Source organism: Schistocerca americana, chromosome 9 (assembly GCF_021461395.2).
Source record: "Schistocerca americana isolate TAMUIC-IGC-003095 chromosome 9, iqSchAmer2.1, whole genome shotgun sequence".
In the NCBI taxonomy this organism is placed as follows: domain Eukaryota; kingdom Metazoa; phylum Arthropoda; class Insecta; order Orthoptera; family Acrididae; genus Schistocerca; species Schistocerca americana.
The window spans coordinates 124,843,337-124,915,425 of NC_060127.1; the positions used below are offsets into that span (position 1 = coordinate 124,843,337).

General features: G+C 44.0%; 1 protein-coding gene across 1 annotated transcript; it reads right to left on the reverse strand.

The window, feature by feature from the left end:
- Positions 1-2,817: 2,817 nt before the first annotated feature.
- Positions 2,818-36,152, reverse strand: LOC124550732 (speckle-type POZ protein-like). The gene is made up of 3 exons (XM_047125453.1): positions 36,058-36,152; positions 25,972-26,123; positions 2,818-3,401 (listed from the first exon to the last, which is right to left on the reverse strand). Exons 2-3 carry the CDS (start codon positions 26,057-26,059, stop codon positions 2,818-2,820), a joined length of 672 nt encoding a protein of 223 aa, XP_046981409.1. The 5' UTR covers positions 26,060-26,123; positions 36,058-36,152.
- Between the last annotated feature and the right edge of the window lie 35,937 nt (positions 36,153-72,089).

Here is a 72,089-nt window from a genome sequence, read left to right on the forward strand (position 1 = left end):
TGATACTGACAAGAGGGAGATTGAGTTAATAATTAAATCACTAAAGACCAAGAACTCTCATGGATATGACGGGGTATCTAGCAGAATACTGAAGTATTGTTCCACGTATATTAGCTCAGTACTTAGCCATATCTGTAACTTTTCCTTTAGCAGTGGTCGGTTTCCTGACCGATTAAAGTACTCGGTAGTGAAGCCACTTTATAAAAAGGGAGACAGGGATAATGTTGACAATTATAGACCTATTTCTATGCCATCGGTGTTTGCTAAAGTTATCGAGAGGCTTGTATATACAAGGTTACTGCAGCATTTAAATTCACATAATTTGCTGTCAAATGTACAGTTTGGTTTTAGAAATGGCTTAACAACTGAAAATGCTATATTCTCTTTTCTCTGTGAGGTTTTGGACGGATTAAATAAAAGGTTGAGAACGTTAGGTGTTTTCTTTGATTTAACGAAGGCTTTTGACTGTGTTGACCACAAAATATTACTGCAGAAGTTGGAACATTATGGAGTAAGGGGAGTAGCTTACAATTGGTTCGCCTCCTACTTTAAGAACAGAAAGCAGAAGGTAATCCTCCGCAATATTGAGAGTGGTAATGATGTTCAGTCCCAATGGGGCACTGTTAAATGGGGCGTTCCCCAAGGGTCGGTGCTGGGGCCACTGCTGTTCCTTATTTATGTAAATGATATGCCTTCTAGTATTACAGGTGATTCAAAAATATTTCTGTTTGCTGATGACACCACCTTGGTAGTGAAGGATCTTGTGTGTAATATTGAAACATTATCAAATAATGTAGTTCATGAAGTAAGTTCGTGGCTTGTGGAAAATAATTTGATGCTAAATCACAGTAAGACTCAGTTTTTACAGTTTCTAACCCACAATTCAACAAGAACTGACATTTTAATAAGACAGAATGGGCATGTTATAAGCGAGACGGAACAGTTCAAGTTCCTAGGCGTACGGATAGATAGTAAGCTGTTGTGGAAAGCCCATGTTCAGGATCTTGTTCAGAAACTAAATGCCGCTTTATTTACCATTAGAACAGTATCTGAAATAAGTGACATTTCAACACGAAAAGTAGTATACTTCGCATATTTTCATACGCTTATGTCATATGGTATTATTTTTTGGGGTAATTCTTTTGATTCAAAAAGGGTATTTTTGGCTCAAAAACGGGCTGTTCGAGCTATGTATGGTGTAAGTTCGAAAACCTCTTGTCGACCCCTATTCAATAGTCTGGGAATTTTGACATTGCCCTCACAGTATGTATTTTCTTTAATGTCGTTTGTTGTTAGCAATATTAGCTTATTCCCAAGAGTTAGCAGCTTTCACTCAGTTAATACTAGGCAGAAATCAAATCTGCATGTGGAATGCACTTCCTTGACTCTTGTGCAGAAAGGAGTGCAGTATTCTGCTGCATCCATTTTCGATAAGCTACCACAAGAACTCAAAAATCTTAGCAGTAGCCCAAACACTTTTAAGTCTAAACTGAAGAGTTTCCTCATGGCTCACTCCTTCTATTCTGTCGAGGAGCTCCTGGAAGAGATAAAAAATTAAGCAAATTCCAGTGTTACATTCTTGATTTTCTTTGTTTAAACTAACGACTTGTTTCATTTTATGTGTTTCTACAATCGTGTTATAATTTCATGTATTGACTCGTTCCATGACCATGGAGACTTCTCCTAAATGTGGTCCCACGGAACAATAAATAAATAAATAAATAAAAAAATAAATAAATTCTCAAGGCTGTCAATTCAACTAAGTACTGGGGTGTTAAAATTACGAACAACTTCAGCTGGAAAGACCACATAGATAATATTGTGGGGAAGGCGAGCCAAAGGTTGCGTTTCATTGGCAGGACACTTAGAAGATGCAACAAGTCCACTAAAGAGACAGCTTACACTACACTCGTTCGTCCTCTGTTAGAATATTGCTGCACGGTGTGGGATCCTTACCAGGTGGGATTGACGGAGGACATCGACAGGGTGCAAAAAGGGCAGCTCGTTTTGTATTTTCACGTAATAAGGGAGAGAGTGTGGCAGATATGATACGCGAGTTGGGATGGAAGTCATTAAAGCAAAGACGTTTTTTGTCGCGGCGAGATCTATTTACGAAATTTCAGTCACCAACTTTGTCTTCCGAATGCGAAAATATTTTGTTGAGCCCAATCTCCATAGGTAGGAATGATCATCAAAATAAAATAAGAGAAATCACAGCTCGGACAGAAAGGTTTAGGTGTTCGTTTTTCCCGCGCGCTGTTCGGGAGTGGAATGGTAGAGAGATAGTATGATTGTGGTTCGATGAACCCTCTGCCAAGCACTTAAATGTGAATTGCGGAGTAATCGTGTAGATGTAGATGTAGATCAAAACAGTTGATAACTTATTTGTTGGTAAACACTGCTCCGTTCAGACATTTGATGACCTTATTACGACATGTCAGTGGCGATGTTTGGTTTGTAGGGCCCTCAACTACACTGTCCCAATTTTTGCACAGTCCAATTTTTACCCAATCCATTCTAGTTACTGTCATGAATGATGACAATGATGATGAAATTATGAGGACAACACAAACACCCAGTCCCTGGGCAGAGAAAATCGGCAATCCGGCCAGGAATCGAACCCAGGACCCTCCGATCCGGAGGCACCGATGCTAGCCACTAGACCACGAACTGTGGACTGAAATGTCGATAAAACCGTAATGATCTATGGTGGTGTATTTTAGAGCACTGGCTCATCTGGGGAAACTTAGTAGCAAAAACTGTAGGTATGGAAATGCACACATCTGTAAAACTGCAGAAGGGTGGCTCGTCGGATACTTACTCGGTCTCGTTTGACAGACGAGACATCAGCCGAATCACTTCCAGCAAGTCCTCGGGGTGGCTTCGCATCGCCTCTGCCCAACCCCGGGTGGCCATCACGTGGAGCAGGTGGGCCTTTACGAAGGCCACGACGGCCTGCCTGTGGCTGTCAGTGCCGTGCCTGACTGCGACCACAGCTGCAGCCGCCGCAGTCTCCGCAGACAGCTGCGCGGCCACCTGCTGCTCGCAGGCAGACTTGAGAGCTGGCAAGCCGAACTTGTCAGCGGCGGCCAGCAGCTGGTGGGCCGTGCCGCGCAGCTGGGGGGCCCGGAGGGTGTAGCAGTAGGCCACGAGGTGGCGCAGCGCCGGGCCCTCCACGTCCGCGACGCTGACCTGGCCGCCGCCGCTGGCCTTCGGCGCGTCGTGGACAAAAATGGCGGCTAACACGGGGCACCTGGCGGCGAGGACAGCCCTGTGCGCCACCAGGCGCGTCTCGCCCGCCACCAGAGTCACCACAGCGCCGCTACTCGCGTCCAGCAGGTCAGCCAGGTCCGCGGCCGCCGTCACCCCGTCCTCACCGACTGCTGACACGGTGGACGAGTCTGAAACACGGCGTCACTGAGCAGCTCTCTTCCCATAAGGTCGGGACACACATGTCCGGACCGTGTCCGTACCGAGACACGTCCGAGTATCGGCCGTCACCTGGACAACGAAATACATCATTAAAACGAATGTAGCGGGCCCCACTTGACCGGGCCGTGCACGGGGAACGTCAACGGGCCGGAGCCGGGCCGGGCGGGATTTGCCGTGTTTAACTTTTCAGTGACGGACACGGCCTGACGGTAGAATTGTCTTGTGAGCTGTGCAACTGCGCAAGACAGTTCTGTGTACAAAACATGGATGTGGAACGACTAATAGAACAAGTTCGTAAGTTTCCTGTACTTTACGATCAGGGAAGTGAAAACTACAGGAATATCGAGTACAAAGACAGAGTTTGGAAGACAATTGCAACAGATCTAAAAGCCAAAGGTAAGAAAAAAACTATACAAGTTTTAATACCCGAAAGATATTTATTTACTTTTTATTTTACAAACAGATGTTTGGTTTATGTCATCGTTATATCGCCAAGGTGACGTGTTCTTCCCATTCCACAGTCCCTTGTGGATGATTCAGGAATTTTTTGAGTTGTTCTCGTACAGCAAATGCAGCGTCTGTTGATCTCCCACGAATTCCAGGTTGGTTTCGAAGATCTGATGATCTTCTGGATCCCTAAGCAGTTTCCTTTAGATCCATCATCTGTTCGAGCACCCTACAACCTTCCATTTTTCGAATAAAGTTGTACAGTGCACACGCAGCCGTCACAATCATTGTAAGGTTATTAGGATCTCCCTGAAGGATTCTTCTAAATATTCGAAATTTCTGTTTCAATATACCAAATGCATTTTCGGATATTCTTCTTACCCGACTCAAACGATAAATTAAAAATAGCCTTGTCATTTGTTAAGTTCCTGCCGAGATATGATCCCATCAAGTATGTTTTGAGAGGAAAAGCTTCATCGCCTACAATTACCATTGGAAGTTCAACATCAGTTCCGGGTAAGGTTTTACTCTTTGGGACACTAAGTGTATTGTTTTCCAATGACTCTCCAAGGTTTGAATTTACTAGAATGCCTCCATCAGAGTTTTTTCCGTACGCTCCCGCGTCTATTGCAATAACATTATAACATGGGTTAACCAGAGCAAGAAGCACAATGGAATACGTTTTTTTGTATTTCCAATAGAGACTTCCTGAGTTGTTTGGAGCCTGTATTGTTATGTGCTTTCCATCTAGTCCTAATTCACTATTACGAAAATTAGTGAACATGTTTTACAGATTTCACAAACAGAAACCCAGATCACCGCGTCCGAGTCACTACAAGGAACAACAGAGACACGGACGTGCCCCAGTCATGTGTGGCCCCTGCAGGAACGGACCGGTGCACGGCCGTCACTCGTCCGACGCTCGGCCCTGACACGGCCCGGACGTGTGTGTCCCGACCTTTACACAGTGCCCTCTGCACCTGCTCGAGCCACAGGCAGATCAACATCTAGCAAAAGTTGCTCTGTGCTGTAAGTGTGTGATATCTTTTCTATGTCTTAAACAGGTGGCACAGGCGAACAGCTGCAAAATCTTAAACTAAACCGTTTATTGTATTTACTGCTTGTTTGCTCGAAAAGCTCTAGGTTTCCAGAATGAGATTTTCAGTCTGCAGCGGAGTGTGCGCTGATATGAAACTTCCTGGCAGATTAAAACTGTGTGCCGGACCGAGACTCGAACTCGGGACCATTGGCTCTTGTGGGCAAGTGCTCAACCAACTGAGCTACCCGAGCACGACTCACGCCCCGTCCTCACAGCCGTACTTCTGCCAGTACCTCGTCTCCTATCTTCCAAACTTTACAGAAGCTCTCACGGTTGAGCGCTTGCCCGTGAAGGGCAAGATTCCGTCGCAACGAAAAACGCCTTTGTTTTAATGATGTCCAGCCCAAATCCTGTATCATTTCAGTGATACTCTCTCCCATATTTCGCAATAATACAAAACATGCTGCCCTTCTTTTGAACTTTTTCGATGTACTCCATCAACCCTATCTGGTAAGGATCCCACACCACACAGCTGCTTTCTAAAAGAGGAAGTACAAGCGTAGTGTAGGCAGTCTCCTTAGTAAATCTGTTACATTTTCCAAGTGTCCTGCCAATAAAACGCAGTCTTTAGTTAGACTTCCCCACAACATTTTCTGTGTGTTCCTTCCAATTTAAGTTGTTCGTAATTGTAATACCTAGGTATTTAGTTGAATCTGCGGCCTTTAGATTTGACTGATTATCATGTAACCAAAGTTTAATGGATTCCTTTTAGCACTCATGTGGTTGTCTTCACCCTTATGTTATTTGGGGTGAAGTGTCAATTTTCGCACCATTCACAGGCATCCCAAGATGCCTTGCCACGGTTCACAAGGCTCTCCCCATCAGAGGTTCGAGTCCTCCCTCGGGGATGGGTGTGTGTGTTGTCCTTAGTGTAAGTTAAGTTAAGAACTGTGTAATGCTAGGGACCAATGATATCAGCCGGCCGCGGTGACCGTGCGGTTCTAGGGGCTTCACTTTAGAACCGCGTGACTGCTACGGTCGCAGGTTCGAATCCTGCCTCCGGCATGAATGTGTGTGATGTCCTTAGGTTAGTTAGGTTTAAGTAGTTCTAAGTTCTAGGGGACTGATGACCTCAGAAGTTAAGTCCCATAGTGCTCAGAGCCATTTGAACCATTTTTTGAACCAATGATCTCAGCACTTTGGCCCCATAGGAACATAGCACACATTTCCAAAAAAATTTTCAGTTCCCAGTTATATGGTGTAATTCTTCCTCCAGTGCACACTCAACATCTAAAATGTCGCGGTTATTCTTTAAATAAGAGTTTAAATCACTGTTCTCTTATTGTACTTACTTTATATCAGACAACATCAGTAGTTGGAATATTCATCTCAATAGATTAATCTCAAGTAATTCCGTAAAACCTGAGGAACCATAAGCGTCCATCCACAGAAATTCGAACATCTTAAAACGCGAAAATTACAGAACGCTCGGTCTAGTTGTGAATGCATCCTAAAACAATAATTTCGATTGTCCTCAAAAAGTGAAAGCCATCATGCATTCCGAAAATCAGTTTGGCTTCTGGTAAAACAAAGGAACCAGGGGAGGAATACGTTCTTTAACATTAGGAATAGAGAAATGTGAAATCTGGTTTCGCAGGATAGAGCAGATCAGGTTATGGTTGTGCAGCGGGCCGTTATCAGTTTCAAAGATATGTCGCAGCAGTTGAGGTTTCATTACAGGTTAACTGATCGCTCAACTGCAGTGTCCAGGTTGAGTGGGCAACGATCTTTGCAGCTCTCGCAGCAAGCGCCACACAATCCGACCGCGCGTGCACGCCTCCAGTGGTCCCGGCCTGACCCCGCACCGTGGAGGCTTACTTGCTGCTCTGTCCTAACTGACCGACTCAATCCAGCACACAGACAGCATTAAAATAACTGCTCAGGCAAAGTGTTGCGCGAAAACACTTCCACAAACAACTCGAAGAATACTAAAACAGTCACTGTGGAACAACAAGGACGAATCACAAGTCGATACACATAGAGAACCCAGAAGCGGTCGGCGACCAAATACATGTCGTCCCATGAGACGACCGACCGAACGACCAACCGAGGTCGTCCCCACTCAGGTCGCGTGTCAGCAACGGTGGGCAGGACATGGCTGTCCGGACCGCACTGCTGCTCCGTCCCGACGGAACGCGCCAAACACGACAACCCGGAAATACTAGCGGTCGCTCCAAAGATAGTACGACAGTGTTCTTATCGATAAGCGCTAATACTAAAGTATTTCGAACCAGCTGTGGCGAAATTTTGTTGGAAGGGTCGCACTTTTTATCAGTCAGAGTTCAACTGGAAACACGCGATCGACGTCTAATCGTTGGCATGGACGAAACGTATTTTTTTGACCGTAACCTATCTCTGTTAATTAGTAACTATTAGTAATAATATCTGGAGATCTTTCCAAATACTTTGCCTCAGCGAAGTGAGATTCTTGATTTGTGCTACCATGATCAAAAATACGCGTATAACGTCACACGTACTGTTTCCATTTGACTTTATTTTGTTTGTAAGCTCACCCGGCGAAATATTAGTCACCTCTTTATAGAAAGGGAACACTGTCTACGCTGAAGCGGTCCGCATGCTGCAGAACTGGTAGCACGTGGTTGTAACAGAGGACTGTGTCGTCCTACAGATTCAGACAGATGAGGTACGATCGCCAACATCCCAGCGCGTTTTGCGCTCTGGCAGAGCAGGGCCCAGGACTGCAGGGGAATAGTGGCGGCAGTAGCTCAGCGGTGCCAGGTTCGTCAAACCCGTACCCAGCCGCCAAAGAGTAACGGCATGCGGATGCGGGAGGCAGTGGTAACCACTGCATTAAAGTCACGTAACGTGTAAGTCACACATATGTCATGGTGATGAACTTTCCATTGGGAAAAGATATCGGATTAGTTCTCCATACCTTTCTCTGGTAGTGGACTGCCAATCACACGGTGACAACGAGAAAAACATCGAATACCATACTCAACGAAATGGTTATTCACCGGAGCGTAGAATGTAAGAAATGTTAATGCGGTAGCGAAGCTAGAAAATCTGAAAAGGGAAATGCAAGGGCGCGATCTACAAGGGTCGTTCAATAAATAATGAACCACATTTTTCTCAGAACACATTTATTGGTAAGAGTCAGAATTTGGTGACAATATACATCAATATGTTTCGTCCATTTCCTATTTTTCTACGTAGTCTACATCACGTTCTATGGCCGTACGCCAAGTTTGTGGAAGAACATGTATTCCCTAGTGGTAAAAACTCTTGTCCTGTAGGCGTAGCCATGTTTTACTGCGTGACTGACACACTCGAATCTTCAAAGTACAGAATCTTTAAGCGGCGCGAACATGGAAGTCCAAGGGTGCCAGGACTGGACTGTAGCGTAGATGAGTCAGTGATGTCCAACCCAATTTGGCGATGTGTTCCCGGGTTCTCAGACTTGTGTGAGGGCGTGCATTATCGTGTTTGAGCAAGATTTCTGCTGGGTTCTTGTCCGATCGAATACGTCCGAAACTGTTCTTGAGTTTATTCAGAGTCCTCACGTATGCCTCTGAATTGATGGTTGACCCTCTTGGCATCACATGCACGAGAATGTCATCACAATGTCACCATGACTTTTTTGGCAGAGGGGGTTGTCTTGAATTTCCTTCTTTTGTGGTGAATGAAGATGATGCCACTCATGAACTACCTTCTTGTTTCCAGGACTGGACTGTAGCGTCGATGAGGCAGTGATGTCCAACCCAATTTGGCGATGTGTTCCCGGGTTCTCAGACTTGTGTGTGGGCGTGCATTATCGTGTTTGAGCAAGATTTCTGCTGGGTTCTTGTCCGATCTAATACGTCCGAAACTGTTCTTGAGTTTATTCAGAGTCCTCACGTATGCCTCTGAATTGATGGTTGACCCTCTTGGCATCACATGCACGAGAATGTCATCACAATGTCACCATGACTTTTTTGGCAGAGGGGGTTGTCTTGAATTTCCTTCTTTTGTGGTGAATGAAGATGATGCCACTCATGAACTACCTTCTTGTTTCCAGGACTGGACTGTAGCGTCGATGAGGCAGTGATGTCCAACCCAATTTGGCGATGTGTTCCCGGGTTCTCAGACTTGTGTGTGGGCGTGCATTATCGTGTTTGAGCAAGATTTCTGCTGGGTTCTTGTCCGATCTAATACGTCCGAAACTGTTCTTGAGTTTATTCAGAGTCCTCACGTATGCCTCTGAATTGATGGTTGACCCTCTTGGCATCACATGCACGAGAATGTCATCACAATGTCACCATGACTTTTTTGGCAGAGGGGGTTGTCTTGAATTTCCTTCTTTTGTGGTGAATGAAGATGATGCCACTCATGAACTACCTTCTTGTTTCCAGGACTGGACTGTAGCGTCGATGAGGCAGTGATGTCCAACCCAATTTGGCGATGTGTTCCCGGGTTCTCAGACTTGTGTGTGGGCGTGCATTATCGTGTTTGAGCAAGATTTCTGCTGGGTTCTTGTCCGATCTAATACGTCCGAAACTGTTCTTGAGTTTATTCAGAGTCCTCACGTATGCCTCTGAATTGATGGTTGACCCTCTTGGCATCACATGCACGAGAATGTCATCACAATGTCACCATGACTTTTTTGGCAGAGGGGGTTGTCTTGAATTTCCTTCTTTTGTGGTGAATGAAGATGATGCCACTCATGAACTACCTTCTTGTTTCCAGGACTGGACTGTAGCGTCGATGAGGCAGTGATGTCCAACCCAATTTGGCGATGTGTTCCCGGGTTCTCAGACTTGTGTGTGGGCGTGCATTATCGTGTTTGAGCAAGATTTCTGCTGGGTTCTTGTCCGATCTAATACGTCCGAAACTGTTCTTGAGTTTATTCAGAGTCCTCACGTATGCCTCTGAATTGATGGTTGACCCTCTTGGCATCACATGCACGAGAATGTCATCACAATGTCACCATGACTTTTTTGGCAGAGGGGGTTGTCTTGAATTTCCTTCTTTTGTGGTGAATGAAGATGATGCCACTCATGAACTACCTTCTTGTTTCCAGGACTGGACTGTAGCGTCGATGAGGCAGTGATGTCCAACCCAATTTGGCGATGTGTTCCCGGGTTCTCAGACTTGTGTGTGGGCGTGCATTATCGTGTTTGAGCAAGATTTCTGCTGGGTTCTTGTCCGATCTAATACGTCCGAAACTGTTCTTGAGTTTATTCAGAGTCCTCACGTATGCCTCTGAATTGATGGTTGACTCTCTTGGCCTCACATGCACGAGAATGTCATCACAATGTCACCATGACTTTTTTGGCAGAGGGGGTTGTCTTGAATTTCCTTCTTTTGTGGTGAATGAAGATGATGCCACTCATGAACTACCTTCTTGTTTCCAGGACTGGACTGTAGCGTCGATGAGGCAGTGATGTCCAACCCAATTTGGCGATGTGTTCCCGGGTTCTCAGACTTGTGTGTGGGCGTGCATTATCGTGTTTGAGCAAGATTTCTGCTGGGTTCTCGTCCGATCTAATACGTACGAAACTGTTCTTGAGTTTATTCAGAGTCCTCACGTATGCCTCTGAATTGATGGTTGATCCTCTTGGCATCACATGCACGAGAATGTCATCACAATGTCACCATGACTTTTTTGGCAGAGGGGGTTGTCTTGAATTTCCTTCTTTTGTGGTGAATGAAGATGATGCCACTCATGAACTACCTTCTTGTTTCCAGGACTGGACTGTAGCGTCGATGAGGCAGTGATGTCCAACCCAATTTGGCGATGTGTTCCCGGGTTCTCAGACTTGTGTGTGGGCGTGCATTATCGTGTTTGAGCAAGATTTCTGCTGGGTTCTTGTCTGATCTAATACGTCCGAAACTGTTCTTGAGCTTATTCAGAGTCCTCACTTATGCCCCTGAATTGATGGTTGACCCTCTTGGCATCACATGCACGAGAATGTCATCACAATGTCACCATGACTTTTTTGGCACAGGGGGTTGTCTTGAATTTCCTTCTTTTGTGGTGAATGAAGATGATGCCACTCATGAACTACCTTCTTGTTTCCAGGACTGGACTGTAGCGTCGATGAGGCAGTGATGTCCAACCCAATTTGGCGATGTGTTCCCGGGTTCTCAGACTTGTGTGTGGGCGTGCATTATCGTGTTTGAGCAAGATTTCTGCTGGGTTCTTGTCCGATCTAATACGTCCAAAACTGTTCTTGAGTTTATTCAGAGTCCTCACGTATGCCTCTGAATTGATGGTTGACCCTCTTGGCATCACATGCACGAGAATGTCATCACAATGTCACCATGACTTTTTTGGCACAGGGGGTTGTCTTGAATTTCCTTCTTTTGTGGTGAATGAAGATGATGCCACTCATGAACTACCTTCTTGTTTCCAGGACTGGACTGTAGCGTCGATGAGGCAGTGATGTCCAACCCAATTTGGCGATGTGTTCCCGGGTTCTCAGACTTGTGTGTGGGCGTGCATTATCGTGTTTGAGCAAGATTTCTGCTGGGTTCTTGTCCGATCTAATACGTCCGAAACTGTTCTTGTGTTTATTCAGAGTCCTCACGTATGCCTCTGAATTGATGGTTGACCCTCTTGGCATCACATGCACGAGAATGTCATCACAATGTCACCATGACTTTTTTGGCAGAGGGGGTTGTCTTGAATTTCCTTCTTTTGTGGTGAATGAAGATGATGCCACTCATGAACTACCTTCTTGTTTCCAGGACTGGACTGTAGCGTCGATGAGGCAGTGATGTCCAACCCAATTTGGCGATGTGTTCCCGGGTTCTCAGACCTGTGTGTGGGCGTGCATTATCGTGTTTGAGCAAGATTTCTGCTGGGTTCTTGTCCGATCTAATACGTCCGAAACTGTTCTTGAGTTTATTCAGAGTCCTCACGTATGCCTCTGAATTGATGGTTGACCCTCTTGGCCTCACATGCACGAGAATGTCATCACAATGTCACCATGACTTCTTTGGCAGAGGGGGTTGTCTTGAATTTCCTTCTTTTGTGGTGAATGAAGATGATGCCACTCATGAACTACCTTCTTGTTTCCAGGACTGGACTGTAGCGTCGATGAGGCAGTGATGTCCAACCCAATTTGGCGATGTGTTCCCGGGTTCTCAGACTTGTGTGTGGGCGTGCATTATCGTGTTTGAGCAAGATTTCTGCTGGGTTCTTGTCCGATCTAATACGTCCGAAACTGTTCTTGAGTTTATTCAGAGTCCTCACGTATGCCTCTGAATTGATGGTTGACCCTCTTGGCATCACATGCACGAGAATGTCATCACAATGTCACCATGACTTTTTTGGCAGAGGGGGTTGTCTTGAATTTCCTTCTTTTGTGGTGAATGAAGATGATGCCACTCATGAACTACCTTCTTGTTTCCAGGACTGGACTGTAGCGTCGATGAGGCAGTGATGTCCAACCCAATTTGGCGATGTGTTCCCGGGTTCTCAGACTTGTGTGTGGGCGTGCATTATCGTGTTTGAGCAAGATTTCTGCTGGGTTCTTGTCCGATCTAATACGTCCGAAACTGTTCTTGAGTTTATTCAGAGTCCTCACGTATGCCTCTGAATTGATGGTTGACCCTCTTGGCATCACATGCACGAGAATGTCATCACAATGTCACCATGACTTTTTTGGCAGAGGGGGTTGTCTTGAATTTCCTTCTTTTGTGGTGAATGAAGATGATGCCACTCATGAACTACCTTCTTGTTTCCAGGACTGGACTGTAGCGTCGATGAGGCAGTGATGTCCAACCCAATTTGGCGATGTGTTCCCGGGTTCTCAGACTTGTGTGTGGGCGTGCATTATCGTGTTTGAGCAAGATTTCTGCTGGGTTCTTGTCCGATCTAATACGTCCGAAACTGTTCTTGAGTTTATTCAGAGTCCTCACGTATGCCTCTGAATTGATGGTTGACCCTCTTGGCCTCACATGCACGAGAATGTCATCACAATGTCACCATGACTTTTTTGGCAGAGGGGGTTGTCTTGAATTTACTTCTTTTGTGGTGAATGAAGATGATGCCACTCATGAACTACCTTCTTGTTTCCAGGACTGGACTGTAGCGTCGATGAGGCAGTGATGTCCAACCCAATTTGGCGATGTGTTCCCGGGTTCTCAGACTTGTGTGTGGGCGTGCATTATCGTGTTTGAGCAAGATTTCTGCTGGGTTCTTGTCCGATCTAATACGTCCGAAACTGTTCTTGAGTTTATTCATAGTCCTCACGTATGCCTCTGAATTGATGGTTGACCCTCTTGGCATCACATGCACGAGAATGTCATCACAATGTCACCATGACTTTTTTGGCAGAGGGGGTTGTCTTGAATTTCCTTCTTTTGTGGTGAATGAAGATGATGCCACTCATGAACTACCTTCTTGTTTCCAGGACTGGACTGTAGCGTCGATGAGGCAGTGATGTCCAACCCAATTTGGCGATGTGTTCCCGGGTTCTCAGACTTGTGTGTGGGCGTGCATTATCGTGTTTGAGCAAGATTTCTGCTGGGTTCTTGTCCGATCTAATACGTCCAAAACTGTTCTTGAGTTTATTCAGAGTCCTCACGTATGCCTCTGAATTGATGGTTGACCCTCTTGGCATCACATGCACGAGAATGTCATCACAATGTCACCATGACTTTTTTGGCAGAGGGGGTTGTCTTGAATTTCCTTCTTTTGTGGTGAATGAAGATGATGCCACTCATGAACTACCTTCTTGTTTCCAGGACTGGACTGTAGCGTCGATGAGGCAGTGATGTCCAACTCAATTTGGCGATGTGTTCCCGGGTTCTCAGACTTGTGTGTGGGCGTGCATTATCGTGTTTGAGCAAGATTTCTGCTGGGTTCTTGTCCGATCTAATACGTCCGAAACTGTTCTTGAGTTTATTCAGAGTCCTCACGTATGCCTCTGAATTGATGGTTGACCCTCTTGGCCTCACATGCACGAGAATGTCATCACAATGTCACCATGACTGTTTTGGCAGAGGGGGTTGTCTTGAATTTCCTTCTTTTGTGGTGAATGAAGATGATGCCACTCATGAACTACCTTCTTGTTTCCAGGACTGGACTGTAGCGTCGATGAGGCAGTGATGTCCAACCCAATTTGGCGATGTGTTCCCGGGTTCTCAGACTTGTGTGTGGGCGTGCATTATCGTGTTTGAGCAAGATTTCTGCTGGGTTCTTGTCCGATCTAATACGTCCGAAACTGTTCTTGAGTTTATTCAGAGTCCTCACGTATGCCTCTGAATTGATGGTTGACCCTCTTGGCATCACATGCACGAGAATGTCATCACAATGTCACCATGACTTTTTTGGCAGAGGGGGTTGTCTTGAATTTCCTTCTTTTGTGGTGAATGAAGATGATGCCACTCATGAACTACCTTCTTGTTTCCAGGACTGGACTGTAGCGTCGATGAGGCAGTGATGTCCAACCCAATTTGGCGATGTGTTCCCGGGTTCTCAGACTTGTGTGTGGGCGTGCATTATCGTGTTTGAGCAAGATTTCTGCTGGGTTCTTGTCCGATCTAATACGTCCGAAACTGTTCTTGAGTTTATTCAGAGTCCTCACGTATGCCTCTGAATTGATGGTTGACCCTCTTGGCATCACATGCACGAGAATGTCATCACAATGTCACCATGACTTTTTTGGCAGAGGGGGTTGTCTTGAATTTCCTTCTTTTGTGGTGAATGAAGATGATGCCACTCATGAACTACCTTCTTGTTTCCAGGACTGGACTGTAGCGTCGATGAGGCAGTGATGTCCAACCCAATTTGGCGATGTGTTCCCGGGTTCTCAGACTTGTGTGTGGGCGTGCATTATCGTGTTTGAGCAAGATTTCTGCTGGGTTCTTGTCCGATCTAATACGTCCGAAACTGTTCTTGAGTTTATTCAGAGTCCTCACGTATGCCTCTGAATTGATGGTTGACCCTCTTGGCATCACATGCACGAGAATGTCATCACAATGTCACCATGACTTTTTTGGCAGAGGGGGTTGTCTTGAATTTCCTTCTTTTGTGGTGAATGAAGATGATGCCACTCATGAACTACCTTCTTGTTTCCAGGACTGGACTGTAGCGTCGATGAGGCAGTGATGTCCAACCCAATTTGGCGATGTGTTCCCGGGTTCTCAGACTTGTGTGTGGGCGTGCATTATCGTGTTTGAGCAAGATTTCTGCTGGGTTCTTGTCCGATCTAATACGTCCGAAACTGTTCTTGAGTTTATTCAGAGTCCTCACGTATGCCTCTGAATTGATGGTTGACCCTCTTGGCATCACATGCACGAGAATGTCATCACAATGTCACCATGACTTTTTTGGCAGAGGGGGTTGTCTTGAATTTCCTTCTTTTGTGGTGAATGAAGATGATGCCACTCATGAACTACCTTCTTGTTTCCAGGACTGGACTGTAGCGTCGATGAGGCAGTGATGTCCAACCCGATTTGGCGATGTGTTCCCGGGTTCTCAGACTTGTGTGTGGGCGTGCATTATCGTGTTTGAGCAAGATTTCTGCTGGGTTCTTGTCCGATCTAATACGTCCGAAACTGTTCTTGAGTTTATTCAGAGTCCTCACGTATGCCTCTGAATTGATGGTTGACCCTCTTGGCATCACATGCACGAGAATGTCATCACAATGTCACCATGACTTTTTTGGCAGAGGGGGTTGTCTTGAATTTCCTTCTTTTGTGGTGAATGAAGATGATGCCACTCATGAACTACCTTCTTGTTTCCAGGACTGGACTGTAGCGTCGATGAGGCAGTGATGTCCAACCCAATTTGGCGATGTGTTCCCGGGTTCTCAGACTTGTGTGTGGGCGTGCATTATCGTGTTTGAGCAAGATTTCTGCTGGGTTCTTGTCCGATATAATACGTCCGAAACTGTTCTTGAGTTTAATCAGAGTCCTCACGTATGCCTCTGAATTGATGGTTGACCCTCTTGGCATCACATGCACGAGAATGTCATCACAATGTCACCATGACTTTTTTGGCAGAGGGGGTTGTCTTGAATTTCCTTCTTTTGTGGTGAATGAAGATGATGCCACTCATGAAGTACCTTCTTGTTTCCGGTGCAAAGTGGTGCACCCAGCTTTCGTCCCCCGAAACGATCCGTGACAGAAAAGCTTCTCTGTCGGTCTCAAAACGCTCCACCAATGCAGATGAAATGGCCTTTCTGTGAATCTTGTAGTCCGCTGTGAGCATTCGTGGAACCCATCGTGAGCACCTCTTTGAATATCCGAGAGTCTCGATCATTTCAGACGCACTTCCAATGATGGCCGACAACTGTAGAGGAAATTGTCGAGTTGAGATGCGCCGGTTGGCACGAATAATGGCATCCGCACGATTCAGCATGTCTGGAGCAGTAGCTGTGACAGGACGTCCCGAGCGTGGCTGATCTGTTTCTTCATTTCCTGAGACTGTAACTTTCTTTACCTGTCGCCCAACTGTACTCAAGATGTTCAAATGTATGTGAATTCCTAAGCGACCAAGCTGCTGAGCTCATCTATTCCTAGACTTACACACTACTGAAACTAACTTAAACTAATTTATGCTAAGAACAACACATACACCCACGCCCGAGGGAGGACTTGACCTTCGGCGGGAGGGGTCGCGCAATGCGTGAAACCGCGCTTCATACTGCGCGGCAACTGTACTCCTATCAACTGCAGCATCGTCATATACTGCACACAAATGTTTTTGGATGTTCACTATGGTTTTATTTTCCTATACACAAGAATTCAATAACAATGTAAAATGTGTGTGAAATCTTAATGGGACTTAACTGCTAAGGTCATCAGTCCCTAAGCTTACACACTACTTAACCTAAATTATCCTAACGACAAACACACACACACACACACCCATACCCGAGGGAGGACTCGAACCTCCGCCGGGACCAGCCGCACAGTCCATGACTGAAGCGCCTTAGACCACGCTGCATGTAACGTGAGTCGTATGTAGACGCCACTTTGACGCTGTAGTACGGCTCTGCCACCTGCCACAACGGTGCGAAATTTCACCGGTGCACAGAACAAACATCAAATGTGAAGAACCAACAAGGACGTTGGTCTATGTTTATTAATAGCTTTTTTTTTTTAAATGTGGGGCATTACTTATTGAACAACCTTCGTAGCTATAGCGGGGCTCAGTAAAGGACAATGGAAGGAAAGATTTCTGCTCAGATGAATGTAGGATACGTCAACTGCAGTAGAAAATGGTATAGCTGAAGCAGGACTCACTACAAACAAGAAGTTAGGGCAGAGAGTGAGCTGGTGTGAGCAGTTGAGAGACAGGACTTTCATCAGAGTCGACAGTGATCTGGGGACACTAACAACGATAGTTCAGCTATACGTGTCGACATCACTGGCAGAAGATGAAGACGTGCAGAGAGTCTAAGAGGATGCTGAACGGGTAACTGCGTGTCTGAAGGACCATGAAACGTTTATAACAGAGCGGGATTAGAGCGAAGTACTACGAGTATATGAAGGAACGGGAGACAGACTTACACAAGGATACGGGTTTGTTGACAGAAATGAGAGCAGAGGTATGACCAACTGAGTTCTGCAATAAAATTCAATCAGTAACTGTAAGTACAGATGACAGACATGTATACTGGGGGAGGCCCTGGAGGCACGGGCAGACACCAGCCGGATTACGTCACTGTGGGGCAGTAATTTCGAATCAGTTATTGGCCTGTAAGGCATAGTCAGGAGCAGATGGACTCAGACCACAATTTAGTAATCATGAAGAGTAGGCTGAAGTTTAACAGAAACATCAGCAACAATCAGTGCGTGAAGAAGTGATATCCCGACACATCATAATCAGCGTTTGAACCTCGCTGAGACAATAAACGCAGTGTTACTCCTGAGTACCTCTCGGGTTTCGCAAGACGACCACACGAAAAGTACAACACCTATGTGGACCTCCGATTACCGACTCGTCTCGATTCTTAATATCTTTTCAAAATTAATCGAATGACTAATTCATACGAGAAGAATGTTTAGTAATAATTAATGAAAAAGACAGTTTGGCTTTCCTAAGGATGTTCGTCTTTACAGCTGTGAATGATACCTCAGAGAGCCTGACCAGAGATTGGTTGGCAGTAGGTACATGGTGTGATTTGACTGGCGCTCTATGTTGGTCACGAACTGCTACTAGCAAACGCTCAACACTATAGCGTCAGTGGCTCATCAGCTACACTTCTGACATCTCGTCTCGCTGAAACCGACGCTATGTGGCATCAGACAAGGGAGTTATGTATTTTTGTGTTCCGTCGTGTCTTCCCTTTTGTTTCCAATTTCTGATAGCAACCCGCTCACAGCAACGTTATGAAACTGTGAATTCAATTATTTCCTTATAGATGAGACCAATATAGTGATTGAAAATGTGTCAGATGCGTACACCAGTAACTTCCTTTCCCTGTTTTCCATCATGTTAACTGTAAGTTCCCTTTCAACCAACATAAGTCACATCAACAACATTCAATTTCTCCCTGGCAAGAAAAATCTAGAAGAACTTATGTTGTGGACTGGCAAGACAGCCAATCCACTATGACAGGAAGCCGAAAGGGACGCGTTTAAGCGCATGCAGGCTGGCGTGAGGTCTGGAACAGTTAAAGGAGTTTAGACTTCAGAAAAAAGGAGGAATCTGGTAGAATACTTAACTTTAATCCATAATAGGTGAACATCGCTCTTGACGGTACATGTTTTACAGCATCAATAGTAACTGGTAAATAGCGCCTTGCTAGGTCGTAGCAAATGACGTAGCTGAAGGCTATGCTAACTATCGTCTCGGCAAATGAGAGCGTAATTTGTCAGTGAACCATCGCTAGCAAAGTCGGCTGTACAACTGGGGCGAGTGATAGGAAGTGTCTCTAGACCTGCCGTGTGGCTGCGCTCGGTCTGCAATCTCTGATAGTGGCGACGCGCGGGTCCGACGTATACTAACGGACCGCGGCCGATTTAAAGGCTACCACCTAGCAAGTGTGGTGTCTGGCGGTGACACCACAACTTACGTACGGTAAGGTCATCGCAAAAACTTCATCAGGTTAAAAACAAAACAGGAAACAAATCATACTTCACATTCTGAACAAGATAGCTGATGGATTTTGGTTTTTCATTGATTTTATATCGTTAGTGATCAGGGAGTCATAAAGTGTGCATTCCACTGTGCGGTGTTTAAATAATTTTTAAGGAAAAACTTTTCTTTTTCAAATAATCTTCATTATGTAGAAAATAGTGAGTAGAATAATTTGTAAAATAAGTCCAAGGACCTCTTGTTGCGAATCGTGTAGACAGTTGAGAATTAATAAATGAAAAGCAGCAGTTTGCTTTTGTTCTATAAAAGAACAGATAAACAAAAGCAAAATGGTGCTTTTCATTTATTATAATGTAGTTCTACCAAGAATCGACGGAAGATTCTGTTAACAGTTGAGAATTCTTCACATTGTTTCACAATTTATCAGGATTGTTGTCACGAACTCTGATGTATATGAAATAAAAGTCCACGTGAGCCACAGTAACGGCACATACTACACACACGAAAATCTGCCGCTGGTGAATGAAGACTTTAGATGTAATGGTACCACAATTCTGTACCGACTGGACTCAAATGTGTCAGAAACAGAGAAGGCATTACCTAAATGCAACTCTTCCTGTATGATAGCTTCTTGTACTCCATTCGTGAATTTGTAAACACGAGTGCAAAATACCCCACCCCCTCCCCCCCATGAACCATAGACCTTGCCGTTGGTGGGGAGGCTTGCGTGCCTCAGCCATACAGATAGCCGTACTGCAGTTGCAACCACAGCGGAGGGGTATCTGTTGAGAGGCCAGACAAACGTCTGGTTCCTGAAGCGGGGTAGCGGCCTTTACAGTAGTTGCAATGGCAACAGTCTGGATGATTGACTGATATGATCTTGTAACACTAACCAAAACGGCCTTGTTGTGCTGGTACTGCGAACCCCTGAAAGCAAGGGGAAACTACAGCCGTAATTTTTCCCGAGGGCATCCAGCTTTACTGTATGGTTAAATGATGGTGGCGTCCTCTTGGGTAAAATATTCCGGAGGTAAAATAGTCCCCCATTCGGATATCCGGGCGGGGACTACTCAAGAGGACGTTGTCATCAGGAGAAAGAAAACAGGCATTCTATGGATCTGAGCATGGAATGTCAGATCGCTTAATCGGACAGGTAGGTTAGAAAATTTAAAAAGGGAAATGGATAGGTTAAAGTTAGATATAGTGGGAATTAGCAGAGTTCGGTGGCAGGAGGAACAAGACTTTTGGTCAGGTGAATACAAGGTCATATATGCAAAATCAAATAGGGGTAATGCAGGAGTAGGTTTAATAATGAATAAAAAAAATAGGAGTGCGTGTAAGGTACTACAAACAGCATAATGAACGCATTATTGTGGGCAAGATAAAGCCCACGCCAACTACAGTAGTACAAGTTTATATGCCAACTAGCTCTGCAGATGACAAAGAAATTGATGAAATGTATGAGATAAAAGAAATTATTCAGATAGTGAAGGGAGACGAAAATTTAATAGTCGTGGGTGACTGGAATTCGATAATAGGAAAAGGGAGAGAAGAAAACGTAGTAAGTGAATATGGATTGGAGGTAAGAAATGAAAGAGGAAGCCGCCTGGTAGAATTTTGCACAGAGCATAACTTAATCATAGCTAACACTTGGTTCAAGAATCATGAAAGAAGGTTGTATATATGGAAGAAGCCTGGAGATACTAGAAGGTATCAGATAGATTATATAATATTAAGACAGAGATTTAGGAACCAGGTTTTAAATTGTAAGACATTTCCAGGGGCAGATGTGGACTCTGACCACAATGTATTGGTTATGAATTGTAGATTAAAACTGAAGAAACTGCAAATAGGTGTGAATTTGAGGAGATGGGACCTGGATAAACTGAAAGAACCAGGGGTTGTAGAGAGTTTCAGGGAGAGCATAAGGGAACTATTGACAGGAATGGGTGAAAGAAATACAGTAGAAGGAGTATGGGTAGCTTTGAGGGATGAAGTAGTGAAGGCAACAGAGGATAAAGTAGGTAAAAAGACGAGGGCTAGTAGAAATCCTTGGGTAACAGAAGAAATATTGAATTTAATTGATGAAAGGAGAAAATATAAAAATGCAGTAAATGAAGCAGGAAGTGCAAAATGGCTAAGCAGGGATGGCTAGAGGACAAATGTAAGGATGCAGAGGCTTATCTCACTAGGGGTAAGATAGATATTGCCTACAGAAAAATTAAAGAGACCTTTGGAGAAAAAGAGAACCAATTGCATGAATATCAAGAGCTCAGATGGAAACCCAGTTCTAAGCAAAGAAGGGAAAGCAGAAAGGTGGAAGGAGTATATAGAGTGTCTATACAAGGGCGATGTACCTCAGGGCAATATTATGGAAATGGAAGAGGATGTACATGAAGATGAAATGGGAGATATGATACTGCATGAAGAGTTTGACAGAGCACTGAAAGACCTCAGTCGGAACAAGGCCCCGGGAGTAGACAACATTCCATTAGAACTACTGACAGCCTTGGGAGAGCCAGTCCTGACAAAACTCTACCATCTGGTGAGCAAAATATATGAGACTGGCGAAATACCCTCAGACTTGAAGAATATAATAGTTCCAATCCCAAAGAAAGCAGGTGTTGACAGATGTGAAAATTACCAAACTATCAGTTTAATAAGTCACAGCTGCAAAATACTAATGCGAATTCCTTACAGACGAATCGAAAAACTGGTAGAAGCCGACCTCGGGGAAGATCAGTTTGGATTCCGTAGAAATATTGGAACGCGTGAGGCAATACTGACCCTACGACATATCTTAGAAGAGATTTAAGGAAAGGCAAAACTACGTATCTAGCATTTGTAGACTTAGAGAAAGCTTTTGGCAATGTTGACTGGAATACTCTCTTTCAAATTCTGAAGGTGGCAGGGGTAAAATACCGTGAGCGAAAAGCTATTTACAATTTGTACAGAAACCAGATGGCAGTTATAAGAGTCGAGGGGCATGTGAGGGAAGCAGTGGTTGGGAAGGGAGTGGGACAGGGTTGTAGCCTCTCCCCAATGTTGTTCAATTTGAATATTGAGCAAGCAGTAAAAGAAACAAAAGGAAAATTCGGAGTAGGTATTAAAACCCATGGAGAAGAAATAAAAACTTTGAGGTACGCCGATGACATTGCAATTATGTCAGAGACAGCACTGGACTTGGAAGAGCAGTTGAACGGAATGAACGGTGTCTTGAAAGAAGGATATAAGATGAACATCAACAAAAGCAAAACTAGGATAATGGAATGTAGTCGAATAAGTCGGGTGATGCTGAGGGAATTAGATTAGGAAATGAGACGCTTAAAATAGTAAAGGAGTTCTGCCATTTGGGGAGCAAAATAAATGATGACGGTCGAAGTAGAGAGGATTGACTGGCAATGGCAAGGAAAGCATTTCTGAAGAAGAGAAATTTGTTAACATCGAGTGTAGATTTAAGTGCCAGGAAGTCGCGACTGAAAGTATTTGTATGGAGTGTAGCCATGTATGGAAGTGAAACATGGACGATAAATAGTTTGGACAAGAAGAGAATAGAAGCTTTCGAAATGTGGTGCTACAGAAGAATGTTGAAGATTAGATGGGTAGATCACATAACTAATGAGGAGGTATTGAATAGAATTGGGAAGAAGAGGAGTTTGTGGCAGAACTTGACTAAAAGAAGGGCTCGGTTGGTAGGACATGTTCTGTGGCATCAAGGTATCACCAATTTAGTATTGGAGTGCAGCGTGGAGGGTAAAAATCGTAGAGGGAGACCAAGATATGACTACACTAAGCAGATTCAGAAGGATGTAGGTTGCGGTAGGTACTGAGAGATGAAGAAGCTTGCACAGGATAGAGTAGCATGGAGAGCTGCATCAAACCAGTCTCAGGACTGAAGACCACAACAACAACAACAGTGCAAAATAAATTATTGCCGTTATCAGCTATGTATTTTCAATTTGGCTATGTAATTATTGTGTACTTAAGGTGCTTATTATGGGGTCACTGCATAGGTTATACATGTGCAACCGTAATGTTGGAAGAGTTCGCAATGCATGAATGTTAGCACTGCGTTCGTAAGACAGTAGCGTCTTCAGTGTTATTGTTTGCTGACGTTCTATACTGACATCGGTTGTACACGTAATTCTCAGTGACGAGTTCGCTGTAATGATCTATGGAAATTGTATACAACGAGTAAGTAAATGTCATCCCAGGTAGTGTAGTGTACAGCATCAAAAGCAGTGATATACTGAAAGTGAATGATGTTCTACAGTTCGTTCACGTTTAGAATGTGATTAGACTGTAGGCAAAGAAGTCGTTAAATCAAGAGGTAAGACTAACCTAATGAGATAAGTCAGCATCAAATGAATATCTTGAACCATAAAATGTCTCTAAGAAAAATGGAGAGTAAATACTTCTCAGGATTGTCGATTCTTAAACTATTGACTGTGACCGCATGATCTGATCCTAAAAAAGAAATTCACATAAATCTCAATGAGAAAATATTGGACCTGTATTATATCACTTACTGCTGTCGTTGTTGTGGTCTTCAGTCCAAAGACTGGTTTGATGCAGCTCTCCATGATACTCTATCCTGTGCAAGTCTATTCAGCTTCGAGTAACTACTGCAACCTACATCCTTCAGAATATGCTTACTGTAGTAGTCACCTATTGGTCTCCCTCTATGATTTTTACCCGCCTCCCCCCCGTCCCCTTGCTTTCCACTGGTACCAAACTGGTGATGCCTCAGAATGTATCCTTTTAACCGATCCCTTCTTGTAGTCAAGTTGTGCCACAAATTTCTCTTATCCCCAGCTCTATGCAGTACCTCCTCATCAGTTATGTGATCTACCCGTCTAATCTACAGCATTCTTCTGTAGCACCACATTTCAAAAGCTTCGTTCTCTTGTTGTCTAAACCATTTATTGTCCATGTTTCACTTCCATAGATTGCTACACTCCTTTCAAAATACTTTCAGAAAGGACTTCCTGACACTTAAATTTATACTCGATGTTAACAAATGCCTGTTCTTCAGAAACGCTTTTCTTGCCATTGCCAGTCTGCATTTTTTATCCTTCGTAGCTTAATTATCATGAGTTATTTTTCTTCCTACATAGCAAAATCCATCTTCTGCTTGAAGTGTCTCGTTTCCTAATCTAATTCCCTCAGCATCACTTGACTTAATACGACTACATTCCATTATCCTCGTTATGCTTTTGTTGATGTTCATCTTATATCCTTCTCTGAAGGCACTGTACATTCCGTTCATCTGATTACAATGCCATCGGAAAACCTCAAAGTTTTTACTTCTTCTCCACGGATTTTAAGTCCTACTCCAGATTTTTCTTTTGTTTCCTTTACTGCTTGGTCAACATACAGGTTGCATAACATCAGTGATAGGTTACAACCCTGTCTCAGTCGCTTCACCACCACTGCTTCCTTTTCGTGCCTCTCGAATCTTATAACTGCTATCTGGTTTCTGTACAAATTTTAAATAGCCTTTCGCAGCCTGTATTTTACCCCTGCCCCCTTTAGAATTTCAAAGAGAGCATTCAGTCAACATTGTCAAAAGCTTCCTCTGACTATACAAATGCTTTAAACATATGTTCGCGTTTCCTTAACGTATCTACTATGAGAAGCTGTAGGGTCAGTATTGCCTCGCGGGTTCCTGCATTTGTCCTGAATCCAAGCTGAGCTTCATTTACTATAAATCTGTTAATCATTATCATACCGGGATATATACTGAAGAGCCAAAGAAACTGCTACTAATATTGTAGATAGCCCCTGTGAGAACGCAGAGTTCTGAAGCAAGAATCTTACGTACGTGTTACTTGTCATAATCGCATCTAGACTCCACTAACGTCGGAAGTAGTGCTGGAGGGAACTGACACTATGAATCCCGCAGGGGTGTCCATAAATCCGTAAGAGTACGAGGGATTGGAGATCTCTTTCGAACAGCGCGTCACAAGGCATCCCACATATGCCCAAAATGTTCATGTATGGGGAGTTTGGAAGCAGCGGAAGTGTTTAAACTCAGAAGTGCGTTTCTGGAGCCACTCTGTAGCAATTCAGGACGTCTAGGGTGCCACATTGTGCTGCTGGAATTGCCCAAATCCATAGGAATGCACAATGGAAATGAATGGATGCAAATGATGAGACAGGATGCTTACGTACGTGTCACTTGTCAGAGTCGCATCTAGACGTATCAGGGGTCCCAATCACTCCAACTGCACACGCTCTACAGCGTTGCAGAGCCTCCAAAAGCTTGAACAGACCCCTGCAGACATGCAGGATCCATGGACTCATAAGGTTGTCTGCATTCCCGTGCACGTCCATCCACTCGATATAATTTGAAACGAGACTTGTCCGACTAGTCAACATGTTTCCAGTCATCAACAGTCCAATGTCGGTGTTGAAGGGCCCAGGCGAGGCGTAAGGCTTTGTGTCGTGCAGTCATCAAGGGTACACGAGTGGGCCTTCGGCTCCGAAAGACCATATCGACGATGTGTAGTTGAATGGTTCGCACGCTGGCACTTGTTGGTGGTGCAGCATTGAAAACTGCAGCAATTTGTGAAAGAGTTGCACTTTTGTCACTTTGAACGGTTTTCTTCAGTCGTCGTTGGTCCCGTTCTTATAGGATCTTTTGCCTGGCGCATCGATGTCGGAGATTTGAAGCTTTACTGCATTCCTGATATTCACTGTACGCTCTCTAAATGGTCGTACGGGAAAATTCCCAAGTCATCACTACCTCGGAGATGCTGTGTCCCATCGCTTATGCGCCGTCTGTAACGTGAAGTTCAAACTCACCTAAATCTTGCCATCATAGCAGCAGTAGCCGATCTAACATCTGCACCAGACATTTGTCTTATACAGGCGTTGCCGGTCGCAGTGCCGTATTCTGTCCGTTTACATATCTGTGTATTTGAATACGCATACGTATAGCAGTTTCTTTGGCGCTTCAGTGTGTATCAATTGAAAAAAGTAAATTTTTTACCTGTCGTGGACTTCAAGCCACTGTAGTCAGCTGCTATGGCTACTGCCATAAAGACGCAGATGAGCCAACTAGCGCTTCTGCAAGACATGATGGAGGAGAAAAAGCGTCTTCTCCGTCGAAATGTGTTCGGCACGTGCACGCTGTTGGGTATCCTGTATTTTTATAAACAAATACAATTACATGAGATTTTATTTCAACAAGCTATAAAGGAAAGTGGCTAGTGTAAATTAATCTATCAAGCTATAGTGGATAATATCTGTTTCAAAAATGAATTTTCACTTCGTTCTACCCAATACATAGTTTCTGCCTCAGCTAAGCCGTTTACCTCAAGTATTTCGGAAATGAAATGACATCGAATGAAATTGTCTTAAATGAAATTACGAGCTGATGAGGGGATGCTGGTGTGCTTTACTTAAAGCAGCAGCGAGCCTTGAGCAGGCAAGAACAGCGCAAAGTGGTGGGGGAAACTACGGCCTGAGGCATATACTGGCAGCTACAGAGAGCTGATTCTAGTACGACTGTTGCCGCCCTCTAAATACACAGAAACAGAAACAAAGACACGACGGAAATTGTGTCGACGATACGAACTTCTTTTGCAATAAATATGAGAAGACTTACCAATATTTGTGATTATGGATATTGTGACAGGCAATAGAAAATTAATGGCTACTGTTTTAACTGCCATAGAATATGGGCTATCACATGAAAGCTGAGAGTGTCACTAAAAATTATAGAAGTCACATTTCTTTTCTATTAGTTAATCTTAAAGTACAGCCGATTTTATAACAGTATCGTAGGGGAAATGTGTCATTATTCTGAATTTGCCACGGCTGAATGTAATAGAAAGGCAGTATGAGTTATCCAGTTCAGTTACTAGCTATTCCAGATGACGAATATTGAAAGTTTAATTGTATTTAATCATTAGTTCATTGTTTATGCAAATGGGGATTGCTAAAATTGCTAAATAAAAATCAAATGCTACAGGCTATGTGAAATCTAAAAGCACAAATGAGTGGAGGGCGGAGGGATGCTCTTTCTAAGCTTGCCACATGTATTCGTATGACTTTATTTGTATATTGTATATTGAGCAAGAAGCAAAGGGAACAAAAGAAAAATTTGGAGTAGGAATTAAATTCCATGGAGAAGAAATAAAAACTTTGAGGTTTGCCGATGACATTTTGATTCTATCAGAGACATAAAAGGACCTGGAAGGGGAAGTTGAACGGAATGGACAGTGTCTTGGAAAGAGGATATAAGATGAACATCGGCAAAAGCAAAACGAGGATAATAGAATGTAGTCGAATTAAATCAGGTGATGCTGAGAGAATTAGATTAGAAAATGAGACACTTGAAGTAGAAGATGAGTTTTGCTACTTGGGGAGCAACAGAACTGATGATCGTCGAAGTAGAGAGGATATAAGTGTAGACTGGCAATGGCAAGGAAAGCCTGTCTGGAGAAGAGAAATTTGCTACTTCGAGTATAGATTTACGGTAAGCGTCAGGGAGTCTTTCCTGAAAGTATTTGTAGGGAGTGTAGCCATGTGTGGAAGTGAAACAGTTTAGACAAGAAGAGAATAGAAGCTTTCGAAATGTGGTGCTACAGAAGAATGCCGAAAACTAGATGGGTAGGTCACGTACCTAATGAGGAGGTATTGAATAGAATTGGGGAGAAGAGGAATTTGCGGCACAACTTGATAGAAGTAGGGATCGGTTGGTAAGACATGTTCTGAGGCATCAAGGGATCACCAATTTAGTACTGGAGGGCAGCGTGGAGGGTAAAAATGGTAGAGGGAAACAAGATTCAAATGGTTCAAATGGCTCTGATCACTATGGGACTTAACATCTGAGGTCATCAGTTCCCTAGAACTACTTAAACCTAACTAACCTAAGGACATCGCACACATCCATGCCCGAGGCAGGATTCGAACCAGCGACCGTAGCAGTTGCGCGGTTCCAAACTGAAGCGCCTAGAACCGCTTGGCCACACCGGCCGGCCGGGAGACCAAGGGATGAATACACTAAGCAGAATCAGAAACATTCAGGCTGCAGTAGGTACTTGGGGATGAAGTTTACATAGGATAGAGCGGCATCAAACCAGTCTCTGGTCTGAAAACCACAACAACAACAACAACAACTTTACTTAGCGTACTTTCTGTGTGCTAAAAACCGAATGTGAGCAAGATTCTCGTTCATATCTTACGTAATAATGTGTATTTCACGTCTAGAGAGGCCACAAAATGACAGTGACGAATGTAAAGTTATTGTAATGTGATGTATACTTGAGGCAAGCTTTAATTCTGAGTGTTTCTCTCGGATCAAACTGGGACGCAGCGGTGTGAGACGTGACGGAGGGCAGCGACAGCCGCAGACCGCCGTCCTCTCCGCTATCCGTGTCTTCCCGTCGTACGGGTTTCGGCAGGGGTGTCTCCTGGCGGCGAGTCATTCCGGGGAGCTGAAGCTCGGTAATCCTGCAGACAGTGTCTGGGCCGCGAGTTGACAGCAGCGCTTGCCGTGTGCGAAGCGTCGAACTTGGCGTAATTCGACTGAGCTCAGCCTCACACCGTCGCTTTCAGCAGGATTACAAATACTCTCAACGCAGCCTCAGTGAGTGATTTTGAGCAGTTATTTGAAATTTAAATTTGCAATTGTGAGAAGCGACGCAGCAATTGACGTAGACAGTTTTGCTACAACTGTTTGCCTCAGTGAGCGAATTTGAGCAGTTATTTTTTTTTTATTTTTTTTCTTTTTTATCATCAGTCTACTGACTGGTTTGATGCGGCCCGCCACGAATTCCTTTCCTGTGCTAACCTCTTCATCTCAGAGCAGCACTTGCAACCTACATCCTCAATTATTTGCTTGACGTATTCCAATCTCTGTCTTCCTCTACAGTTTTTGCCCTCTACAGCTCCCTCTACTACCATGGAAGTCATTCCCTCACGTCTTAGATGTCCTATCATCCTGTCCCTTCTCCTTATCAGTGTTTTCCACATATTCCTTTCCTCTCCAATTCTGCGTAGAACCTCCTCATTCCTTACCTTATCAGTCCATCTAATTTTCAACATTCGTCTTTAGCACCACATCTCAAATGCTTCGATTCTGTTCCGGTTTTCCCACAGGCCATGTTTCACTATCATACAATGCTGTACTCCAAACGTAAATCTTCAGAAATTTCTTCCTGAAATTAAGGCCGGTATTTGATATTAGTAGACTTCTCTTGGCCAGAAATGCCTTTTTTGCCATAGCGAGTCTGCTTTTGATGTTCTCCTTGCTCCGTCCGTCATTGGTTATTTTACTGCCTAGGTAGCAGAATTCCTTAACTTCATTGACTTCGTGACCTTCAATCCTGATGTTAAGTTTCTCGCTGTTCTCATTTCTACTACTTCTCATTACCTTCGTCTTTCTCCGATTTACTCTCAAACCATACTGTGTACTCATTATACTGTTCATTCCGTTCAGCAGATCATTTAATTCTTCTCCACTTTCACTCAGGATAGCAATGTCATCAGCGAATCGTATCATTGATATCCTTTCACCTTGTATTTTAATTCCACTCCTGAACCTTTCTTTTATTTCCATCATTGCTTCCTCGATGTACAAATTGAAGAGTAGGGGTGAAAGGCTACAGCCTTGTCTTACACCCTTCTTAATACGAGCACTTCGTTCTTGATCGTCCACTCTTATTATTCCCTCTTGGTTGTTGTACATATTGTATATGGCCCGTCTGTCCCTATAGCTTACCCCTACTTTTTTCAGAATCTCGAACAGCTTGCACCATTTTATATTGTCGAACGCTTTTTCCAGGTCGACAAATCCTATGGAAGTGTCTTGATTTTTCTGTAGCCTTGCTTCCGTTATTAGCCGTAACGTCAGAATTGCCTCTCTCGTCCCTTTACTTTTCCTAAAGCCAAACTGATCGTCACCTAGCGCATTCTCAATTTTCTTTTCCATTCTTCTGTATATTATTCTTGTAAGCAGCTTCGATGCATGAGCTGTTAAGCTGATTGTGCGATAATTTTCGCACTTGTCAGCTCTTGCCGTCTTCGGAATTGCGTGGATGATGCTTTTCCGAAAGTCAGATGTTATATCGCCAGACTCATATATTCTACACACCAACGTGAATAATCGTTTTGTTGCCACTTCCCCCAATGATTTTAGAAATTCTGATGGAATGTTATCTATCCCTTCTGCCTTATTTGACCGTAAGTCCTCCAAAGCTCTTTTAAATTCCGATTCTAATACTGGATCCCCTATCTCTTCTAAATCGACTCCTGTTTCTTCTTCTATCACATCAGACAAATCTCCACCCTCATAGAGGCTTTCAATGTATTCTTTCCGACTATCTGCTCTCTCCTCTGCATTTAACAGTGGAATTCCCGTTGCACTATTAATGTTACCACCGTTGCTTTTAATGTCACCAAAGGTTGTTTTGACTTTCCTGTATGCTAAGTCTGTCCTTCCGACAATCATATCTTTTTCGATGTCTTCACATTTTTCCTGCAGCCATTTCGTCTTAGCTTCCCTGCACTTCCTATTTATTTAATTCCTCAGCGACTTGTATTACTGTATTCCTGATTTTCCCGGAACATGTTTGTACTTCCTCCTTTCATCAATCAACTGAAGTATTTCTTCTGTTACCAATGGTTTCTTCGCAGCTACCTTCTTTGTACCTATGTTTTCCTTCCCAACTTATATGAAATTTAAATTTGCAATTGTGAGAAGCGACGCAGCAATGGACGTAGACAGTTTTGCTACAACTGTTTGTGATTGAATGCGCCAAATATCTTCAGCATTTGCACGCTCTTGAGCAACATGTAATTTTGTGAATAAATACAACTCATTTCCTCTCAACAAGATGTAAAGGAAAGTAGCTAGTGTAAATTATGTCTCAGTCTCCGGCGTCGTGTTAAATGCAGGAACAGTGCTTCTTGACAGAATGAGATTTTCACTCTGCAGCGGAGTGTGCGCTGATATGAAACTTCGTGGCAGAACTCGTGATGGCTGGGTGTTGCGTGATGTCCTTAGGTTAGTTAGGTTTAAGTAGTTCTAAGTTCTAAGGGACTGATGACCATAGATGTTAAGTCCCATAGTGCTCAGAGCCCTCGTGGCAGATTAAAACTTTGTGCCGGACCGAGACTCGAACTCGGGACCTTTGCCTTTCGCGGGCAAGTGCTCTACCAGCTGAGCTACCCAAGCACGACTCACGCCTCGTCCTCACAGCTGTACTTCTGCCAGCACCTCGTCTCCTACCTTCCAAACTTAACAGAAGCTCTCCTGCGAACCTTCCAGAACTAGCACTCCTGAAAGAAAGGATATTGCGGAGACATGGCTTAGTCACAGCCCGGGGGATGTTTCCAGAATGAGATTTTCACTCTGCAGCGGAGTGTGCGCTCATATGAAACTTCCTGCCAGATTAAAACTGTTTGCCGGACCGAGACTCGAACTCGGGAGTCTCGGTCTCGGTCTGGCAAACAGTTTTAATATGACAGGAAGTTTCAGTGCTTCTTGAGTCCGGATGTTTTCAAGTGCACTTTCGTAGTGATATTTGCAGAATATCAATAAACATTTACTACATTCGAATTACAATAGTACTGCACTAGTAAACATTGCTATTCCTATTGGATGTATTAACTCAACTAATTTTTTAAATAATTTACTAACCAGCCTATAAATTGCTAGGGTGAATGATCATTTCGTATATGTAAACAAGTGCTTCATACGTAGTTTTCCTCTGTGACAACATGAAGAAAATGTACGTTTCAGTAATTGAACAAATTCGAAAGAAAAAGGTCTCCCTACGATAATGACGGAAGCTGAAGAAAGGAACTGAAATTCTTGCCACGGCCGGCACGCGAACCCAAATCTCCTTGTTTACTAAGGCAGAGATGCTAACCATTACCCCACCACAGCGCTATGGCCAGCAGTTCTACACGAACTAGTCAAGTCGACTGCCCTCTCCAACACAAACTTCAGTTCATACTTCATCTTAATTTCCCCGTACAGGGCTCTCCATAATTGGAATAGCACCCCGACATTGGACGTAATGGGAAAATCGTATACCGTAGCTGATCTTACAGCGATTTTCCCCGAGACATTTAAGTCTCATCTTTATCTACGATAATGATGGACTTCTGTCGTTCGTCAGCAACACTGACTGTAGTGCTGCGGTGGTGTAATGTTTGGCATTTCTGTCTAATAAGCACAGTTTCGCTTCGAGTGCCGGGCACGAAGGTTCTTGTTTATTTCACTTGCCGCAGCGTCGCTTGTGTGAAGTTTTTCTCGTTAGTGTTGTTCTGTCTGCCGAGTGAGTCCTAGCGCCTCCAATCCGCCACACTGTCTCTTTGAGTATATATATAAAAAAAAGTGTGAAATCTTATGGGACTTAACTGCTAAGGTCATCAGTCCCTAAGCTTGCACACTACTTAACCTAAATTAACCTAAGGACAAACACACACACCCATGCCTGAGGGAGGACTCGAACCTCCGCCGGGACCAGCCGGACAGTTCACGACTGTAGCGCCTTAAACCGCTCGGCTAATCCTGCGCGGCAAACTGCTTTATTATACGCTGCCACGGCGTCAGCTTTTCTCAGTTCGTCTTTGATGGATTTTGTGATGTCGGGACTTATTACCACTGGCTGTACCCCCCCCCCCCCCTCCCCTACCCCCAATAATATGGCTGCTCTACCACAGCACGAACAGCTGTATCTTTGCCAGATCAGTTCTCTGTAGTACGCGCTCTTTGCTTGACGCATTGCGCATACGCTGTGAGAATAAAAGTATTCATAGTAAGTGGCAGAAGTGCGAGTGATGGTTTATCGTCGTAGTTACCACGCCCGGCCCCACTACCTACAGTGATATCTAAATACACGCTAGGTATGAAAAATTGCAAATTTTCTTGTACTGTTTCTACAAATAGTGAATTTTCGCGGACAAGTGGCTGACCATTACGAAATCTACGCTTTTGTTGTTTGTTGGTTGCCAGTAGTGCTGCCCTTTCCGTGGTGTCAGCTGCGCCTCACAAGTGGAACACGTCGCGCAGAGTACCGCGACCGGCAGATGTGCAGTGGGCAGGGCACGCGTGGGGCTGCGGCAGCCGCCGCAGGGGAAGTGCCGCTCTGAACTCTACCCTGGGCTCACACTTTCTGTGAATGTTAAGGCGGGGGAAGAAATGCAGATGATAAACGGGTATTCATTGGACAAATATATTATACTGGAACTGACATGTGGTTACATTTTCTCGCAATTTGGGTGCATAGATTTTGAGAAATCAGTACCCAGAACAACCACCTCTGGCCGTAATAACGGCCTTCATACGCCTGGGCATTGAGTCAAACAGAGCTTGGATAGCGTGTACAGGTACAGCTGCCCATGCAGTGTCAACACAATAAAACAGTTCATCAAGACTAGTGACTGCCGTATTGTGACGGGTCAGTTGCTCGGCCACCATTGACGTTTTCAATTGGTGAGAGATCTGGAGAACGTTCTGGCCAGGGCAGCAGTCGAACATTTTCTGCATCCAGAAAGGCCCGTTAGGACCTGCAACATGCGGTCGTGCATTATCCTGCTGAAATGTAGGGTTTCGCAGGGATCGAATGAAGCGTAGAGCCACGGGTCGTAACACATCCGAAATGTAACGTCCACTGTACAAAGTGCCGTCAATGCGAACAAGAGACGACCGAGACGTGTAACCAATGGCACCCCATACCATGACGCCGGGTGATACGCCATTATGGCGATGACGAATACACGCTTCCAATGTGCGTTCACGGCGATGTCGGATGCGACCCTCGTGATGCTGTAAACAGAACCTGGATTCATCCGAAAAAATTACGTTTTGTCATTCATGCACCAAGGTTCGTCGGTGAGTACACCATCGCAGGCGCTCCTGTCTGTGATGCAGCGTCAAGGGTAACCGCAGCCATGGTCTCCGAGCTGATGGTCCATGCTGCTGCAAACGTCCCCATTTGTTCACTCAGGGATCGAGACGTGGCTGCACGATCCGTTACAGCCATGCGGATAAGATGCCTGTCATCTAGACTGCTAGTGATACGATGCCGTTGGGATCCAGCACAGCGTTCCTTATTACCCTCCTGAACCCACCGATTCTATATTCTGCTAACAGTCATTGGATGTCGACCAATGCGAGCAGCAATGTCGCGATACGATAAACCGCAATCACGATAGGCTACAATCCGACCTTTATCAAAGTCGGAAACGTGATGGTACGCATTTCTTCTCCTTACACGAGGCATCACAACAACGGTTCTCCAGGAAACGCCCGGTCAACTGCTGTTTGTGTATGAGAAATCAGTTGGAAACTTCCCTCATGTCAGCACGTTGTAGGTGTCGCCACCGGCGCCAGCCTTGCGTGAATGCTCTGAAAAGCTAATGATTTGCATATCACAGTATCTTCTTCCTGTCTATTAAATTTCGCGTCTGTAGCACGTCATCATCGTAGTGTAGCAATTTTAATGGCCAGTAGTGCATTAAGTCTGCTTCTAAAAAGAATTCCCCTGAAAACACAGCGATTTATTTTCACTTGGCTTGTTAATCATTTGTACCTTTCACAGAAGCGAATTTTGAGTAAAACTTAACACGTTTCTCTGGTTGCCATGTTAAAATTTGCTTATTTTGCCACAACACAGCGTAGTATACACAGCGTCATCTCTCCAACATGTACAGAGGCAACTGCGAGAGAATTCTAAAACAGTGACTTATTAAGTTTAAGTGTGGAACTGAGGAAAAGTAATGTCAATATTTTATCGAAAAAGCACGTTCTCGAAAAAAATATACGTATAGAGACTTATGTTGCTCCAAAGCCCATAGCATTTCTCGTTTCAACAGCTATTGATGGCCCCTAAACATTACATTCTTTCATCGAGTAAGTCTGTAGTTGGTGGAATAACATGGCAGAGAATGAACTTTTGCACAATAACCGAATGGAAAAAATACCTTCCTCTTTCTGTGCTATCATTTGCCAAAATCTCATTTCGATATCTCAAACCGTTTATGTCCGGGCCATGTGGCCAAGCGGTTCTAGGCGCCTCAGTCCGGAACCGCGCTGCTGTTACGGTCGCAGGTTCGAATCCTGCCTCGGGCATGGAGGTTAGTTAGGTTTAAGTAGTTTTAAGTCTATGGGACTGATGACCACAGATGTTAAGTCCCACAGAGCTTAGAGCCGTTTGGAGCATTTGAAACTGTTTATGAAATATGAAGAATGTTGTGGATATTTCATTCTGGATTCATCGCAGACGCGGTGCGATCGCAAATGACTGTGTTACATTAGATCAACTTTCTAGAGGTTCGTGACAGATAGAGACCTCCACCCAAGTCTTAAGAAGAATTCGATATGTTAGCGAAATTTCATACGCAGCAATATATTATGTAATTTTTACAAGACGCAAAACCATAGCGACCCCCATTTTTCATTGCAAACTTTTTCGAATTGCGCGCAGTGTGTTACTTCCATGTATCACAATAACTATGACCGTTAACGAAATGATGGGCGCATCATCATAATGATCCTTGCATATAAAGCTATGAGTGAAACAAAAACTTTTTTTTTATAGTTTCTGTAAAATCCTTTGAGAAATACTGCAGTGCGTGCGTCTCGATTCTGTGATCGACGACCAGCAAAAAGGTGGCAAATATTTTATTTATAAATGAAAAAATCTGCTATATTGGTGTCGCGACTCTTGACGCTGGAACAAAAACGCTTGAGAATGGACACATCGGAACAATTTTTGGCCCGTTTTAGGAGAAACGAACAAAATTTTTTACACCGGTTTGTGACCACAGATGAAACCCCAGAGACAAAATAACAGTCAAAGCAGTGGAAACATGTTGATTCTCCGCCACCAAAGAAAGCATAGGCAATTCCTTCGGCGGGAAAGGTCGTGGCATCATTGTTCTGGAATGCGAAGGGGGTTCTGTTTCTAAATTATCTCCCCACTGGCCAAACAGTTACTGGAGAATACTATGCTAACTCCTGGACAAATTGCAACAAAAGATACGGGAAAAAAAGCCACGTTTAGCAAGGCAATGGCAAAATTACACGAACTAAGGTATGAATTGTTGCCACACCTACCTTATTCACCTTATATGGTTCCGTCCGACTTTCATCTCTTCCTAAAACTGAAATTTTTCTTGGTGACCGAAGACTCACTTCAGACGAAGAACTGATAGCCGGAGTTGACAACTATGTTGCAGGCCTGGAGGAAACACATTTTCGAGATGGGATCAAGGCACTCGAACATCGTTGGACCAAGTGCATTTATCTACAAGCACACTACATTAAAAAACAGAAGAAGTTCCAGTGATCTAAGTACTTTCTTTCTATTCTGTTCCGAGAACTTTTGAAACTACTCTCGTACGCGAGCATAAAACACGTTACAAATTCTACAGCTGACCGACGTCACAGATATAGGCCTACAGTTTTGTGTGTCTTCTTGACGACACTTCCTGAAAATGGGAGTCACCTATCCTTTTTTTCCAATCGTCAGAACCACTTCGCTGCTCCAAAGACCTACGGCAGAGTGCTGCTAGAAGAGGGATGGATTCATTCGCATACTCTACGTAGATACGTATTGGTATCCCGCCAATGCAGTGGCCTTCCCTCTGTTGAGCGATTTCCGTTACTTTATCTATACAACGGTAACTTGTGAACCACTATTTGAAAGACTTTTGCAACTACAGACACACACAAGTGTTTACGCTAGTCAAAGATCCCTCAAATGTAGTGTTAAGGAAAACAGTCCCCGTCAACAGCTAACATACAGACAGTAGCTTGGCATCGTACAATGTAAGCACTAGGGCAGTATACAAACATTATGATATAGATTTAGCAACGACTAATACATAGAGATATCATATGACATGATTACAGATATAAATGTGCGTAGGAACAGCGCTTTATAAAACTGCAAGTAAGGAAAATATCTTTAATTGCAGACTTATTTAACTCCTCCTATGAGAAAGTAGCTGTGACAGAATACTAACTCATTTAAATGACCAAAACTTCTTAAATGCCTCACAGTTTGGCTTTCGTGAACATTTCTCTACAGAGAAATCAGTACAGCACTTCACAAATTAAGCGGCTGCAGAGCCAAGCAAGATAAATTACACTATTCGTATATTATGTGACCTTTCCAGAGTCTTTGATTGGGTGGATCACATTATTCCACTTGGCAAACTAATGAGTTCTGGCATTAATGCACCCCCTTCTCCACAGATGGAGCCTCAACTTCATAACAGAAATCACAGGATGTTACAGGCACGAAACTAACATCAGTATGGCTTGAAACTAACGTATGAGGCCCCACAACGATATGTACTGGGCACTGATTCACATTACGTGATTTCAAACACGCAAAGAAAAGTGTGCAGGCGCTCCACCAAGTCGCCATTATGAAAACTTCCTGGAACGTCAAAATTGTTCAGTAAGCAATACATTATCTTTTCTGAGCTTGAGGAGCGCATATGGTGATTGTCTATGTGGCTCCTGACTATCGAAAGCTTTCCCTGTGACAGGATTGCTTCAAATACCTTAAATTCCTACCCCCCAAGCTTGTCTTTTAAGACCTGTATCAACTTTGTGCGCAATCTTGAGTGTCACCATGTACACTGTAATACTATCAATGTCAAACTTTCTTCCACATTTTTACTTATTTAGCAAAAACAATGATGAACGCTTTGTACGAGGTGTTCTGCCAACTGGCAAATACAGCTCATTTACGTGGTTTCTTTACGAAGCGGTCCCGACTGTTTCTACTGTTACAGTAAGAGACACATTCGTTCAGGAACCTGTTTCAAAAACGCGCAAGATGTAGCAATAGTAAGTATGTAGGAGCAGTCATATTACTTTAATTAAGCTGTCAGACGCAGTAGGCTGGCACAGGCCACACCAGACCTCACCCAGGACGATACAGGGATGCCTCGGAGGAGCTGCTGCTCCACAAGTCACGGACAATACACTGACGGTGGAAAAAATCGCAGCACCAAGAAGGAGACTCACAATAAAAAAGAAACTAGGTAGGCGTGTTTCTACAGGGTGGCGCACGAAATGTGTTACCATTTTATTCGTGAATATAAACTTTATTGTCAGTACAATCTGAAAGGAACATATACTACAATGAAGAGCCGTCCATGGAGATTTGTTCTAACTCAGCACATGCTCAATATGTCCACCATTTCGTTTCCTAACTTCCTTTAAACGAACACTGAAGTTAGTGATTTCCCTACGGCACATATCTTCCGTAATTTCACTGCAAGCTTGAAGAATAAGTCTTCTGAGCTCCACTAAATCACATGGACGTTTCGGGAAAACTTTTTCCTCTAGGTACCCCCAAAGACAAAAGTCACATGGATTGAGGTCTGGACTATTGGGGGGGGGGGGGGCAATTTTGTCCGTCATTGAAGCGACCTGGAAACCTGAGTGAAATGATTCGCAGGTCCAAATGCTCGTGTAAAAACTCCAACACAGTGTTTGCAGTATGTGGCCTTGCAACATCTTGCATGAACCACTGCGTGTGGAAGGGCAATGCAGTAGCAAGAAGCTGTGGAATGAAGTTATTGCGAAGCGTGCTCAAATAACGCTCGCTGTTCACAGTTTCTTCAAAGAAAAAGGGTCCAATAAGTCCGTAACTGGAAATTGCTGCCCACGCTGTAATCCTCGGAGCGTAATGTTATCGTTCATGAAGTACTTGTGGGTTTTCAGTAGCCCAAAAGCGTACATTTTGTTTGTTAACCGTCTAAATGAATATGCGCCTCGTCTGAAAACCAAACGTTGTTGAGAGTTTCTTCCCTATCCTCCGCCCACTGAGCAAACAGTAGTTCAAAAAAATGGTTCAAATGGCTCTGAGCACTATGGGACTTAACATCTGTGGTCATCAGTCCCCTAGAACTTAGAACTACTTAAACCTAACTAACCTAAGGACATCACACACATCCATGCCCGAGGCAGGATTCGAACCTGCGACGTCGCAGTCGCGCGGTTCCGGACTGAGCGCCTAGAACCGCTAGACCAGCGCGGCCGGCGCAAACAGTAGTCTCTGCTGCTTGTGTTCTTCAGTGAGCTTCTGTGCACAAGTCATCTTGTATGGGTACATATGGAGGTCACTTTTAAGAATGCGTTGATTGGAGCGTCTGGATATTCCCAGTTGCACTGCTGCCTTTCTACACGATTTCCCGGGACTTCTCTGTACAGCAACTCGTACCGCTTCAATATTCTCAGGCGAACAAACAGGCTTAAGCCGAGGTCGCTGCGCTTTCAATACTGTTCCTTCCTGTACAAATTTATCGTACAACCTGTGGATGGTCTTCTTGCGAGGGACCCATCGTGTGTTAAACTATTGTCGAAAACTCCTCTGAGTCGCAACAAGGCTTTTAGTTTCATGAAAAAGTAACACAATTGCCGATAGTTCCTGTGTCGTCAGTCTTCCATTGTCAGCCATTGCTGATTACTAGTCTCCTAGCGGCAGTATCGTGAATTAAACGTCATTTCGTAACTCATTTGATTTTCCAAGCTCTGCTAATGTTTGTCGTAAATTCTGAAAGAAACAATTGGTAACACATTTCGTGCGCCACCCTGTACATCTGGTAGATGACGTCCGTTCATATTTCGTGCCATTCACGTAACAGTGGCGCTAGAAGCGTCGCTATGATGATGCAAATAACGTCTGCTTTAAATACACGCCTTGACTGTCATGAGCTTTTGTCACCTTACAGACTGGACGTGGTGAAATGATATTAGTCAAGAATGCCTGTAAGGTGACAAAGATAACATCATCAACGCCTCACTGACTTTGTACGACGTCTTGTAATTGGACTACGAGAAGCCGGACCTTCGTCCTGTGATATTGTAGAAAGACGTGGCGGAATGTAGCCACTGCACATCATTCGCTGGCAGAGATGCTAATGGGAATGTACGCTAAGGGGCAAGATCAGTTTGGATTCCGTAGAAATGTTGGAACACGTAAGGCAACACTGACCCTACGACTTATCTTAGAAGAAAGATTAAGGAAAGGCAAACCTACGTTTCTTGCATTTGTAGACTTAGAGAATACTTTTGACAATGTTGACTGGAATACTCTCTTTGAAATTCTGAAGGTGGCAGGGGTAAAATACAGGGAGCGAAAGGCTAATTACAATTTGTACAGAAACCAGATGGCAGTTATAAGAGTCGAGGGACATGAAAGGGAAGCAGTGGTTGGGAAGGGAGTGGGACAGGGTTTTAGCCTCTCCCCGATGCTATTCAATCTGTATATCGAGCAAGCAGTAAAGGAAACAAAAAAAAATTCGGAGTAGGAATTAAAATCCATGGAGAAGAAATAAAAACTTAGAAGTTCGTCGATGACATTGTAATTCTGTCAGAGACAGCAAAGGACTTGGAAGAGCAGTTTAACGGAATGGTCAGTGTCTTGAAAGGAGGGTATAAGATGAATATCAACAAAAGCAAAACTAGGATAATGGAATGTAGTCGAATTGAATCGGGTGATGCTGAGAGAAATAGATTAGGAAATGAGACGATTAAAGTAGTAAAGGAGTTTTGCTATTTGGGGAGCAAAATAATTGATGATGGTCGAAGTAAAGAGGGTATAAAATGTAGACTGGCATTGGCAAGGAAAGCGTTTCTGAAGGAGAGAAATTTGTTAACATCGAGCATTGATTTAAGTGTCAGGAAGTCGTTTCTGAAAGTATTTGTATGGAGTGTAGCCATGTATGGAAGTGAAACATGGACGATAAATAGTTTAGACAAGAAGAGAATAGAAGCTTTCGAAATGTGAAGCTACAGAAGAATGTTGAAGATTAAATGGGTAGATCACATAACTGATGTGGAGCTATTGAACAGAATTGGGGAGAAGAGGAGTTTGTGTCACAACTTGACTAGAAGAAGGGATCGGTTGGTAGGACATGTTCTGAGGCATCAAGGGATCAGAAATTTAGTACTGGAGGGCAGCTTGGATAGTAAAAATCGTAGAGGGAGACCAAGAGATGAACACACTATGCAGATTCAGAAGGATGTAGGTTGCAGTAGGTACTGGGAGATGAAGAAGCTTGCATAGGATACAGTAGCATGGAGAGCGGCATCAAACCAGTCTCAGAACTGAAGACCACAACAACAACAACACGGTAAGACGAAAACTGCCCTCCGGCCGTCCACATGGCAGTGCAGAGACGGAAGACGGTCGTGTTCGGCGTATGGCCCTCGTCGAGTCGTGATGCATCTGCAGCAGCAATTTGTGCACCAGAGTGACACAAGGAACTGTTATATTTCACTTCAAGGACAGCTCCGAACCAGTGTGCATTCCACTGACCCCGAACCACCACCTTTTGCGACTGCAGTGGTGTCAAGCGACAGCTCGTTGGAGTGCAGGGTGGAGGTCTGTTGTGTTCTCTGATGAAAACTGGTTGTGCCTCGGTGTGAGTGGTGGCCGTGAGCTGAGGGCCTGCAACCAACCTGTCTACGTGCTACAGACACTGCACCTACACCTGGAGTTACACCGAGCGAGGTGTTGCAGCGGTCAGCACAATGGACTCGCTTTTGGGAGGACGGCGGTTCAAACCCGTGTCCGGCCATCCTGATTCACGTTTTCCGTGATTTCCCTAAATCGCTTCAGGAAAATGCCGGGATAGTTTCTCTGAAAGGGCACGGTCGACTTCCTTCTCATCCTTCCATAATCCGATGAGACCGGTGACTTCGATGTTTGGTCCCTTCTCCCAAATCAATCAACCAGCCTGGAGCTATGGTCTGGGAAGCGATTTCGTATGACAGCACGAGCACTATCGGGGTTATCCCACTCACACTGACTGCAAATTCGTACGTCAGACTGTCGATTCGACGAGTTGTGCCTCCATTCACGAACAGCTTTCTGCAGAGTGTTGTCCAATGGGCTAACGATCGCCCACATAGCACTGTTGTAACCCAATATTCTGTACAGCGTTGACATGCTGCCTCGGCCTACACCGTCACCAGACCTGTCTCCAGTCGACCACATGTGAGACACCATCAAACGAAACTCCAGCGTTAACCAAAACCAGCGTTAACCGTTCCCTTATCGATCGATCGAGTGCAAGAGACCCGGATGAAACTAACATCCAGCACTGGTACGACAAAATGGACGCATATTTTTCATTAATCTGCGTTAATTATTTTTCGGTGTTGCGATCTTTCTTTAAAGACAAAGAGAGAGGAATAAAACTTGGTCCTTTGCATCCACCGCTGTCAAGATACGGTAACAGTGACAAGGGGAAGGTCACGCAGAGACTCCACTCACCAAACACTTCCCTCGCCGCGGCTGCCCGTGCACTGCTGGTGCTTGAGCTGGCGCTGGTGCCTATGAGCCCCGAGTACCGCCCCCCACGTGCTCCACCCCTCCGCCCCTCGGTCCCCACCACCACCGCCGCCGCCTCTCCACGCGGCTGACGTGCCAACTACTCCTGCTCGACGCCTCACAAGGCAGACGCCGGGGTCACGTGACCGTGACAGCGCTTAATGAGTTCGCCGATAAAATTTGGCCGAGAGTCCTAACAAGTTTGGTCCTAAATACACTCCTGGTCATTAAAATTGCTACACCACGAAGATGACGTGCTACAGACGTGAAATTTAACCGAAAGGAAGAAGACGCTGTGATGCGCAAATGATTAGTTATTCAGAGCATTCACACAAGGTTCGCGCCGGTGGCGACACCTACAACGTGCTGACATGAGGAAAGTATACAACCAACTTCTCATACAAAAACAGCAGTTGACCGGCGCTGCCTGGTGAAATGTTATTGTGATACCTCGTGTAAGGAGGTTTATCGTATCGCGACATTGCTGCTCGCGTTGGTCGAGATCCAATGACTGTTAGCAGAATATGGAATCGGTGGGTTCAGGAGAGTAATAAGGAACGCCATGCTGGATCCCAACGGCCTCGTATCACGAGCAGTAGAGATGACTGGCATCTTATCCACATGGTTGTAACGGATCGTGCAGCCACGTCTCGATCCCTGAGTCAGCGGATGTGGACGTTTGCAAGACAACAACGACGACGTTTGCAGCAGCATGGACTATCAGCTCGCAGACCGTGGTTGCGGTTACCCTTGACGTTGCATCACAGACAGGAGCGTCTGCGATGGTGTACTCAACGACGAACCTGGGTGCACGAATGGCTAAACGTCATTTTTTCGGATGAATCCAGTTTCTGTTTACAGCATCATGATGGTCGCATCCGTGTTTGGCGACATCGCGGTGAACGCACATTGGAAGCGTGTATTCGTCATCGCCATACTGGCGTATCACCCGGCGTGATGGTATGGGGTGCCATTGGTTACACGTCTCGGTCACAGTGGACGATACATTCCGGATGTGTTACGACCCGTGGTTCTACCCTTCATTCGATCCCTGCGAAACCCTACATTTCAGCAGGATAATGCACGACCGCATGTTGCAGGTCCTGTATGGGCCTTTCTGGATACAGAAAATGTTCGACTGCTGCCCTGGCCAGCACATTCTCCGGATCTCTCACCAATTGAAAACGTCTGGTCAGTTGTGGCCGAGCAACTGGCTCGTCACAATACGCCAGTCACTACTCTTGATGAACTGTGGTATGGTGTAGAAGCTGCATGGGCTGCTGTACCTGTACACGCCATCCAAGCTTTGTTTGACTCAATGCCCAGGCGTATGAAGGCCGTTATTACGGCCAGAGGTGGTTGATCTGGGTACTGATTTCTCAGGATCTATGCACCCAAACTGCGTGAAAATTTAATCACATGTCAGTTCTAGTATAATACATTTGTCCAATGAATACCCGTTTATCATCTGCATGTCTTCTTGGTTTAGCTATTTTAATGGCCAGTAGTGTAAAATCAGTAAGGGGGCTGAACAGTCTAGTCAGTCGCCTAGTCACGTAGTCACCGTGCTGAAGATTGCCCATGCAAGTCCGAAATACTGAATTCGGTCTTCCAGAATTGTTCCACCACGGAAGACGGTAAAACAGTTCCTTCTTTCAATCACTACATCAACGAGGAAGTGGCAGATATTGTGATAAGTGATCGTGGAACAGAAGAACAGCTACAATCGATAGGTGGTCGAAATGCATCTGTCCGACACGACACCTATGAGTTCTACAGAGATTACGTGAAAGAACTTCTTCCCCTTCTATCTGCAGCGTATCGCGGGACGCTGGAGCACTGAAGGGCACACGGTGACTGGAAGAAATCGCAGGGCATTCCGCTATACGAGAAGGGTCGTAGGACCGATGCACGTAATTATAGGCCTATATAGCTGACGCAGATCTCTTGTAGCACAAGCTGCGACGTAGTCGCGAATTGAACAGCGACCCGAAATTAGAATAAATTTCCATGCATTCACGTCTACGGTCATAAATTTTTTGTCACCAGACTGTCGGTTTCGTTGTATAATGACCATCTTCAGATTTGTTTTATGGAAACATTTCCTAATACCCTAGAGCCATAGCAGCATAGTCAAATGCTAAACAAAAAATCAGTGCATCATCAAATGTGTATATATAATGGTATATACAAGAGCCATCTCGTCAGCAGCACTATTGTTCAAAGCGAACTGCCCAGACTGCTTTGAACAGAAGTGCTTTTGATTACTCTTGTATATACTGTTATTTATATACCTTTGGGCAGTTTGGTTTGAAACAGTAGGGCTGCTGACGAGATGGTTCTTGTATATACCATTATTTATACGCATTTGACGATGCTGCCGCTGCTTTTGTGTTTAGCATTTGACGATGTATATTAGGACGTGTTTTTATAAAATAGACCTGAAGATGGTCATTACAGACCGAAACCGATAGTGTGATGACAAAAAATTTGCGACCAGAGACGTGAATAAATTTAGATCTCTTGTAGAATTATGGAACGTGTTCCAGGCTCAAATATTACGTCGTTTTCGAAGAACATATATTTCCTCTATAAAAGTCAACGCCGTCTTGCGAAATTCAGTTCGCTGTGTTCCTCTGTGAGAGCCACACGGCTGTACACACCAGCGTTCAAGTTGACGCCGTCCCACACTGCCCTTTAGCGGGATAAGAGTTCACCGAATATCTGACCAGGTTTCCAGATTTGTGACTGGATTCAATACTTCCTCGCAAACAGAACTCAGTGTGTCGCCCTCGACGGAATAAAATCGAAAGATGTAAAGGTAAATTCCAGAATTGCCCAAGAAAGTGTAATAGGACCGTTACTGTTTTGATTGTATATAAATGATCTAGTAAAAAACATCAGAAGCTCTATAAGACTGTTCGCACACGATCCGGTTATCTATAAGAAAGCAGCAGCGCAAAAACACAATATCACTTTCCGGAATGGCCTACACAACATTCATGAATGGTGCAGGCTCTGGCAGTGACCTTGAACGTATATAAGTGTACCGTACTACGTATACACAGGGAAAGAAATCCATGACTGTACGACAACACTGATGACAAGTTGTTGGAAACAGTGTCAACCGTAAGATATCTAGGAGTAACAGAGCCACCTTAAGTGAAGTGATAGCGTAAAACAAATAGTACGAAAAGCAGATGGCAGACTGAGATTCACAGCGTGAATCTTAAGGAAATGTAACTCGTTCACGCTTTTTTGTATACTGCTTGTCAATGTGCGACTCTTACGCGGTAGGAATGGTAGAAGAGTTGGAGAAGATCCAACGGAGAGCGGCGCGTTTCGCCACGGTATCTTCTGGTCGGCGCGGGGCGCCTACCGAACTCCGCTGGCAGATGCTGCAAGAGAGGCGTTGTGCATCACGGATATACTGTGTTACTGCGGTCGAAATTCCGAGAGAGTGCGTACCAGGAAGTCTAGGAGAACGTGTTACGTCCTCCCAAAAGCATCTTGCGAAATGACCACAGTGAGAAAACCCGGGGAATTAGAGCTAGTACGTACTTTTACCGACATTCAGTCTTCCAAAGCGCCGTTCGCAAATGGAAAATGGAAAGAAGAATGTCCTGATAAATTAATGATGAGTGACAGGGGATGGGGAGCATTCCACGATAACGACTTTTCTTTTCCTCTCAGCTGAGGTACACTAGCAATAAACAATTTTTAAATACTGATAGTTTATACGGAATAATATTCACATAAATAAGATTCTTTCAAATATTAAACATTTTAAAATTTGTGATTCAGATAAAACGTAATGCCCTGAGAATTACATGCTTTCCAGAACAATCGCACCCCGCAGAAGTACTCTCCGCTAGACACTGTCAGGTTACTTGCAGAGTGGAGACGTACATGTGGATGTAGAGGTAGATCGCACTACGTGAAACACTTACTAGTCGAGCGTAAGGCGCGTAAAAAGCGTCCCACAGTTTCCTGGTGGAGAGGCAGGAGGTGACCCTGAGTGTATTTGGCACCGTCGACCCCGAGATAACCTCTTGCTTGAACAGTGTTTTCCTCGAAGCGATTGTGCGTCGTATTGGCTGAACGACTGCTTCCCGTTTTCTATCCTGCTTGCGCCACGGTAATTTAGATTTCCTGCTACTTCTGATTCCTACTGTCGATGACATTGGTAATCACAATTTTGTGACACGTTCCCAGGTACACACGCAAAATAATGAAAGATCAGTATCATAATAATTCCGATTTGAATCTGTACTGATGAAAAATTTCTCCCAGACGACGAATTAAATATATCTCAAACATATCCAATCTATCCGACACTACAAGGCTTGCGGTTGAGCCGTCACAGAGCAACAAAATTTAGAGTCAATTACTTTTGCATAACAACTGTATCGTAGAACCACTAGAACCCGCAGAAACGAGATTTATTCGCAGACGACTAATTCGGTGAAGCGAATCTGATAGATTTTGAAAAAAGAACGTACTTCGTAGCTCATGAAGAAAGGAAATGAAGAGCTTACAAAAACTTTAAGACAGCCAGAGAGCCACTTACTGTGAACAGTGGAGTGATATGGTCATTCTGAACAAAATCGGCAGCAAAACAACTCTAACGACAATATTTCAGATACATATGGCAACGTCGCAAGTAAAAGATGAAGAGATGGAGAAAGTATATGAGGATGTTGCACAGGTAATACAGCACGTAAAGGTGATGATCATCAAATAAATATGGAGTTTTGGAATAGAATAGTATGGGAAGAAGCAGAAGACGGAGACGCAGGAGATTATGGGTTTGCTGGGAGGAATGAGAAACGAGAAAGGCTAAATGAGTTCTACAATAAATTTCGTATTTTCAAGATAAGAGGAATATGTTTACTTTGTAAAGACCCAGAGACAAGGCAAGATTCCAGCTGGATTGTAACAGGGCCAGATGGAAATCCCGAAATCAGATATTGGAACTTAACGCTTTCTGATCTGATATAGACTCGGAATGCAGCTTAGTGATAGTTGTCTGAATTTAAGACAATCATCTAGAAGAATCACTGTGCAAGGAATTCTGGAGCACTGAGATACAATGATATATGATTAAAGCTCTGTAAGACGTTAGAAATTGCCATACTTACTACCAAAGTAGTCAGTTAAGTCGAAGAAGAATGTATATCAATAAAAACAGCAATCACGGAAGTTGAACAGAGAAACATAGTCACAAAGAAGGTAACTGCGAAGAAACCTTGGGTTACGGAAGAATTGCTTCAGTTGACTGAAGAAGGAAGGAATTACAAAAATGTTCAGGAAAAGTTGGGAGTACAGCAATATAAATCGCTTTGGAATGAAATAACTAGGGATAGCAGGGAAGCCAAGGTGAAATGGATGCAAGAAAATGGAAGAAATCGAAAAAGGAACGGTCGTCAGAAACACTAAATCAGCACGCAGATAATAATCCTCTGTCAGATTAAAAGCAAGGACATCAATACTAAGAGCGCAATTGGAATAGCAGTGTTAAACTCCGAGGATAGAGCAGGTAGGTGGAGAGTATATTGAGCATAACATTTGAGAGTGAAACGAAGAAAGACGAGGGTTATAGGGAATAGCAGGAGGGAGAGTGGCGATGAACTTAACATATAAATAGGAGTCCAAGCAAAATACGAACTGAAGGAATTGCGCTACCTTGCAAGCAAAATATCAGATGACCCACGGTGCAAGGAGGACATAACAAGCTAAATAGCACAGGTGAAGAAGACTAAATGAAGTCTACTAGTATCAAAATTCGGTTTTCTTCGAGAGAGAAATTTCTGACAATTTATATTTGGAGCACAGCATGGCGTTGAGGTCAATCATCGAATGATGGAAATGAGGAAAAGAGGAGAATCGAAGTGTTTGGGATGTGGTTCTATAGGAGGATGCTTAAAATTACATGGAATTGTAACATACGTGATGTGGAGAAACTCCGTCGAACTGGTGAAGTGAAAATCACTGACAGGAAGAAGAGCCGTGACGGTGGGCTGTGTGTTAAAAAGCTTACTAGAGGGAGCTGTAGAGAATAAAACTGTAGAGGAAGACAGAGAGTGGAGTACATCCAGCAAGTAATTCAGGACGTAGGTTGCAACGGTACATTGAGATGATGAGGTTAGTACAGGAAACGAATTCGTCGTGGACCGCATCAAACCATTCAGAATATTGATGAAAAAATGACTTATTAATTGAACACTACTGAAATATTTTGTGTGATAATGTACCGTTATGTGTCAAGTAGTACTGCGTGCAAATTAATAACTTTAGGCACATGTGAACAGCTCTATCTATTTTGAAACTAGGAACTATAATCCCAGTGTCCCATGGGTCACGTGAGCGAAGTCTGAGTAGTGTGATTATTTATACCAGACAGATATATCTACTTAGTTTTAGAGCTATATCGTCATTTGTTGATACCAAACAACGTCATTTTCGTTTACCTTTTCTTTTAAATTATTCTTTTTGTGTATGGCCGAGAACATTAAATGTATAGCTGGCGAATTCTGGTAAAACTGTCAAGTATGTTGCTAAAAAACAAGGAAATAGTATTGTGGTGGCAGAAACTGCCCCAGTCCATTGCTTGAAACTACCAAAATACAGGAGCTAGAATTCACCTGTACACTGCCGAAAAAATTCGAGGCACTCGAAGAGTGTGTTGAGTAGTAGCAGCTTGTTATATGTGCATACGGAGGGTTTTTAACGTTAGTGATTCATTTGGGACGTCCATCGGCGACCAGGTGGAGCTCAGGAGGGCTCTCCTCTGTTTCGACACTCGATGAATTAACTGCGTTGTGTTTAGAAAACCCTGCCTCTACGACGAGTACAGACTTCCGCTGAACAGCTTCAGACATTTGAATCTGACGGCATTGTGGACCTGTGGGAAGCTGGATGGATACACTACTGGCCATTAAAATTGCTACACCAAGAAGAAATGCAGATGATAAACGGGTATTCATTGGAAAAATATATTATACTAGAACTGACATGGGATTACATTTTCGCGCAGTTTGGGTGCATAGATCCTGAGAAATCAGTACCCAGAACAACCACCTCTGGCCGTAATAACGGCTTTGATACGCCTGAGCATTGAGTCAAACAGAGCTTGGATGGCGTGTACAGGTACAGCTGTCCATGCAGCTTCAACACGATACCACAGTTCATCAAGAGTAGTGATTGGCGTATTGTGATGAGCCAGTTGCACGGCCACCATTGACCAGACGTTTTCAGTTGGCGAGAGATCTGGAGAATGTGCTAGCCAGGACAGCAGTCGAACATTTTCTTTATCCAGAAAAGCCCGTACAGGACCTGCAAAATGCGGTCGTGCATTATCCTGCTGAAATGTAGGGTTTCGGAGGGATCGAATTAAGGGTAGAGCCACGGGTCGTAACACATCTGAAAAGTAACGTCCATTGTTAAGTGCCGTAAATGCAAACAAGTGGTGACCGAGATGTGTAACCAGTGGCACCCCGTACCATCACGCCGGGTGATACGCCAGTATGGCGATGACGAATACATCCTTCCAATGTGCGTTCACCGCGATGTCGCCGAACACGGATGCGACCATCATGAAGCTGTAAACAGAAACTGGATTCATCCGAAAAAATGACGTTTTGCCATTCGTGCTCCCAGGTTCGTCGTTGACTACACCGTCGCAGGCTCTGCTGTCTGTGATGCAGCGTCAAGAGTAACCGCAGCCATGGTCTCCGAGCTGATAGTCCATGCTGCTGCAAACGTCGTTGAACTGTTCGTGCAGATGGTTGTTGTCTTGCAAACGTCCCCATCTGTTGACTCAGGGATAGAGACGTGGCTGCACGATCCGTTACAGCCACGCGGATAAGGTGCCTGTCATCTCGGCTGCTAGTGATACGAGGGCGTTGGGATCCAGCACGGCGTTCCGTATTACCCTCCTGAACGCACCGATTCCATATTCTGCTAACAGTCATTGGATCCCGACCAACGCGAGCAGCAATGTCGCGATACGATAAACCGCAATCGCGATAGGCTACAATCCGACCTTTATCAAAGTCGGAAACGTGATGGTACGCATTTCTCCTCCTTACACGAGGCATCACAACAACGTTTCACCAGGAAACGCCGGTCAACTGCTGTTTGTGTATGAGATATTGGTTGGAAACGCTTCTCATTCAGCACGTTGTAGGGGTCGCCTTCGGCGCCAACCTTGTGCGAATGCTCTGAAAAGCTAATCATTTCCATATTACAGCATCTTCTTCCTGTCGGTTAAATTTCGCGTCTGTAGTACGTCATCTTCGTGGTGTAGCGATTTTAATGGCCAGTAGTTTATATGGATGGAGTGCTGCCTATATGGAACACGACGTATCGGCGCTGCTCTGTGGAACACTCCCACAGCTGTGCACTGCGTTCTGACGCGTCTCGAGATCGACCCACTATGTGAACAGCGTAGCCAACCTTACATCAGGGACAAAACCTGGGCACGTGTTCCGCCTGCTGCCTCATCAGCGACCTCTCGGAACCGTCTGCTTGCATCAGGACTAACAACATGTGTCAATCTGGCCAGGCTACCACTGACTAGACGAATAGTCACGGCTCCTGTGATGTCTTGAGAGAGCTGACTGGAGAGTGTAATGGCGCTCTGCTGTCTCCAGTGATGAGGGTCGGTTCTGTCTGTACGCATGTGAGGGACGAGCACTGTATGGTGTAGAGCTGTGAGCAGCCTGTTCAGAGCATTCGCCCACAACACAGAGGTCGGACTCCAGGCTACACGGTGTAGAGGCCAGTCAGTTCCACCTCGCGGCCATATTCCTATTCCTACAGAGTAGCCACTGTACTGCGCAGAAAGTAGTCCCCGTGATACTGCCATTTATTCGACAGGAAACTGAAGTGCATTTCTGCGTGACAATTCAATTCCATGTAAGTCACAGCTGCAAAATACTGACGCGAATTCCTTACAGACGGATGGAAAAACTGGTAGAAGCCGACCTCGGGGAAGATCAGTTTGGATTCCGTAGAAATGGTGGAACACGTGAGGCAATACTGACCCTACGACTTATCTTAGAAGAAAGATTAGGGAAAGGCAAACCTACGTTTCTGGCATTTGTAGACTTAGAGAAGCTTTTGGCAATGTTGACTGGAATACTCTCTTTAACATTCTGAAGGTGGCAGGGGTAAAATACAGGGAGCGAAACTCTATTTACAATTTGTACAGAAACCAGATGGGAGTTGTAAGAATCGAGAGACATGAAAGGGAAGTAGTGGTTCTGAAGTGAGTGAGACAGGGTTGTAGCCTCTCCCAGATGCTATTCTATCTATATATCGAGCAAGCAGTAAAGGAAACAAAAGAAAAGTTGGGAGTAGGCATTAAAATCCATGGAGAAGAAATAAAAACTTTGAGGTTTGCCGATGACGTTGTAATTCTGTCATATTCAGCAAAGGACTTGGAAGAGCAGTTTAACGGAATGGGCAGTGTCTTGAAAGGAGGGTATAAGATGAATATCAACAAAAGCAAAACGAGGATAATGGAATGTAGTCGAATTAAGTCGGGTGATGCTGAGGGAATTAGATTAGGAAATGAGACACTTAAAGTAGCAAAGGAGTTTTGCTATTTGGGGAGCAAAATAACTGGTGGTGGTAGAAGCAGAGCGGATATAAAATGTAGACTGGCAATGGCAAGGAAAGCGTTTCTGAAGAAGAGAAATTTGTTAACATCGAGTATAGATTTAAGTGTCAAGAAGTCGTTTCTGAAAGTATTTGTATGGAGTGTGGCCATGTATGGAAGCGAAACATCGACGATAAATAGTTTAGACAAGAAGAGAATAGAAGCTTTCGAAATGTGGTGCTACAGAAGAATGCTGAAGATTAGATGGGTAGATCAAATAGCTAATGAGGAGGTACTGAATAGAATTGGGGAGAAGAGGAGTTTGTGGCACAACTTGACTATAAGAAGGGATCGGTTGGTAGGACATGTTCTGAGGCATCAAGGAATCACCAATTTAGTACTGGAGGGCAGCGTGGAGGGTAAAAATCGTAGAGGGAGACCAAGAGATGAATACACTAAACAGATTCAGAAGGATGTAGGCTGCAGTAGGTACTGCGGGATGAAGAAGCTTGCACAGGATAGGGAAGTATGGAGAACTGCATCAAACCAGTCTCAGGACTGAAGACCACAACAACAACAACATAAAGCTCTAGCAAAGAAACGTGTTCTTCGGCTGGCCTAGCCAGCGAGATCACCAGGTGTTTGCAACTGAACGCATACGGGACACGATGGAGCGGGAAATGAAGTCGCTCTCCAGGGCGTGCAAGAAGAACTGCTGAAGCGCAAGATGCTTGGGTCAGTCTGTCACAGGACGTCACTCGGCACCTTTGTGATCGCCTGTATGCTGAAATACATGCCTGAGTTGCCAACACTGATGGGGGACGGGGGTACGGTGTGAAAAGGAGAGGCTGCTTGGACAGCCTTTTGCGTGACACGTGTGTTTCATTTGGTCCGGATTTGATATCACGTACTCCTACTTTTGTGGCGGCGTTCGTAGCGACAAGCAATTCGCTGTAGAAACGGCTTACGAAGTCACCGCCACACTTTTAATAGCGGGCTGACCGGTCCGCTGGAACAGTGAACAGAAAGATGAAAACCCAAACACTCTGATTAAATAAAAGTCGGTACTTATCTTTATTAACGAAGATACAGCAACACAGTAGTGAACTCCGTGTCTACAGAAATCTGTCTAGTTCGAGTCGGAGCGGCTAGGTCAGCGTCGGCTGACGACAAACAACAACTCTGCTGCGATGAACACACAACTGACTAGCAAGTACACAATTAGGTGGCGAGTATACAACTGAGCGGCGAATACAGAACTGTCCTAGCGCTCGCGACTCCAGCGCTTAAGAAACCAGAAGCCAGCGGTGGCGCGCGCAGACTTGCGGCGATTTCCTGTCTCGCTGGCGCTGCTTATGCGGACGGCGTCCGGACTTTGATGCTGCCAACCTTTTTGGCAGCGGGCTCGGGTGGCATTACTGGCTAGGATATAACACCTACAGTGATGAACAACCCGTCACCTCACTTGTTAATAGAATGAACTTATCCTTGAGGGTGTTTGTTTTCCGGTATTTTATTTATTATAATTTGCTTCTTATCTTGTTCATTGGAATGTAACATGTTATAATTGTCTTCTCCCTCGAAAAATAGCCACTTTTTTTTTTAAAGTTCTGCAAGTCCTTTTGCGCAAAAGGGTGACTAAACCGGACCTCTTAGCATGAAATGAATACTCACTGGCCGTGCGAATCAGATTTTCGGATGAAAAGAAAGCACAGAAAATGAGTGCACTAACTACTAAAGCAAATCAGGACCGTTACACGACTAATTTCGTTTATTTTTTGGGTACGCAGACAGACCGATTAAAGAACAAAAATTTCTAAGCTGATGCCCAGTGTAACATGGTTTACATATTCTCTAATCTTTAACAGCCGCAACCTACACTTTCTTCTTTTAGTAGCAAGTAACCTACTCGCGTTTTTCTTGGCATATATCCTCATATACATAGCTACATCTACGCTATGTGATCAAAATTATCCGGACACACCCAAAAAGAAACGTTTTTCATATTAGGTGCATTGTGTTGCCAGGTACTCCACGTCAGCGACCTCAGTAGTTATTAAACAACCTGAAAGAGCAGAATGAGGCGCTCCGTGGAACTCAAGGACTTGGAATGTGGTCAGGTGACTGGGTGTCGCTTGTGTCATACGTCTGTACATGAGATTTCCTGTGCGGCTAGTCCCGGCGGAGGTTCGAGTCCTCCCTCGGGCATGGGTGTGTGTGTGTCCTTAGGATAATTTAGGCTAAGTAGTGTGTAAGCTTAGGGACTGATGACCTTGCAGTTAAGTCCCATAAGATTTCACACACATTTGAACATATATATATATATATATATATATATATATATATATATATATATATATATATATATATATATCATGTCCCTAAGCTTACACACTACTTAGCCAATTTTTTTTTTTTTTTTTTGAGATTTCCACACTCCTAAACATCCCTGGGTCCACTGTTTCCGATGTGATAGCGAAATGCAAACGTCAAGGGACACGTACAGCACAAAAGCGTACAAGCCGACCTCGCCTGTTGACTGACAGAGACTGTCGACAGTTAAAGAGGGTCGTTATGTGTAATAGGCAGACATCTATCCAGACCACACAGCAATTCCAAACTGCATCACGATCCACTGCAAGTATTATGACAGGCGGGAGGTGAGAAAACTTGGATTTCATGGTCGAGCGGTTGCTCATAAGCCACACATCACGCCGGTAAATGCCAAATGACGGCTCACTTGGTGTAAGGAGCGTAAACATTGAACGATTGAACAGTGGAAAAACGTTGTGTGGAGTGACGAATCGCCCTACACAATGTGGCAATCCGATGCCAGGGTGTGGGTATGGCGAACGCCTGGTGAACGTCATCTACCAGTGTGTGTAGTGCCGACAGTAAAATTAGGACACGGTTATGTTATGGTGTGGTCGTGTTTCTCATGGAGGGGGATTGCACCCCTTGTTGTTTTTCGTGGCACTACCACAGCACAGATCTATATTGATATTTTAAGCACCTTCTTGCTTCCCACTGTTGAAGAGCAATTCGGGTATGGCGACTGCATCTTTCAACACGATCGGGCAGCACTTCATAATGCACGACAATAACATCCCTGTGATGGAATGGCCTGCACAGAGTCCTGACTTGAATCCTATAGAACACCTTTGGGATGTTTTGGAACGCCGACTTTTTGCCAGGCCTCACCGACCGACATCGATACCTCTCCTCAGTTTAACACTCCGTGAAGAATGGGCTGCCATTCCCCAAGAAACCTTCCAGCACCTGACTGAACGTATGTCTGCGAGAGTGGAAACTGTCATCAAGGCTAAGGGTGGGCCAACACCATATTGAATTCCCGCATTGCCGATGGAGGGCGTCACGTACTTGTAAGTCATTTTGAGCCAGGTGTACATCTAGATCTGTAATCTGCATTTCAATTTCCGGTGTATTGCGGAGGGTATTTCTGGTACCAATATCAGGTCCCCTTACCCTGTTCCATTCGCGAATGGCGCGTGGGAAAAATGATTATCGGCAAATCTGACTTCTAATGTCCCATATTTTCTCAAAAAATTGTTCAAATGTGTGTGAAATCTTATGGGACTATGTGCTACACAACCGAGCTGTGACTCACAGAGATGCACAGTGCTCCTTCACACTGAGAGCATTCCCAGTTGCCCTATGAGTTAAAACACCAAGAATCGCTTCTCACTTTTTGGCAACATGAGTGTGTATTTCGTTTTTTTGTTGGGGGGGGGGGGGGGGAGGGGGATCATCAACAAGTCTTAGTAATAATAACATATTTTGCAATGATAAGGGATGACTTACCATGATTACTCCTCGCTGTGGAGGTTTTGAGAGTATGTATGCCTTGTTGGTGATTTGACTGTATATTATCATAAATGAAGAACTCTGATCCCCCACGCAAAAGAAACTACACATCGGTCTTGCCAAAAGCCGAGAAGTCTGTTGGTGTTGTAGCTCTCAGGAGCACCCACGAATGCTCTCTGTGTGAGGCGACCTGCGCATCTCTCTAAGTCGCAGCTCAATTGTGTATCGCAACTCAGAGCGGTAAGTTTCCTGTGGTGTGCGACTTAGAATTTTTATTACTGGGTTCAAGGAAAAATAAAGTGAAGGTGAAAAGCTTTTGTTCCCGACTGTCCTTGCGTTCTTGTAGTCGGTATTTTGAATTTTGCACTTTTTAATAATGATAAACTTAGCCATGATAATGGGTGACTCGCCATGATTATTACTTGCTGTGGAGGTACTGAGAGTATTGGTGGTGTGGGACAGGATTTTTCCTGCCGCAGCAGGCCTAGCTTTGCTGCCTATCGGCGGTGATTTGAGGCTGAAGCCGGATGTGAAATCAGCAAATAAGGGGTCAGTTTTCAGGCCACTCATTTTGAATAAAACACTTCAGCTTTCTACAGCTATCTCAACCATTGTTGTCATGGGCAAGAAACCACAGATAACCAAGGCTGGGCCGGCCGGGGCGGCCGTGCGGTTCTAGGCGCTACAGTATGGAACCGCGTGATCGCTACGGTCGCAGGTTCGAATCCTGTCTCGGGCATGGATGTGTGTGATGTCCTTAGGTTAGTTAGGTTTAAGTATTTCTAAGTACTAGGGGACTGATGACCTCAGAAGTTAAGTCCCATAGTGCTCAGAGCCATTTGAACCAGTGCTGGCACTGTTTTCCACTTACATTGGCAGTACTGCAGCATCTGGCACCAACCTGAGAGGCACAAAATAATGCCCGCATGTAAGGCGAGCAGTGCAGCACGCAGCAGTTACAGTCCCCTGTGGAACCAGTAGTGTCACGTGGTGCCAGGGGCTGGCGCCATTTTTGTAACTGCTGCTGTCACTGCCCTACAAGCGTTAAAAAATCTGTCTTTTTATATCCAGAGTGGCAGATGCTGCAGTTGCGTTTGTGTAAGGGGAAAAGTGCCACTGAAGATTTTATCCAGGCACACTGCCATTAAAGACTCCAAGGACAAAGAAATTAATGTGTTTTGTTAGCTATTTTGGAAACAGACGTGCTTTGTGGTGTAAAAGAAAGAACGCAGTCTTGTGTGGGATACTAAGTACTGGTAATGAAAGAGGTTTGAGCGAGAGTATTTTATGTACAAGAAATTTATTGGATCAACTATTTCAGTTTTTATTACAAACACTCCTCAATCATAAGTGTCAGAATTTGCAAAATAAAAATTTAATTAGAGTACTCTTAATGAATGTAGAGTTTATCATGATGACTTAAAATTCAGTTAACTACTTAAACTGAAATTTATGAAGCTTAAGAAGAGGTTGTTTAAATGTTGCTAAACTAATAAGTAAGAAAATTGTTAAGCACATATTTTATTCATATTGTTAGACTCAGTAAAGAATAATTTCTCATGAGTAATTGTTCATTCATGTATAAAGTTTTCATGAAGTATTCAGGACAAAACATTGCACGTCACAGATTTTTATGTAATATATTTTGGATAATTTCTGTATTTAATTTTTTTCGTGACTTTATACGGGTACTGAAGTTCTACATTTACAAAATTGGCAAAGCCAATACAAAAAGTTTTAGCATCTTTCGAGAAATTTTTGTACATCAGCTACCATAAGCTAGTACTTTCTCATGTCTTTTTTCGTGAGTGCAGAAAATTCATGGCACAACAGGGGTTGGGGGGTTGAATGTAATACTAGTGGCTTCACACATGAATCATAGTTTTGCTTTGTTGCCTTTTCAAGCTGTGCACTTGTGATACCTTACGAGTCTGGTGCTATGTGTTGTGTTACTCTAGTAACCAACACATAACATAGAAAATACTAGAGAAATTTTTGTACATCAGCTACCATAAGCTAGTACTTTCTCATGTCTTTTTCCTTGACCACAGAAAATTCATGACACAACAGAGGGTGGGGGTTGAACGTAATACCAGTGGCTTCACACATGAAGCATAGTTTTGCTTTGTTACCTTTTCGAACTGTGCACTTGTGATACCTTACGAGTCTGGTGCTATGTGTTGTGTTACTCTAGTAACCAACACATAACATAGAAAATACTAGAGTAACATACAATAATGCAACTGCAAATTACCACAGTAAAAATTTTATTTGATGTCTCTATAAATAAACTTTCTTTGTCAGAAGAATGTACAAACAAGCTGTAAACGTTTTGTGTAAAAATCTTTTAGAATAGCACCTGTTTGGGTAAGTGGTCAATCAGGCATTGTTGTACTTTCAAATTACTTTTTGATCCAGTGTGAGGCAAGGACAGGCACACCACGGCACAAGGCCATTCCCCACTACCCTGAGTTGAGAGGGAATATGTCATTGAGCACTGGACATTCATTAAAGAATAATATAAAATGATAAATTTGTACCTGGAAGATGCTCATATCAATAACGTAAAATGTTCACACATTTTGTATTTATATTTTGCAGAATATAACTTTATATAGTTTCAGTTTCTTGTTTAATAATGCATAATAATGACAGTACACGCAACAACCATTCAAGTTAACAGTTAATTGCAAATAATAGTTAACATATCAAATGAATACAGAATAAGAAGTGAGTTGCTGTGCTGCTGTACATTAGAATTTTGATAAACATGTGGTACCAACAGCTTGTGATATTCATTCTATTTAAAGCAAATAGACTGGACACTTATGACTCAGTTGCTCTGCATCTGAAATCCAAAAATCAGATACTTTAGTATAACATTTATTTTCCTTATGTGAGATGCAAGTAAGAGCTATTCTTGCAAAAAAACTTTACAAAAAAGTTACATAGTACTTCAAGACGTGAAATGAGCTCTTCCACCTCTCTAGATGTGAGATTCCATGGGAGTCTTAATACAATGTTTGGTCTTTAACCTGTTATGACATATGTCACCGCCAAAAGGGCATTATCTCAAGTGTGGGAGCAAGTGTCGCATCAGGCTTGTATCTTTCTTGAGTATGTATTGCGGCAGACACCACAGCCTTTTAGGGGTTGAACTGGAGGTATGTGCTCTTCCGAGTCTATCCAGAGGCCGCGTCTGCTTTTGAATCTCTTCTGACAGACATCACAACTGTACAGGCGTTCGCCAATGGTGTGACTTGCCAAGAGTTGCCTGAGGCAGTCTTTCCTCGCAAATCTCATTTCACACAAATCACAACCATATGGGCGTTCCCCTGTGTGAACACGATATTGACTCTTCACACCGCTTTTGCTTGAAACTTTCTCATGACAAAGTCTGTAAATATAAGGTTCTTCCCCGGTGTGCATTCTCAAGTGAGCCTTCAGGGCAGAACTTCGTGTGAATGTCTTGTGGCAAGCTCACAGACATATGGGCTTTCACCAGTATGCATACGGAAATGGATCTGCAAACTAGAGCTATATCAGAACTGCTAGTGACATTTGGTGCAAGAAAAGGGCATTTTCCCTGTGTGCTGTTGTAAATGGGCATTGAGATGGCTTCTCTGTGTGAATGTCTCGGGACACACACAAAAAGTGTATGCCGTGTATGAGCCTGTGGGCACTTGTACGTGAATCACCAGAACATTATGACTCATGAACACCTTGTGACACAGTCCACATCTGTAGGAATGTTTATCTGTGTGCACATATGAATGCTTCTTCAAGTCAACAATACTCGTGAATGTTCTGTGACACACACTGCATGAATGCAGAAAATCATGACCCTCCACATGTTTGCGTTCCTTCAACTCTTGCAAATGTATTTTTGCAGTTATTGCACTTGTACTCAAAATATTGTGAACTGCTGTTGATCTCGCAAGATGCTTCCTGCTTGATGGTGCCTTGTATGGTGTTGCCCATTTATGCAGGGAGACTGACTCTGGTAACCAGACTGCCACTGCCTCCAGTTTTATCGTCGTCCTCTGTGCCATTGGGGATAATACTGTAGAACTACAGAAAAACTGCATCATAAAGCTTTGTCACAACAGTGCAATATCACACGATAGGAAATATACAGCGTGATTCAGGTAAGCTGTTCATGTCAAATATTTCTGAACCTGTTTTAAGATATTGTGCTTCAGTTTTCATCCAAATGAACTGTGTAAAAGTCCTCACTAAACTAAAGAGATCCTTAAGTCAATTTCAGCTTTTCAACTGTAACTACATTACAATAATTTCTGCTACTAATATTGTGGTTCTAATGGAAATGAATTCAATTCCATTTATATCTTTGAAACACACATAGCAGTTTAAGAGAAATTGGAATATTTGAAACTTACAAATCATCTGTTTTGAGCATTTAAGCAACTGCTGTCTTTCACAGAGATTCATGATTCATGTCATCATAAGGAACTGTCAACTCAAGCTGACTGGGTGCTACAGATTTATTCATCTGACCAGATATTATTGGACAATCCGCCAAGAATGGCAGAAGTACAGACCAACAGCCACCCGGCGGTAGACAGGATGGAACAAAGGGAATTACCAGAGACATTATCCCTGTGTGGAAATAGACAGCAGTTCTAAACACCCACGAATTCGTACATAAATGCTAGACACTGATAACGTGTGCAAGTGCAGAAGGGTGAACACTGAATGTGCTCTGTGATTGTCACTGTTTATGGTCTTCTGTTATTGATGACATCTGTGTCATGCACAAACTACAGATTTTATGACGTCTGTTCAAAAAATTCTGTAATTTTGGCCACAAAATTTTTCTAGGCTTACCTTTCACTTATTGTGCATGGTCTCCTCGGAAATACTCTCCTCCTCAATCACCGCTCCCAGTACTGTTCCCACTTCTGGTAGCAGTCTCGGTACGCCTCTTGCTGGATCACGTGAAGCATCGTCTGCAAATTTTCTTTTATCTTGTCTATCGCAAATCTCCATTCATTTAGCGAGGTTTTCAACTTTGGAAATAAAAAAAGTCCACAGGAGCCAGATTTGGAGAGTACAGAGGATAAGGCAGCACAGTGATTTCGATTTCTGTGCAATAGTCAAGCACCAACAGGGATGAATGTAAGGGTGCATTATTGTGATGCAAGAGGCATGAATTGTCTCGCCACATTTCAGGCCATTTCCTTCTCACATTTTTTTCAGGTGCCACTCAAATCCCGATAGTCAAAGAAAACTATCAGCACATATTTGACATTTGACCTCACATGATGAACTTTTTGTGGTCTGACAGAACATTTCCCAACCTATTGTTGGCCAACGTCTCATCACTAGTTGCAATTCTCTTAAGGAACATCTTGTGCTCATTTGGACAATCCAAAAGCTCTTCACTGATTGACTCATTAGCCGAGGGATGGCCTTGGTACCAACATGATGCATTCCAAAATGCTGTGTCAGGAGTTCGTGACGTAATCCAACTCAAATACCAGATTCTTCTGCAATCCCTCAGTCAGTCAGTCTTGGGCATGCAAAACTTCTTTGACATTTATGACATGAGTGTAGTCAGTAAATGTCGAAGGACATGCTGAATGAGTGTCATCTTTTACCTCTATCTGGCCATTTTAAAACCATGTGAAGCATTCACAGGACCGAGTACTGCTTGACTACTCACCGCTGTAGCCTTACTGTGTTATTTGGTATGCCTATGTAAAGGTTGTCTTGAGTTTCACGCAACATTTAATGCAGATGTGTTGCTCCTCTAACTCTGCTATCTCAAAATTCGCAAACTGTGTCACACAACGTTCTACTCAATACAGCAGCGAACAATAAGTAACAGACAAAAACAATGAAGCTTTCAGCAGTGACACATTAAACACAGGCACGTGCACGGATGTCAACCACTTTTCTTTCCAGCACAACACTGGCGCAAAATTACGAATGTTCCAGAATTTTTTGAACAGACCTCGAATATTGAATATTTCATGCAATCTTCCCTGGGTAAATTTTCATACATGCAGTAATCAAAGAAAATAAATATTTTTTGCCAGCATATGTCTTGTACACAAGCTGTTTTCAAAAAGCATTTTTTGTACCGACTGCTACGTATTCTAGAAATGGAATGCACTACACAAGCATCAAGCATCCTAATACAGGTGTCTAGTGAGGAAAGGCACCTCTATAACCCTCATTACCTGCTCTGTCGGGAGTCATTTACTTCTGAGTAAACATACATGAACCATGCACGGCACGTATGTATTCCATTTATTGTTTCTCATCTTCTATTACGGTACTGCCGCATCGTTTTCTTATTCCATTTACTGGCGTTACTGACTCCCTGCCCTACTTGCCCGTGAGTGACAGCAACAGTGCATATCGGTAAGTGCACTGTCATATCATCTCTGGAGCGACCGATAGTATGTCTGGGTCGTCGTGTGTCTGGCACTCAGTTGGAGACGGACAGGCAGTGCAGCCGGGATGCAGCAGCAGAGAAGTCGGGGGACACAGCACCGGTGAGGCGCCGACATCAAATGCTCGCTGACCGCTGGTGACACACATGAACTGTCCGACGGAGGAAGATTGGAGCAGGAAGACCGTTGGTTGGTCGTTCGGTTGGTCGTCTCATCGGCCGACGTGTACTTGGTCCTTTCACCATTTCCGGGCCTGGGCAGTTGGTCAGTTGGCGTGGAACAGCGAGGAGTTCTCCATGGGATGTAGTTTGGCTGGGGCCGCTGGCATTCTCTACATGGTGTCGGAGTGCGTGGGGCTGTTCCAATTCTTACGAGGTTCGTGGGTCACCGACCTTGGACACGAAAGTTGAGTTTGATTTAATCTACTGGCAAGTCAAGACTGTTCACATTATGTCGTTTGGAGTTCGTTGTCGGCTGTTGGGATATTCCCGGGAGCAACAAAGTGGTTTTCAAGTTGGAAAATTCTAGCCCCCCCCCCCCCCCCGGAAGAGTTTTACTGTATTTGGTTATATGAAGTGCACCAGCGCAATCTTCTGCCTTGTGCCCGTTAACGTTCCGGTTACAAACCCTCGCCGATGACGTAAATTTCAGGCAGTGTAGTTTCCTCATCGTGTTGTTGCGGTCCAGCACGGTGTATAGTTTGACAGTTCCATGTATTATTGGCTGTGGGCGCCAATATCTTCTACGTTGTTCCGCTGAACTCCCTGTTGTGCCCTGGTCGGGTGAAGTGGAAGTTATCTTGTCGGTGGGTCCGTTGACTGTTGGTCGGTTGGGTTGTCGTCGGATCGTGAGTGGTTGGCCCGACTGCCTGTCTCACCCAAGCAAGTGATAGTGTTTGACTTCCAGGCCGACCCTCGAACATCTAAGGGCCCTTGGGTGTACTACCTTATTTTTAATTTATTATTGTTGTTTGTACTTGTATGTCTTCTAACAGATTTTTTTAAATTAAGTTTGTTTTGCCCTTAAGGTATAAGATTCTTTTGGCCTTCAGCCTAATTTAAATAACTGTTTCACGTAAGACCTTTGGCATTTTAGAGATTTTAAAGTTGTTGAATTTTAAGTGTTGGGCCTTCAGCCGATTTTGAGTTTGAGTTATTTTGCTCTTTAGGCCTTCAGCCTCATTTAAAGAACTGCCTCACGTAAGGCCTTTGGCATTTTAAAAATTTTAATGTTGTTGAATTTTAGGTGTTAGGCCTTCAGCCGATTTGAATTTAACTTCTTTGCTTTTGAAGTGTCTGATTCTTTGGGCCTTCAGCCTAACTAAAGAACTGTCTTAAGATAAAGCTTTGCCTTTTAAATTCCTGTTTTGGTTGTGTTCTCCCTAATTAAGAACTGTTTTATGTAAGGCCTTTTTTTTTTAAAAAAATTAATGTTGTTTAGCCTTGAGTGTTGGGCTTCCAGCCGATTTTGAATTCAAATTGTTTGGTCTGAAAAGCTCAGATTCTTCGGGCCTTCAGCCTAAATAAAGAACTGTTTTAAGATAAGGCTTGCCTTTTAAATTTGTGATTATGCTTGCGTTTTAAGTTATTGGCCTTCAGCCGTTTTTAATTTAAAGTGGCTTTCAGCTGGTAATTAAGTCCCAAAGATTAAATCTGTGTGTTAAAAAAATTTTTTTGGGCTTTTGTAATGTTAGATAAAATAATAAAATTGTATGTTCGAGTGTAACTGACAACCCCTTATTTTGGCCCCTTCCTGCAGGTTTAGCAGGGCGTCTCAATACATGTAACTTTTCATATGCGATTTTCGATTTGCACATGTAAAGTCTCAATTAACGAATGTTCATGTTTGATATTACTACATCTTTTGCTTTATTTCAACATAGCAAGAACGAGAAACTGGCAATAAATCAGTGAAACAGTCAGTTCACAAAATGAATAACCAAATGGTGTAATTTTTATTTCCAATTCGGTAAAATTCTCTCCTACAATCGTGGCTACATATCAAGTGAATTCCTTCCTCCCAGTTTGTCAAAACAAGTTACGAAGAGCTGCAAGTCCCACAGATGTCTTCAACCTTTCTTCCCAGCCAGGCTCGAACTCAGGATTGGCTTTCCATTGTTCTGCTCTCCTAATCCTAAGGGTAGACGCTGTCAGGGCAATAGCTCCAAAAATAACTGCATCATCTATACATGTAAGTTTGGATGAACATATGCTATTGTAAACATAATATAACATAAACAAATGAGCCTTTAGTTCAGAACCGTAACAACATAATTCTGTGATAGCCACATAAGAGAGCAACAGTTACTTAATAAAAAAAAATGATAATAATAATACCAATAAATGAAATAATTAATTAATTAATAGGAACCTTGAGCTATTAGAAATTTTTAATTTGAATCAATACCTTTACAAGAAATAAGTCACTTTCCTCCAAGTTTTGTGCATTATTGACACACAGTGTACACGTGCGGATTTTTGTGAGAAATATCACATGTGTATCTTGTAAATCACATGAGATGAGCCAGTCTGCAGCTCTAACCATGAACACTTGGGGTGCTACCGCATAAATAATTCATGTAGCACAGGCTTAAGTGAGTGTAGCTATAAGTGCGCATTAGTGTAAAAAGGTTTAATTTGAAACTGCTGCTAATCACAACTGACTAACGGTGCCTGTACTGACACAACTACTGGAAACCAAAGCACAAGGTAGCTAAGGATGGTTCACCGTTCAATAAAATTTGTAGAACAGGATAACATCATTAAATTGATCAGTCACCCTGCCATGAGGTACCAAAAAAACACACACAAAACTTCTGAAATGCTCAAAATTACCTCCACAGAAGTTCAAGATGGCGCAAAAGATTCCCAAAGCACCCCACCTAAATAATTTACCATAAATACAGAAAAACAACTGTTTAAGTAGGCTGTTAATTAACTGAAAATGCACTATCTTACCACCTAGCCACACATACTCACACACACACACACACACACACACACACACACACACACACACACATACTACTACTACATAAATTGTACACGTACATTAACAACTGGAGCCTACAAAACACGAACTAGCTGATAGAAATTCCACAGACAATACAGTCAGCCACTGGCACACATACACTCAAATTTCAGATTCATGCCGCACAGTCTTAACAGAACTCCACTGGACAAACTCAGCTATGCACGGAAAATATACATAATATAATAGACGGCAAGAGAGAAAGAGTAGAAAACACAAATAAACAAACTGTACAACAAAATAAAAAGAAGCAAATTGAAAAAGAACAAACAAATATATATTAACAGTCATAAGAAAGGACTAGCAACACTAACACATGACACACACAGAGATCACAGGGAACTAAGAACACCTTACCAAGAACACAATATGTCATATAGTAACATACAGCAGTGAAAACGTTAGACGTGGGGAATTTTTTTTAGATTAACAAATTATTATACTGTGGTCACAAATTAAATGTTAACTGTGTTTGCTCTGCTGACTTTAATTGTCTGGGTAACTCGTTCTCTTGACTTGCACAAAATTGACATTAAATACAATTCTGGTGTTAGGATAAAACCTTTTCCAGATGTACGATTTTTGCTTTATTTATTTAATATTTATTTGTGCTTCTCAATCAATTTGTTGATTTTTTTAGGTCGTTTAAAATTATTTAAAGGAATATTTACCGGCACATGCACCACTGCACAATCAGACACCTACGTTGGCTGAGAACATACTAAATTTACTATACAGGTGTGTGCTTGCCCAACGGTTTGTAGTCAGCAGCAAACATTCGCCTGACGATTAACTTCACTTTATTTCATTGCTACAAACCGAATGGTACATTGAAATTGGTTAGCTTTCATCAGAAAATAAAGCACCAATAGTATACGTGATGAAATTGGATTGGCTTATCCAGGATAGTACTGTAATTTGCATTCCATTCCATGATTTATTTAGAGGTCTCGTGTTCCAGTAAATGTTAATGGCTTTGAACAGTTAAAGTGGAGGCTCAGAGCCACAGGCATTGCAAGAGCAGGAGGAGTGTTAGTAGCAGTGCAGTCGTCACGTATGGGAGCACATGTAGTGTAGCAGTAGGCTACGGCACACTCGAAATTGAAGCGCATTTTGTACCACTGCACTCTGCCACAGTCTCTGCACAGAGTTTCTGGCCACCACACATTTACGCAAGTTTTCACTGGGTCGCGAGGATAGTGTTGCTGCCATCCGAACTGCTGTGCGCGACTGCTCCAGATTTTCATCGGATCGCCACATTCACACGGCACTCACAGCCCAGGCCACATCCCAACCGTGTGGCAGCTGTTGCACCTGCCCGCACTGACACCGCACTGTCTGCACCTTGGCCGGTCGCAGCCACCGTGACTCGACCCAGCTGCTGCCACTGTTGCAATGCCTACGCGCAGATGCCACAGCACCTCCACACCGTCACACAATTGCCACAGCGTCTCTTCGGGACAGCCTTCCGAGCCGGCGCCACCTCTGTCTGCAGCGACGTGCACACTTGCCGCTGTAGCCACCACCGTCTGTGCTGCCATCACCACATCATCATATGGTCTCTGCAGTGTTTCCGTCGTGTCTCTTCACCGCAGACAATATTCGCAGGTGTCACCTTCCGCAATGTGTATATCTGTACGTGTTCAAGAGACTGTGACAGCAGTTGCCCATTTCTCGTTTGTATTTTCGTATGTCAGTCGTAGCTGATGTAACAGACTGTGGGTCAGAGGGCGTTGGGACATAAGTATTCCTACCATCCGAACAAGAGAAAGAGACGTGTTGCCAAAAATTGGACTTAGCTGGAAATGATAATTTGTTAGGGGATCCTATGGGGGTAATGATTTCTTACCAGAGCTTTTAATGGAGGGGACAGATATCACACAAAGAATTTCGTGGCTGTATGCAAGGACACTTTTGTAGGTGGCATTATAGATGTTGCTAAAGTTAAATTTGTAAGGAGGCAGTTAAAAAGGGGCAGTTCAAACTTGAACTAGTAAAAATGATGAACTGTTTTGTAAATTAGGACACTGGAGAGGCACAAAGCAGTTAAGATTAGAAAATGAAACGATGGAAACTCCAGGTACGAATATCAACAATGTAGGAAAAGACAGAGCCCTACTTACTGCAAAGAAGATGCATTATGTTGCAGGTAGGTACAACTAAAAGACACTTACATAAAGCTTTTGGCCACAGCCTTCATGACTAAAAAAGAGACACACACCATTCAAACACACAAGCAAGCACACATCATGCACACATGGCCACCAACTCTAGCATCTCGGGCTGGAATGCAACAGTCACGTTGGATGCAAGCAGCAGCAATGTAGAGGGGGCGGGGAAGGGGAGAGAGGCGAACGCTGTCTGGTGAAGTGTGCAGGGACTAGAAAGCAAACCGGGGCAGCGTTAGGATTTTGTGGAGCAGGGAGGTGGGGGAAAAAGGAGAGGAGCTGGGAAAGACAGGTGGATGCATTGACAGAATATGGCAAATAAACAGCATTGGAGATGAGAATGAGGAGGGGGTGGAAACTGTTGGGTGGATGGTGTGGGGACAGTGTTGAGCCGTGGTAAACCTTGCTGTTTTGAAGAGCGCGCCACAGTGCGCAGTGTGAAGCAGTCGCCCTCCGTTTCTGGCGGTGGCGCCGCTGTGGCAGTCGCAGCTTTGGTGTCTCCCTCTGGTGGGAAAGGAGAAAGGTTGCCTGTTCATGTGCATTTAAGGGGCGCTATGAGCCCGCCAGTCGGTCAGTCTGGTTCAGTCTCTTGTCCCCAGCTTGCTAGTCAGTCTCTCGTCCGCATTTGTTAGGCAGTTAGTGTCTGTCTATCGTTCGGAGTGCTAGTATGTCGGTCGTTCGGATCAACCTTTAAAGCCGACAAAATGAGAGTCTTTCCACTCCGCCAGGAAGAGAACTCAGCGAGTGATCGCCTGGTCGGGGCTTAGTTCCTGCATCTGAGTCTGCGCGTTAGGCCGCCAGTCTGCTCGAGTTTGCTCAGGCAATGGTCATTGGCAGTTGGATCGATCGGTTGGTCGGTCGCGCACTGAGACACAAGATGACTTGTCCGTCTTGAACGTCGGCGCATGTGAGGTCGCCACGTGAGTCCAATGGGCCGCGGCGAATAGCGAGGGGTAGTGAGTGACTTCGCGGTCGACACAAGAGCAACAGGAGTCAACCCTCGACATCGGTCTGGCCGGTGCGAGCTGCGACGCCGTGAGACGGGAGATCGGCGCTCCTTCCTGCGTCCGTTGAAGCGGCTGGCAGCGGACGATTCGGGAGAGCGATTTGGGGGTGCTGCGCCAGGTCTTCTCGAAAAATCGCGGTTTATTAGGAGTGATTGGTGATATCTTGTTTGATTTACTCTTGTTAAATTCTACTTGTTTTCTTGGTGAGGTCACCAGCCGTTTTGCTTTGGGGTCGTCCCACCATTCTTCTCCGTTTGCCCACCGCGGGAAGGTGGTTGTTTATAAATTGGGTGGTCCGTTTTTCCCTTGTGGAGCAGGGGCGGGTTAGAGCAACGTGCGATTCGCGTTGTTCGGTAATCTTCCTATCAATCTGTCGTACGTTAGTAGCTGCCTCTGTCATGTTTGTCGGATTTAGAGTGTTAACGAATTTATTGCTTGGAGCCTAACGGTCTAATACCTGAAATATGTTTTGATCTTTGGAAACTTTGATATTATTGCCTATGATCTTGAGAGGCGGTATCTATGTACTGTAGAGCATCTTAACTATTGTTTGGCCAACCTTGTAGAATTTTATATAAGATTGCAGTTCATGAGCTTTTATATAAATCATCATTTTAGTATATAAAGTTGCCACCGTTTCACTGTAAGACTTTTCTTAGAAGGTAAAATCAAGTTGCACCTTCGGTGGCAAGGTTAATATTTTAATGGTTAGTGTTTTGGGGACGAGAGACTGATCCAGACTGCAAATAGCTTGACGCTGGGATACTTACAGGAGTTGAGAATGTGTTTTTACTTTTACATTCGGCCAACGGCCTTGCCCCAGTGGTAACACCAGTCCCCTTCAGATCACCGAAGTTAAGCGTTGTCGGTCTGGGCTAGAACTTGGATGGGTGACCATCCGTTGTGCCGACCGTTGTTGGCAAGTGGGATGCACTCAGCATACAGAGGAGCTACTTAATTGAGAAGTAGCGGCTCCAGATTCGGAAACTGACGGCCGGGAGAGCGGTGCGCTGGCCACATGCCCCTCCGTGTCTGCATCCGGTGACGCCTGTGGGCTGAGGATGACACGGCGGCCGATGCGTACCGCTGGGTCCGCCAGGGCCTGTCGATGGAGTTTAAGTTTTTACTTTTTCAGTCGATGGCATTTTTGTGTGACACAAAATTGGTCTTTAACGATACCTACGAAGTGCAATGATTGCTCGAATACTACGACACTTTCCGGTGTGCCGTAATTATTCATTGCATTGTTTTGCTGTAATAGTTCCGACAGCGCAGTGAACGCGAACGTGGCTGTAAGTGAAGTGAATCGTCGGCTGGCGGTTGAGCTCTGGCGGCTGGCCCTGCTGTGACTGAATGCACAACAGAATTAATGCGAAGACGTCGACACAGTGATACAGGAACGATGTTTGTTTGTATTTTTGCCAAACATTTCCTAGTGGAATGTTCTTTCTATTGCAAGGACTGCAAGGAAACGGCGTACCATGAGTGGGGTTGAGAGAAAAATTGACTTGTGTTCTACAAAAGGGACTTTTATTCGAAGGAAAACTCTTCAATCTCACTGGACACATCGTGCATCAAGAAAAAAAGTTAACGCAGTCCCTTAGGGTGTACAAGTCATTAATACCGACAATATTTATACAGTATTTAACATCGACAGGTGAAACGAACAAGCGGAAATAGAGACTATGTAAGTAGTAGGACGCCACTTTGCATTCTTGCCAATTTTATTCAAGATGGCGGCGATGACGTCATCCAAGATGGCGGCGTGTAGACTTGGCAACAGCGGATGACGTCATCCTAGATGGCGGATTTTGGCGGGAAGATAGCCAATTGGGCTACCTCCACTAACCTAACCCTCCAGAAAAAATTTGCGCCAAATTCAAATTCCAACACGATAATGCCTTCAAAAACCATACTCATCTTTATCATTATTCATTATTATTCATTATCATTTATTGTCATTTATTATTATTATTATTATTTATTTTTATCATTGGCCAGCCTCCACTAGAAAATTGCGCCAAATTCAAATTCCAACACGATAATGTCTCGAAAACTGTACTTCTATTTATTATTATTATCATTTATTATTTATTCAAGACGTCTGATTTCGGTGGGAAGAAAGCCATTTGCAAGACATCCATAGTAAAAAATCTGTCAGATTCAAATTCCAACACCGTAATCGATCATACGTACGAAATAGTCCACGTCCTACGAACTTTGACTGTCACTTATCTTTTTTCTCTGATAACCTATCAAAATCGCGTCAAATAATGAACCGCACTTGTACTAACTTAATTCAAATCCTCTGATTTTGCAAGGAAAAAGGACTGAAGTCTTTATTTCAAGCAGTACAGTCATCACTTGTTCTCCATCAGACTTAGTACACATCTGAGAGATCACAGTCCAGTCGCCACGAGGTCCCCAGTCCAACTGAATTATTTCATACGGTCGCTGCCGACCCGCGCCAGCCTGTGCGCCACCAGCAAGTGAGCACTCGCTCACATCACAGCCCACTGGCACCAACTCGCTTCGCAGGCCCGTGCTGGTCCGACGATGTAAACATGTTTTCGTGGGCAGTGGAGTCTGACCCCACCGTCCAGCTGGCGCCAAGGCTGTTTGCTGGACACGTTCAAACCTGTCGATGCTGACCATTCGCCATCCACCACATGTCTTTGTGCGACCGAGAATGCTGTGCTACACTTTTGCCGCCAAAGTTTGCTTGAGAGTGGAACCCGTCATGACTGTACAACAGCACGTTTGGTCGCCACGAGACCCCTCACTACGTTAATTGACTCTCTCTCATGCATGCGTGTGTTATAAGTGGACACGTGCCATGCCGCTGAACCATGGATGCGACATAGTCTTCTGTAAATATGATAACACCCACATCGTGCATCTAACCTATCAATTACCCAAGTACTTAATTCCATTTCAATTTTAATCACATTAAATAATTTAATTTACAATTTCATATACATATGCAAAGGTGTTCAACTATCTACTTTCAATTACTTTTTGAGTACCAGACCCCCACCTCTTCCTAGGAACCCTCACCGAGTTTGAATTGTGTCAGTACAAGGTGCATTCAAGTTCTAAGGCCTCCGATTGTTTTTCTCCGGACTGGAAAGAGATAGAAACACGCGCATTGTTTTAAAATGAGGCGCGTTCATTGTCAATACGTCCCAGAGATGGCAGCACCGTACGGCAGATGGAATTTTACCGCCAGCGGCGAGAATGAGAACTGTTTTAAATACTTAAAATGGAAATGTTTTCCTTACTTGAACAGCGTGCAATCATTCGTTTTCTGAATTTGCATGTTGTGAAACCAATTGAAATTCATCGACAGTTGAAGGAGACATGTTGTGATGGAGTTATGGATGTGTCGAAAGTGCGTTCGGGAGTGCGACAGTTTAATGAAGGCAGAACATCGTGTGGCAACAAACCAAAACAACCTTGGGCTCGCACAAGCCGGTCTGACGACATGATCGAGAAAGTGGAGAGAATTGTTTTGGGGGATCGCCGAATGACTGTTGAACAGATCGCCTCCAGAGTTGGCATTTCTGTGGGTTCTGTGCACACAATCCTGCATGACGACCTCAAAATGCGAAAAGTGTCATCCAGGTGGGTGCCACGAATGCTGACGGACGACCACATGGCTGCCCGTGTGGCATGTTGTCAAGCAATGTTGACGCACAACGACAGCATGAATGGGACTTTCTTTTCGTCGGT

Bases quoted from the DNA above. Each gene is read 5' to 3' on its own strand.
- LOC124550732 (XM_047125453.1), bottom strand. From the start codon at position 26,059: ATGTCTTGCAGAAGCGCTAGTTGGCTCATCTGCGTCTTTATGGCAGTA. The intron at 3,402-25,971 runs GTAAAAAATTTA...GCCGTGTTTCAG, and splicing joins TGGCTTGAAGTCCACGACAG to ACTCGTCCACCGTGTCAGCA.